The following is a 72,089-nucleotide window of genomic DNA, read 5'->3' on the forward strand; positions in this document are numbered from 1 at the left end:
GAAGTGTTGGCAACAGTCAAATAGGTATTATACTTGGCATCCATTTCTATCCTTTCCTTTTCATGAGCTTTCCCCCAAGGGAAAGAAGACTACAATTCCCATTCCTCATTCTTATAGCTGGACCTATAAATGCATGTTAATTTCTGTCACTTAGATGTACTCTCATGAGATATGGAAGGTGAAGAGAGTTGGAGAGCAGTTGTAGTCAACTAGTGCTGGCAATCTTGGTCATGGGGACAGTAGCAGTTGAGGCGGCTGGACTCAGCTTCCTTATGTCTGGTCATTGGTTTTACCTTCATGGTCGAGTGACAGTTGTTGTAGCAGTTCAGTGGGGACAGCAGCAAATGCCTGACTCCTGAATTGCAGTTATGGTGGTACATCGTTAAACTCTACAGTTGAGTTAATCATTAATCTCTGACTCACACCCTTCCAACTTTGCCAACAATTTTGTAATTTTCTCATACCCTATATTATATCCCTTACCATTTGAAATATAATAGTGTTCTATCTTATGAACTAAACTTTATTTGATACACATTATTTGTCTCCAGATATAGTCCTGATCAGTAAATTTTTAGGTCCTAGGTTCTACTTAAAAAAATGTTGAAGCCTAATTTTTTTATTTGGGACTTCAGATTAAATGGCTTAATTCAATCTGTTTGCCTTGTCCACTGAGCTCCAGAAATGTTTGGGAAAAATAGTTGGAGATAGGTAATGCTTTAAAATCATTTTAAATATGAATTTTATTATGTTAAATATAAATGTGACTTATAAATTATTTTTCAGTTTGTGAAATTAATTTGTTTTCCATTAACCAATATTTCAAAATGGTAAACTATACTTTCTATGGAAAGGAAAACAGAATCAGCTGATATAGAAATTTTTTAAAATCACACATTTAAAGGAAAAGTTAGTTAGTTCAGTCACTCAGTTGTGTCCCACTCTTTGCAACCCCGTGGACTGCACCATACCAGGCTTCCCTGTTCATCACCAACTCTCAGAGCTTGCTCAAACGCATGTCCATTGAGTTGGTGATGCCATCCAATCATCTAATCCTCTGTGGTCCCCTTCTCCTCCTACCTTCAATCTTTCCCAGCATCAGGGTCTTTTCAAATGAGTCAGCTCTTCCCATGAGGTGGCCAAAGTAATGGAACTTCAGCTTCAGTATCAGTCCTTCCAGTGAATATTCAGGACTGATTTCCTTTAGGATGGACTGGTTTGATCTCCTTGTACTCGAAGGGATTCTCAAGAGTCTTTTCCAACACCATAGTTCAAAAGCATCAATTCTTCAGCACTCAGCTTTCTTTATGGTCCAACTCTCACATCCATACATGACTACTGGAAAAACCATAGCTTTGACTAGATGGACCTTTGTTGGCAAAGTAATGTCTCTGCTTTTTCATATGCTATCTAGATTGTCAACGAGCAAGCATCTTTTAATTTCATAGCTGCAGTCACCATCTGCAGTGATTTTGAAGCCCAAGAAAATAAAGTCTGTCACTGTTTCCATTGTTTCTGCTTCTCTTTGCCATGAAGTGATGGGACCAGATGCCATTATCTTCATTTTCTGAATGTTGACTTTTAAGCCAACTTTTTCACTCTCCTCCTTCACCTTCATCAAGAGGCCCTTTAGTTCCTCTTCATTTTCTGCCATAGGGGTGGTGTCATCTGCATATCTGAGGTTCTTGTGATTTCTCCCAGCAGTCTTGCTTCCAGCTTGTGCTTCATGCAGCCAGGCAATTCACATGATGTACTCTGCATATAAATTAAATAAGCAAGGTGACAATACACAGCCTTGACATACTCCATTCCCAATTTGGAAACTGTCCATTGTTCCATGTACGGTTCTAACTGTTGCTTCTTGACCAGCATGCAGATTTTTCAGGAGGCAGGTCAGATGGTCTGGTATTCCCGTCTCTTGAAGAATTTTCCACAGTTTCTGTAATCCACATAGTCAAAGGCTTTGGCGTAGTCAATAAGGCATAAGTAAATGGTTTCTGGAAATCTCTTGCTTTTCCTGTGATCCATTGATGTTAGCCAAACATTGTTGGCAAATCGCCAACAATTTGCTCTCTGATTCCTCTGCCTTTTCTAAATCCAGCTTGAACATCTGGAAGTGCTCTGTTCGTGTACTGTTAAAGCCTGGCTTGGACAATATTGAGCATTACTTTGTTAGTGTGTGACATGAGTGCAATTGTGCAGTAGTTTGAGCATTCTTTGGCATTGCCTTTCTTTGGGATTGGAATGAAAACTGACCTTTCCATTCATGTGGTCACTGCTGAGTTTTCCAAATTTGCTGGTGTATTGAGTGTAGCACTTTCACAGCATCATCTTTTAGGATTTGAAATAGCTCAGCTGGAATTCCATCACCTCCACTGGCTTTGTTTGTAGTGATGCTACCTAAGGTCCACTTGACTTCACATTCCCGGATGTCTGGCTCTAGGTGAGTGATCACACCATCATGGTTATCTGGGTCATGAAGATCTTTTTCATATAGTTCTTCTGTGTATTCTTACCACCTCTTGATATCTTCTGCTTCTGTTAGGTCCATACCTTTCTGTCCTTCTTTGTGTCTATCTTTGCATGAAATGTTTCCTTGGAATCTCTTAATTTTCTTGAAGAGATCTCTAGTTTTTCCCAGTCTATTTTTTCCCTCTATTTCTTTGCATTGATTACTGAGGAAGGATTTCTTATCTCTCCTTGCTATTCTTTGCAATTCTGCATTCAAATGGGTATATCTTTCCTTTTCTCCTTTGCCGTTAGCTTCTCTTCTTTTCTCAGCTATTCGTAAGGCCTCCTCAGACAGCCATTTTGCCTTTTTGCTTGTCTTTTTCTTTGGGATGGTCTTGATCACTGCCTCCTGTACAATGTCATGAAGCTCTGTTCTTAGTTCTTCAGGCATTCTGTCTATCAGATCTAATGCCTTGAATCTATTTGTCACTTCCACTGTATAATCATAAGGGATTTGATTTAGGTCATACCTGAATGATCTAGTGGTTTACCCTACTTTCTTCAATTTAACTCTGAATTTTGCAATAAGGAGCTCATAATTTGAGCCACAGTCAGCTCCTGGTCTTGTTTTTGCTGACTATATAGAGCTTCTCCATTTTTGGCTGCCAAGAATGCAATCAGTATGCTTTTGGTATTGACCATCTGGTGATGTCCATGTGTAAAGTCATCTCTTGTGTTGTTGGAAGAGGGTATTTGCTATGACCAATGCATTCTCTTGGCAAAACTCTGTTAGCCTTTGACCTGCTTCGTTTTGTACTCCAAGACCAGACTTGCCTGTTATTCCAGGTATCTCTTGACTTCCTTCTTTTGTATTCCAGTCCCCTATGATGAAAAGGACATCTTTTTTTGTGTCTTAGTTCTAGAAGATCTTATGTGTGTGAAGTTGCTCAGTCATGTCCAACTCTTTGCAACTCCATGGACTGTAGCCTACCAGGCTCCTCCATCCATGGAATTTTCCAGGCAAGAGTACTGGAGTGGGTTGCCATTTCCTTCTCCAGAGGATCTTCCCTACCCAGGGATCAAACCTGGGTCTCCCGTATTATAGGCAGACTCTTTACCGTCTGAGTGACCAGGGAAGTCAGAAGGTCTTATAGGTCATCATAAAACCATTCAACTTCAGCTCCTTCAGCATTAGCGGTTGGGACATAGACTTTGATTATTGTGATATTGAATGGTTTGCCTTTGAAACAAACAGAGATCATTCTGTCATTTTTAAGATTGCAGCCAAGTACTGCATTTTGGACTCTTTTGTTGACTATAAGGGCTACTCCATTTCTTCTAAGAGATTCTTGCCTACACTAGTAGATATAATGGTCTATATAATTTATGAAAGTGAAAGTGAAATGAAAGTTGCTTGGTTTGTCTGACTCTTTGTAACCCTGTGGCCTATACAGTCCATGTAATTCTCTAGACCAGAATACTAGAGTGGGTAGTCTTTCCCTTCTCCAGGGGATATTCCCAACCCAGGGATTGAACCCAGGTCTCCTGCACCGCAGGCAGATTCTCTACCAGCTGGGCCACAAGGGAAGCCCAAGAATACTGGAGTGGGTAGCCTATCCCTTCTCCAGCAGATCTTCCTGACCCAGGAATCAAACCAGGGTCTCCTGCATTGCAGGCAGATTCTTTACCAACTGAGCTATCTGGGAAGCCCAGTATAATTTAATTCAGGTAAATTAAATTCACCCATTCGGTTCCATTTTTGTTCACTGATTCCTAAAATGTCAATGTTCACTCTTACCATCTCCTGTTTGACCGCTTCCAATTTACCTTGATTCCTGGACTTAACATTCCAAGTTCCTGTGCATTATTGTTCTTTACAGAATCAGACTTTACTTCCATCACCAGTCACATCCACAACTGGGTGCTGTTTTTGCTTTGGCTCCATCTCTTCATTCTTTCTGGAGTTATTTCTCTACTTTTCTCTAGTAGCATTTTGGACACCTACTGACCTAGGGAATTCATATTTTAGTGTCCTATCTTTTTGCTATTTCATACTGTTCATGGGATTCTCAAGGCAAGAATAGTGAAGTGTTTGGCATTCCATTCTCCAGGGGACCATGTTTTATAAGAACTCTCCACCATGACCCTTTCATATTGGGTGGCCCTACATGGCATGGCTCATAGTTTCACTGAGTTAGAGAAGGCTGTGGTCCATGTGATCAGATTGGTTAGTTTTCTGTGATGGTGGTTTTCAGTCTGTCTGCCCTCTGATGGGTAAGGATAAGAGCCTTATGGAAGCTTCCTGATGGGAAAGACTGACTATGGGGGAATCTGAGTCTTGTTCTTTAATCCAATTTTCTGTTGATTGTTAGGGCTGTGTTCCCTCCTTTAGAAGCTCCTTCAGTGCATTCCAAAAGGGAGAAGTAGTTTTCACATTATCTATTTTCCCACATTTTCCTTTTTGATTTTATCTCTTTCAAAAAAATAGAAGGATCCAGTGTCCAAAAGTTTAATTTCCGTAAAGTCTTCCATTCTGCCAAGAGACCTCTTAGCAGCACTCAAATCAGTTGGTCACTCCCTCCTTGAGACACCGTTTTCCTTTGGCTTCTCTATTAATAAATGTCTCCTTATCTCTGACTGCCTCTTCAGTCAGGGCCCTTTGTAGGTACATCTCCCTAACAGTTTGGACAGCCTTGCTGTGAACTGTAATTGTGAATAAAAACACAGTTCTTTCAAGTCATAAAAATGAGGTGTGTACAAGTGAAGGTATTTCTTCAACCTTCTCCTTGCTTCTGGTGCACAGTATAAAACCACGAATCTAAAACTTTTCAGTTTCAGTCGAGGGGCCTCTCTCTCTCTCCCGCCTGCGTGGGGAACGCCTGTCCACAGGTCAGGCGTGGGCATTCAACCTGACCCTAGCAGGCAGGTTTCCTTAAGGCAAGGGCTGGGACAAAGGTCTGGTCTCGCTGGGCGTTTCACACCTCCTTGGCCATGCTCTTGCCCCCTTGAGGTGAGCCCAGCCCCCTCCCCACTCCACCCTCACAGTTGAGTCCTTAGGAGTTATGTTGATAAACTATTAACATCATTTAAAATAAATCGCAAAACTCAACTATGACTTTAAATAGGGTAGCAGAAACTCTTTACTATTAATAACACTGTTATGTTTATAAAAAGGAAACACATCCTGGTGCTGGTAAGCTTTGCAATTTCCAAATCTCTCCATCCAGATAAACAAGCCAAAACTTCCATTATTTAGCACCTAATCTCATAGCATTCTTATCCCAACAGATACGATGCAGTATGGATCCATGAGCTACTGGCTGCTTCATTTCATGGCTCTCACCCACAACCTTTACATGTTATACCACTGCATTTCTTTTCAAAGGTATTATGCTTCTTAAGTCTTGTTACATTTGCACTTGGATTTACTTTACCTAAAGTGGCTCCTGACTGTTTGTCAACCAGGTAAATTTCTAGTAATTCTTCAACTGTGAGTCCAAATATGAACTCCTTTTCTAACACTTTCTCCAAACATTTCAGCACACTGAAGTGACCCTTCAGTGGACCTCCAGTGCAGACATATATTCTTTTATCATGCCAGTGAACTAAATATGTTACAAATATTTGTTTACCTGTCTCTTCATCAAGTGTAAATTTCTTAAAGATAGTGACTATGCTTTTTCTTAATGGTGTAGGAATAGTGCTACTTACTGACTACATAGTCTGCAACAATAACAAGAAAATAGTAAGACTGAGGTGCCCAAAACTATACAACTAATAATTAGCCAGGATTAGAGACCAAGTGTATTGATTCTGTAGTCTATATTGTGCTCTTATTCAAAATATTCAAAAAGTGAGTGAATGAATAAATGAATAAAATCAGTGTCATTCAAGGAGGGAAAATAGAATGAAGAAATTTATGTTTTGCTTTGATTTAAATATGACTTTTTAAATCAGAAAATCATCCATCAAATGAGAAAATCAGAGGAATACATACAACCAGGTCAAATATTTTATTTTAGACATTAAATTCATTAATGAAAAAGGTAAGAATACTGAAGGAACACAGAGTTTCTCATTTAATCTAAATATAAACTCCTATATCCATTATTTTATATCAACTTGTTTTAAAAAAAGATTGTTCATTAATAGAAACATTAGTCTTCTATTATTTATTAGTTGTATTTTTAAATATTGATTATAATCTCCATGCTATAAAAGGAACTCAGCTTAACTACACAATTTAATGAGTTTTGACAAATTATACAGTAATCAAGATATACAGTATTTTCATCTCAAAAGTTCTTATGTTCCATTCGCAGGTAGTATTCCACAAACTCTGACCTCAAGCAACATTTGATCTATTTTCTTGTTAATATTTTAATTTTGTCTGTTCCTACATTTCATACAAGTAAAATTTAGAATGTGTATTTTTTCGGTCTGACTTATTTTACTCTGCATAGTATTTTGGAGATTACCCACGTTGTTGCATACATCAGCAGTTCATTCCTTTAGCCCCGAGTAGTATTCCATTGGATGAAGAAAACACAGTTTGTTCATCATTCACAAGTTCATATATCTTTGGTTCCATTCCCAGTGTTTGGCCACTATAAATATTTATCGTAAATGAAGACAGCATCTATGAACATTTGTGTTCAAGTCATTGTGACTTTAACATGTTTCATTTCTCTTGGGAAAATAATGAAGAACACAATTCTTGAGTCTATGGTAAGAATATCGGGTATCATTGTAGCACCATTTTATTCACCCTCACAATGTAGTTCCAATTCTTTGTGCTATTGTCACACACTTTACATTTATATATGCTATAATACCCCGCAAAACATTATTAGTCTTGCTCTAAATAGTCAATATATTTTAATTAAAAAACAAGAAAATGCCATTTTTGCTGTCTCAAATGTTCATCATTTCCAAGGCTCTTCTTTTTTTTAGATCCAAGTTCCCATTTTATATCATCTTTTCCTCCACTTGAAAACTTGATGTAATTTTCATAGTTTAGAACAGCTGGCAATTAAATTCTCTCAGGTTTTGTTTACCTGAAATATTTTTATCTCACCTTTGTCTCTAATGGATATTTTTTTACTGTAAGTAGTATTCTAGGTTCTCAGAGTTTTTCCTTTCAGTTTTTCCTTTCCTTTCAGTGTCTTCCAGTCTGCGTTATTTCTAATGAGAACCCAGTAGTCATTATTAGAACCTGAAAATCTGTTCCAGGGAATATTTGTCTTTAAAAAAATTTTGACTATTGTTTTTTAGTTATTTTATCATGTCCTGGTGTGTATTTCTTATAATTATCTTGCTTGGAATTCATTGGAGCTTCCTGGATCTGTACATTTATAGTTGGGATCAGTATTTAATTTTTTCTGCATATTCCCATCCCTTTCTGGGATTTCACTTCATATATGTTAGATACCTTGTTGTCTGAGAGGTTACTAGACTCTGTTCAATTTTTTTTCAATTTTTTCGGAGGCTAACGAGTGTGAGGAATATTCTATGTTGGGAAAGAGATGGGGACTTCCAGAAACTGGAGCACCGCCCACTTTGGGGCCTTTTATGGTCAGCCTGGGAAATGTCCTGGCACCTGTGAGTATGTCATGCAGCTCGTGTGTTATATAATGAGCACATAATGGGGCCTGAGGTCCACTGGAAGTCATACTTTTCTGCCATCTTGAGCCTGCTGCTGCTGCTAAGTCACTTCAGTCATATCCAACTCTGTGCGACCCCATAGACAGCAGCCCACCAGGCTCCCCCGTCCCTGGGATTCTCCAGGCAAGAACACTGGAGTGGCTTGTCATTTCCTTCTCCAATGCATGAAAGTGAAAAGTGAAAGTGAAGTCGCTCAGTCGTGTCTGACTCTTAGCGACCCCTTGGACTGCAGCCCACCAGGCTCCTCGGTCCATGGGATTTTCCAAGCAAGAGTACTAGAATGGGTTGTCATTTCTTAATCCGGGAGATCTTCCCCACCCAGGGATTGAACCCGAGCCTCCATCTCTTGTGTCTCCCTCATTAGCAGTTGAATTCTTTACCACTGAACCACCTGGGAACCCCTCGCTCCTGTATGCTTCCCCACAAATTCCAACTGCTTCAGCCTTCCTGCACTCTGATTTCTGACTCCACGACTCAGTGATATCTCTGTGTTCTGAGTTCACCTTCCTTTTGTCACCGTATGGAAGGAATAACTAGGCAGAAAGCTAGGACAGTGGTAGGGGTAATCTCATCTATTTTCCTTTTCTTTTAAAACAGTCCTGCTCTGCTGTTATCCAGTGTCTAAAAACTCGTTCAGTACATTTTGTCCAGTGTTCCAGCTGTTTGCAGTGAGCAAGCATTGTAAATACTAGTTATTTTGTTATAGCTAGAAACAGAAGCAGTTGAAATTTTTAGAGAGAAAATTTTATGAATTTTTAAAATAAAAAAGCCTTTGGGAGTAAGTTTCCTTAAACCCAGTTTCCTTTGTTGTGTAGAACTCAGTGAGAACTCATATTCAGAATTATGGTCCAGAAGCACTGTAATATTGTAAATTATCAACCAACCTGCCTTGAGTATTATAACTATTTTTTAAGAATGAATAAGATTGTATTAAAAAAATCTGTGAGGGCCAAAACAGTTTTTTTTTCTTTTGCTTGTTTCAGTTCACTAGAAAACTATATTTGTGTGCCCATTCTATTACCTGAGTATTCTGGTAAATTATTACATTATATCATTAATAACATTTTGATTGTTTGCATTTTCCATGCTTATCATGTATATTTTTCACTTACCCAGGGCTGCCTGTGAATATTGAAATATATTTTTATTTTTGGTAAGGTCTTTTGAGAACAAGTTCTGATTTATCCTTCTTCAAAGCAGGGCAAGGAACACCATTAAAAAGAGTCTCATTTATTTCCCCAAGTAGATAATTGCCCGTAGTGAATTTTCCTGAAAAAGAGTTGTACCTGGACATAAGAAAGAAGAAAGCTCAAATCATGCCAAAATGAACAATTGAATCAGTGCCTGAGTAGGCAAAGATGGCCTTCTCAGACCTCAATACAGCACTTGGCCTACTTTTTTTCTTAAGATTTTGTTTCTGGCTCCCAGTTTATCATTTCTGTAATGAGCTTTTAAATGACTTTTTTCTTCAGGAAAGTAGCATTTATCATGATGGTAGAAAGAGCTCTGGGATATGACTTGGGAGAACTGGGTTATGGCCTTGCTGGTTCTGTGTGTCTGTGGGATATGTGATTTGTGGGAAATTATTTACCTTATCTGAGGTTTGGAATAGGAAGTTTTTTTGATTCTGGATTTCTTTTCTTGTTTTGACAGTGGTTTTTAAGCTGAAGAATATTGTATCTAAAATATTATTTCATAGAAATTCATGTGCAAAAGAGATAAAAGTAGATCTTCCCTGACCAATGGGAACACTTGAAGGCTCTCCAGCTCATGCTTTCCCACTGGCCCCTGTAGGTTCCTAAAGGAAAGTACAGGGCTCCCAGGGGAAGAGTGTGAAAAATTCTGTGACATTTACTCCACTCCATACAATTCAACCATGATGGCCCAGAGGAAAATCTATTCCTCTAAAACTGGCATAATCATATGTAGGGAAAACAAACAAACAAACAAACAAAAAAAAAAAAACAGCTGAATAAAGTCTTACCTCTAGCTGAAGGATCCTGGATAATATCTTTTTTCCTTTTATTTTTTCCAGTTTTATTGAAATATAATTGACACATGGTCAACAAAAGAGTCCAAAATGCAGTTCTTGGATGCAGTCTCAAAAACGACAGAATGATCTCTGTTCATTTCCAAGGCAAACCATTCAGTATCACAGTAATCCAAGGCTATGCCCCAACCAGTAACGTTGAAGAAACTGAAGTTGAATAGTTCTATGAAGACCTACAAGACCTTTTAGAACTAACACCCAAAAAAGATGTCCTTTTCATTATAGTGGCTGGAATGCAAAAGTAGGAAGTCAAGAAACACCTGGAAAACAGGCAAATCTGGCCTTGGAATACGGAATGAAGCAGGGCAAAGACTAATAGAGTTTTGCCAAGAAAGTGCACTGGTCATAACAAACACCCTCTTGCAACAACACAAGAGAATACTCTACACATGGACATCACCAGATGGTCAACACCGAAATCAGATTGATTATATTCTTTGCAGCCAAAGATGGAGAAGCTCTATACAGTCAACAAAAACAAGACCAGGAGCTGACTGTGGCTCAGACCATGAACTCCTTATTGCCAAATTCAGACTGAAATTGAAGAAAGTAGGGAAAACCACTAGACCATTCAGGTATGACCTAAATCAAATCCCTTATGATTATACAGTGGAAGTGAGAAATAGATTTAAGGGCCCAGATCTGATAGATAGAGTGCCTGATGAACTATGGAATGAGGTTCGTGACATTGTACAGGAGACAGGGTCAAGACCATCCCCATGGAAAAGAAATGCAAAAAAGCAAAATGGCTGTCTGGGGAGGGCTTACAAATAGCTGAGAAAAGAAGAGAAGCGAAAAGCAAAGGAGAAAAGGAAAGATATAAACATCTGAATGCAGAGTTCCAAAGAATAGCAAGAAGAGATAAGAAAGCCTTCCTCAGCGATCAATGCAAAGAAATAGAGGAAAACAACAGAATGGGAAAGACTAGAGATCTCTTGAATAAAATTAGAGCTACCAAGGGAACATTTCATGCAAAGATGGGCTCAATAAAGGACAGAAATGTTATGGACCTAACAGAAGCAGAAGATATTAAGAGGTGGCAAGAATACACAGAAGAACTGTACAAAAAAGATCTTCATGACCCAGATAATCACTATGGTGTGATCACTGACCTAGAGCCAGACATCCTGGAATGTGAAGTCAAGTGGACCTTAGAAAGCATCACTACAAACAAAGCTAGTGGAGGTGATGCATTTCCAGTTGAGCTATTTCAAATCCTGAAAGATGATGCTGTGAAAGTGCTGCACTCAATATGCCAGCAAATTTGGAAAACTCAGAGGTGGCTGCAGGACTGGAAAAGGTCAGTTTTCTTTCCAGTCCCAAAGAAAGGCATTGCTAAATAATGCTCAAACTACCGCACAATTGCACTCATCTCACACGCTAGTAAGGTAATGCTCAAAATTCTCCAAGCCAGGCTTACGTGAACTGTGAACTTCCTGATGTTCAAGCTGGTTTTAGAAAAGGCAGAGGAACCAGAGATCAAATTGCCAACATCCGCTGGATCATGGAAAAAGCAAGAGAGTTCCAGAAAAACATCTGTTTCTGCTTTATTGACTATGCCAAAGCCTTTGACTGTGTGGATCACAATAAACTGTGGAAAATTCTGAAAGAGATGGGAATACCAGACCACCTGACCTGCCTCTTGAGAAATCTGTATGCAGGTGAGGAAGCAACAGTTAGAACTGGACATGGAACAACAAACTGGTTCCAAATAGGAAAAGGAGTACGTCAAGGCTGTATATTGTCACCCTGCTTATTTAACTTATATGCAGAGTACATCATGAGAAACGCTGGACTGGAAGAAACACAAGCTGGAATCAAGATTGCCGGGAGAAATCTCAATCACCTCAGATATGCAGATGACACCACCCTTATGGCAGAAAGTGAAAAGGAACTCAAAAGCCTCTTGATGAAAGTGAAAGTGGAGAGTGAAAAAGTTGGCTTTAAGCTCAACATCCAGAAAACGAAGATCATGGCATCGGGTCCCATCACTTCATGGGAAATAGATGGGGAAACAGTGGAAACAGTGTCAGACTTTATTTTTGGGGTGCTCCAAAATCACTGCAGATGGTGACTGCAGCCATGAAATTAAAAGACGCTTACTCCTTGGAAGGAAAGTTATGACCAACCTAGACAGCATATTCAAAAGCAGAGACATTACTTTGCCAACAAAGGTCCATCTAGTCAAGGCTATGGTTTTTCCTGTGGCCATGTATGGATGTGAGAGTTGGACTGTGAAGAAGGCTGAGCGCCAAAGAATTGATGCTTTTGAACTGTGGTGTTGGAGAAGACTCTTGAGAGTCCCTTGGACTGCAAGGAGATCCAACCAGTCCATTCTGAAGGAGATCAGCCCTGGGATTTCTTTGGAAGGAATGATGCTAAAGCTGAAACTCCAGTACTTTGGCCACCTCATGTGAAGAGTTGACTCATTGGAAAAGACTGTGATGCTAGAAGGGATTGGGGGCAGAAGGAGAAGGGGACAACAGAGGATGAGATGGCTGGATGGCATCACTGACTCGATGGACGTGAGTCTCAGTGAACTCCGGGAGTTGGTGATGGACAGGGAGGCCTGGCGTGCTGCGATTCATGGGGTCGCAAAGAATCGGACACAACTGAGCGACTGAACTGAAGTGAACTGAATTGACACATAGCACTGTATAAGCTTAAGATGAACAGCATAATAATTTGCTCTACATATATCATAAAATGATTATTGCAAGTTTAGTTATGTAGACACAAAAGAAAAAGGAAAAATATTTTTCTTGTGATGAGAACTCATCGGCTTTTCTCTTAACATCTTTAATATGTATCATACAGCAGTGTTGAGAATAGTAATTATGTTGTACGTTATATCCCCAGTATTCTCTTATAAATGAAGTTTGTAACTTTTGACCACTTTTGTCCAGTTTCCCCTCCCACCACTCCCTGTCCTTGATAACCATGAATCTGATCATGGTTTTTCTATTAGTTTGTTTTGTTTGTTTTAGATTTCAGATATAAGTAAAATCATAGAGTATTAGTGTTTTTCTGTCTGACCCATCTCATTTAATATAATGCCTTCAAGATCCATCCATGTTGTAACAGATGGCAGGATTTTTTCAATTTTTATGGCTGAATAATATTCCATTTTATATACAGACCACAACCTTTTCCAATTATATGTCAGTGGACACTTTGGTTGTTCCCATATCTTGGCTGTTGTAAATGCTGCTGTGAACATAGGATGCAAATATCTCTTTGACGTATTGATTTCATTTCCCAGTGATGTATTTCCAGGAGTGGAATTGCTCAGTCCTATATATAAGAAAGAAAGAAAGTGAAATCGTTCAGTCATGTCCAACTCTTTGCGACCCCATGGATTTCAGCCTACCAGGCTACTCCATCCATGGAATTCTCCAGACAAGAATACTGGAGTGGGTTGCCATTTCCTTCTCCAGGGAATCTTCCCAACCCAGAGATAGAACCCAGGTCTCCCACATTGCAGGCAGACGCTTTAACCTCTGAGCCACCAGGGAAGGCCTCAATCCTATGTATAGTTCTAGATTTAATGTTTAAGGAAGCTCCATACTATTTTCTGCTTCCCTCCTGGCTCAATTGGTAAAGAATCTGCCTGCAGTGCCAGGGACCCGGGTTCGATTCCTGGGTCAGGAAGAAACCCTGGAGAAGGAAATGGCAACCCGCTCTAGTATTGTTGCCTGGAGAATCCCACGGATGGAGGAGCCTGGCAGGCAACAGTCTATGGGGTTGCAAGAGTCAGATATGACTGAGCAACTAAGCATACACACATACTATTTTCTATAAATGGTATACCAGTTTATAATTCCATCATTAGTATATAATGGTTTCCTTTTCTCCATATGTTGGTCAGCATTTGTTGTATCTTGTCTCTTTGATGCTAGCCATTCTACCAGGTATTTTATTGTGGTTTTGATTTGCTTTTCCTTAATGATTATTGATGCTTAGCATCCTTCCATGCATCCATTGATCATTTGAATTCATTTTTGGAAAAATGTCTATTTATGTTTTGCCTTTTTAATTTAGATTATGTGTGGTTTTGTTTAAGTTTCCTATATATTTTAGATATTAACTTTTTATCAGATATTTGGTTTACAGTATTTTTCGCATTCCATAGGTTGTCTCTTCATTTTACTGATTTATTTATTTATTTTTTTTGCTGTGCAGAAGATTTTTAGTTTTTTGTATTCCCACTTATTTTCTTTTGATTTTAACATTCTCTCTTTAATATTTACCATTTTAATTACAGTATGTCTTAGTATGGTCCTCTTTGGACTGATCCTGTTTGAGACTCTGCTTTCTGAATGTGGAAGTCTGTTTCCTTTTCCAGGGTAGGGAAATTTTCAGCTATTATACCTTTAAATATGCTCTCTGCCCCTTTCTCTCTCTCTTTTCCTTCTGGGACCCTTATACTGTGGATGTTAGTATGAATGATATTGTTCCAGCAGTCTCTTAAATGAGATTAAATTCTTTTTATTAAATTTTATTTAATAAAATTTTTATTTTATTAAATTCTCTTAAATTATTTTTATTTTCTCTTCTTTCTTCTGTTCATCTTCAGTGATTTCCACTGCTTTTGTCTTCCAGCTTGCTAATCCAGTATCGTATAATCTACTACTGGTTCCTTCTAGTATATTTTTTAATTCAGTTATTGTATTCTTCATCTCTGTTTAGTTATTCTTTATATCTTCTCTTTGTTTAAAGCTTCTGAATTCCCATTTTGTTCATCCATTCTTCTCCTGAATTTTTTGTTTGTCTTTACACTCATTACCTTTAACTCTTTATTGGATATGTTGTTTCTACTTCACTTGGCTCTTCTGGGGTTTTATTTTGTTCCTTCATTCAGAACATGTTTCTCTGTCACCTCATTTTTGCTTACTTTTCTGTTTTATTCTTATGCATCTGGTAGTTTGGTTATGGTTCCTGACCTTGAAGTCCCCCTTTGCAGGAGATATCCTATGCATTCCAGCAGCATGCTCTCCTTTGATCACCGGAGCTATGTCCTCTAAGGGTACCCCTTAGGCATGTTGCGTGGTCCTTTAGTTGTGGTGGGCTGACTACAGTTGGAGGTCTGGTATGCATGGCACCCCTGACCCAGTGGGTTAGGCCTGCCTTTGCAGAGGCTGCTCCCACTGGTTGGTGAAGCTGGGTCATGAGGAAGCTGGCTGCAGAACCTCATGAATCCTGGGCCTAGTGCTGGCTCACTGGTAGGCTGGGCCAGGTGCTAAGGTGTGTGGTTGCAGGATCAGGGGTCCTAGATTTAATGTCAGCCTTCTGGTGGCAGGGGCAAGGGTTTTATGGGGGTGTCCCGGGGCTAATATGACTCTTCTGGTGGATGGAGCCAAACTCAAGTGGTCCCAGGGCTAGTGTCATCCCACTGGTGGGTGTACCTGGGTTCCAGAATCTCTGGCTTCAGGGCCTGGTACACTTGTGTGTGGGGTCAACACCTGACACTATTAGCTTCAGGTTCTGGGTGTCCTGAAGCTAGTGTAAGGCCACTGTTGTGTTGAACCAGATCCTGGGGCTGCTGGCTGAGGGGCCTAAGGTGTCTCAGAGCTGATGCCACCCTGCTGGTGGTCTGAGTCCTGCTACTCTGGGCTGTAGAGCTGCAGTTGTCCTGGAGCTAATGTTGGCGCACTGGTAGACAGAGCTGGGGTCTGGGGTCTCTGGCTGCAGTGCCTGGGGATGCCTGGACTAGTATGTGCACACTGGTGTGTGGAGACAGGATCCTGGGTCTTCCACAGCACAGTGTGTCCTAGGGAAGCTTTGGGCTCAGGGGTGGGAGGCAGGGGAGGTGAGTTCTCAGTGCAGCCTGCCAGCTGGTGCATGGGACTTGTCTTCATCCATTTAGGTGCGTGGTCTGAAGTGTACTAGTGTCAGCAGTCTGGTGAGTGGGCCAGAATTGCAGTGCTGATAAACTAGAGGGAGGATTCCAAAATGGTACTTGCCAGCACCAGTGTCCTCATGGTAGAACAAACTCCCCGAAATAGCTACCTACCACTAGTGTCTACATCCCCAGGATGAGTTTCCAGTTGCCTCCTGCTGCTCTGGGAGACTCTCTAAGATCAGCAAGCAGGTCTGACCCAGGCTCATTTCAAATTACTACTTTTGCCCTTGTCCCAGAGCATGTGAAATTTTTTGTGTACCCTTTAGAGTAAAGTCTCTATTTCCCATAGCTCTCTGAATCTCCTGAAAGTAAGTCCTGCCCTGGCCTTCAAAGCCAAATGTTCTGAGGGCTTATCTTCCTTGGTGTGAAGCCCCATGCAGAGCTCAGACCTGTTGCTTCTTGGGGAACACTTCTGCAATTGTAGTTAACCTCTCAAGTGTGGATTGCCTAGCCAGGGGCATGAGTCTTGATTATACAATGAATCAACCCCTCCTACCTCTATCGTGATTCTTTCTTTATATCCTTAGTTGTAGATCTTTCTGCTAGATTCTGGTCTTTCTCATCAATAGATCCTTTATAAATAGTCGTGGTTTTGGTATGGCTGTGCGAGGAGGTGAGTTCAGGGTTTTCATACTCTGACATTTTCCCCCAACTCTCCATTCTGTGTCTTTTGACTAGAGACTTTAATCCACTTACATTTAAGGTAATTATTGATAGGTTAAAAACTTACTATTATCATTTTGTTAATTGCTTTCGGGCTGTTCTGTAGGGCCATTGTTCTTTGTTTTTCTTGCTGTCTTTTTGCGTTTTGATATCTTTGGTCATTATGCTTTGATTTCTTTACCATGTTCTTTCATGTGATTACTGCAGGTTTTCCTCTGTCCATGGCATTTTCCAGGCAAGAGTACTGGAGTGGGGTGCCATTGTCTTCTCCGTGGTTACCATAAAACTTACATAAAGTATTGTAAAATTGTAACACCCTATTTTAAGCTGGTAACAACTTAACTTCAAGGCATTCCTAAACTACACAATTTTACTCCTCCTCTCCCTCATAAGTTTATTGATGCTAGTTTACATACTTTTTATATTGGATAACCAATAGCAGATAATTGTAGTTATTTCTACCATATTTTGTTTTTTAACTTTTAAACTAGAGTTGTAAATGTACTGTATGCTGCTAGTGCCACATTACAATCTGACTATATATTTATTATTTCCAGTGAGTTTTACACTACCTTCTTTTGGTTTTATGATGTTAAATAGTGCCTTTTTTTACTTCCACTTAAAGAACTCCCTTTATAACTTCTTGTAAGACAAGTCTGGTGGTGATGAACTCCCTCTGCTTTCATTTGTTTGGGAAAGTCTTTCTTTCTCCTTCATTTTTGAGGCACATCTTTGCTGGGTATAGGATTCTTGGTTGACAGTTTTTCTTATAATATTTTGAATGTATCATCACATTCTCTCCTGGTCTGAAAAGTTTCTGTTGAGAAATCCACTGACAACCTCATGGGTTTTCATTGTGTATGATTTCTCTTTTTTCTCTTGCTGCTTTATAAATTCTTTCCTTGTCTTTGAATTTGACAATTTAATTAGAATCTGTTGTGATGTAGCCCTACTCATATTCAACCTATTTGGGGTCTTTTGGGCGTCATAGATCTGGATATCCATTTCTCTTCTAAGATTTAGGAAGTTTTCAGCATTTATCGTTTTAAATACTCTTTGCATCCCTTTCTCTTCTCTTTCTTGAATTTCCATAATGAAGATCTTGTTTCTTTTGATTCTGTCCCATAAATCCTGTGTTGTTTTTTTTTTTTTTTTTTTAACTCTTTTTTGTTCTTTTTTTCCCTTTTACTCCTCTGACTGGATAATTTCAAATGTCCTGTCTTCCAGTGATTCTTTCGTCTTCCTTTGAAGCTCTCTGTTGAAGTCTTCAGATCAGGCCTAATATTTTTCAGTTCTAGGATTTCTTTTTGTTTTTTTGTTTTTGTTTTTGTTTGGAATGTTTCTATTTCTTTGTTAAACGTCTCATTTTGTTTATGCATTGTTTTCACCATTTTGTTTACTCATCTTGGTGTTCTTTTAGTTCATTAAGCTTTTTTAAGAGTTCATAGTTCTCCATTTCTTTAGGGTTAGCTATTGGAGCTTCATTAGTTTTCTTTGCTGATGTCATATTTACCTGATTTTTATGATCCTTGATACCTTACACTAGTGTCTCTGCATTTAAGGAAGCAGTTTCTTTTTTCAGATTCTATAGGTTCACTCTGGCAGACAGTTCTTCAGCAGTCAGCTCAGTCTGAGTGTCTGGGTATAACGTAATGTCCTAGGCAGATATGTCTTGTAATCAGGATCTGTTTTTGTGCAAAGCCACCTTCTGAGCTCTGTGGTGAGGGGAGGAGATTGGGGGAGCTGCTTCTGGTTAACAGTTGGATAGGACTTCTGATTTGGCTCCCTAACCCAACTGAAGATTTAGTATGAGCTGCACAGTTACCTGGTTTTTCTGGTCAGGCTTACTAAGCAGTCAGAACTAGATACTACACTCAGCAGTATATGGGGAATATGAATTAATTTCTCTGCCCTGGCAAGGCAACAGGGTGGGCCCCAGAGCCTACACAGCTTGTTTTATGGGAATCTGAATTGAGCGAGACTGTGCACAGAATTCCCAGGCCACATGAGGCCACTAGTTTACTCTGCAGAAGGGGAAAGCCACAGGCTGTGATCTCTATTCAAGTGCCACTGTAAGTGGGGCTGTTGGATGAACTACACAGCTTCCCATGTGTTTTGTTTAGGTTTCCTAGTTGGATGAGCTGAAAGCTGTATTCAGCAATGAGCAAGGCTATAAATTAGTTTCCCTGCCCAGGAGAGCATGAGAATTGACTCCAAGACTGTCAAGGCTTTTCATTTGTTGTCTTGACTCAAGCCAACTGACAGTAAAAGCTCTCCAGCCAAACAAGACAACTGGCTTCACTCTGCAGATGATGAACTCTGTCTGCCATACTCCTGTGTGAGCACTGTTAGGCTATGTAACTTCCAGGTGTTCTGGCCAGTCCTTTTGATCAGGCAGGGCTAGGAGATACTCAGAAGTGGGCTGGGATGTGATCTGGCTTCCCTGCCCATGTGGGGGTAAGTCTAGTTGCAGGGCCAGCAAAGCTGTTTGTTTGAGGTCCTAAATCAGACAGATCTGTACTCTGCCAAGTTCCCTGATCAAACTATTCCATGTCTTGGCTCTGCCAATGAGCAAAGGCACTGGTTGAGACTGTACCTGGGTGCTACAGGTAGAAACTCATTCTGCCAAGACCCAAGTACTGATTAGTGCAAGCCTCTTCTTCCCTCTTCTGTCACAATCAGATTCCCAGTAGTTGAGCGCCACAGAAATTCTGCAATCTCTGTGAGACACGACTCAAGTGGAGGTTCCCAAAAAGTGATCCAGAATGCTCAGTGAGCTAAATGTCCACCCTGGGCTCTCATTTCTTACTGGAGGAACTATAGGCTCAGGGGAAGCCTCTTGGCATGGTACTCCTCCAACCTGGGAGAGGAGCAATGCAGTTGCTCCTGCATTGGCACAACTGTGCCAATGCAGTGGCACAGTTGCCACTCCTGTTATTCTAATACGGGCTCTCTTGGTCTCAGTAGTGCAAAGTGGAGCCTCAGCCTCTCCCCCATGTTCTAGGGTTCTCTCAGTGGTGTCTTACCTATTACTAGTGGTTAATTATTTGCCTTGTGAGGGGGAACCAAGTCAGAAATGACCTATGTCACTCCTGGCCTAAGAACTTTACCTCACTGAACTTCAGTTTCTTTCCTGCAAAATGGGAATGTGAACGAAATATACTTTGTAATTAAAATACTGTGTGAGAATGCTTGGTAAACCACCAATGCCATTCAAATGTTGGCTCTTATTAATAAATAGGAAAATGAAAAGGAAAAATTTGAGGATATTATCAAGAGTATTAATTATTGAGGTAAAGACTGTTGAGTGGAAAAAATCTTTGGGATACTTCTGGAAAGGCACTGGGTACTGAAAAAAAATGGTATAACATTGTCGATAAGAGCAATGCTTTGAACCAGATTATCTGGGTTTGGATCTCAAATCCACTACTTATTATCAGTGTTAACTCCCTGAGCCTCACTTTTCTTATTTGTAAAATGAAGAAACTTAGAGAGCTATAATGAAGGTTCAATGAATTAATATACCTGAAATTATTTTAAAATAACTTTGGTATTTGATGATATATGAAATATTATTTATCATAATTTTGAAAATAATCCTTATCTTTCTCTGAAGCTTCATTGTTAAAAGAGAAATGATAATTTATGAATAAGATGCATGATTATAAAATTAATTTTGCTAATAATACTTCTAAGAGACACCTAATATTCTTTTAAATGTTATGTTTTATTAAAATTGTAAGGATAATTTTCATGTTTAGTTATAAACTACTAAAACACTAATAGACACAGTTCACTCTTTTGTAGTCTTAAAAATCCAGAGATACAAATTTCTTTTTAAACACACCATACAGAAAAAAAACAGAACCCAAGGAAATTGCAAATATTTGTGTTAAAAACTTAAAAAAAAAATAAACATTTGCTTACAATATTTGCCAGAAAAGCAAATATTTGCCTTAAAACTAAAAAATTATTCTTTGATGTATTATAATAAAAATGAAGGTCTTTTTCTCCCTTTCTTTCCTTAATTGAAAAGAATAACTTCACAGAGGTAGTATGCTTGAAGAGAATTTCTCAATGACAGCTACCTTTCAACAAGTTTGCTCTGGCGTTTGTCACCCAAGCTTTAGCATTCTAAAGCATTCTCTTTACTAAGAAGGTGTTGCTTTGACAAGGGTTTAGCCTGACATGTAATGAATTAAAACTCACTCTTTTTTAAAGGCATAGGATCCTGAGGAAGCAAATGCATTGCAGTTATAGTACATTCAAACACACTGAAAGGGAAAATTAAAAAATTAAAAGCCTGGTGTTATATGGCCCTTGGGAGGGAGCAAAACTGTAGTTTACTCCCCAGTCTTCATTTCACAACTTGTTCACAGAACAGCCTGTCTGTAGATTAGGGAATTAACCTCAGGTCAAAGGCTGGACCTGATGGGTTCAAATTTAATCCCATTCCTTTGATTGGTTCAGGGCATGTGTACTAATACCAATCAATAAGACCAAAGCAAAGGTTTGCTGGAATCATCAGAGACAGTTTTCCTTTACACTGTAGAGAGCCATCTCTCTCTTCCACCCAATTTGGTTCCCTTGCTGGTGACAGATATCCCGCTGCCATACTGAGAAGGAGCTAAATCAATTTGAGTTCATTTTATATTACTTACAGATGAAAGTGGGCCAACAGAAAAAGTATTTTTTAATAAGTTTATTTATTTTAATTGGAGGCTAATTACTTTACAAAATTGTAGTGGTTTTGCCATACATTGACATGAATCCACCACGAGTGTACATGTGTTCCCCATCCTGAACCCCCCTCCTGAGAAAGTATGTTATAGAAAATTGTATTTCAGGTTATTAGGTGTTTTATGATTAAAGGTATTCTGAAAGAGAAAGCAAAGCCATGATAAAAGTTTCAGAATAGAGTCAAACAAAATTGGCTGTTAGCTTTGACTCCACCCATTATAAATTCTGTGACCTTGGGCAAATTACTAAACACCTCTGATTAACTAAAAGTAAGGGATTCTTATGGAAGAAGTGCAAAGCTGTGTACAGCTTTCCAGGTGGCTCAGTGGTAAAGAATCCGTCTGCCAATGCAGGAGATGCAGGAGACGTGGGTTCAATCCTTGGGTCAGGAAGATACCCTACAGGAGGAAATGGCAACCCACTCCAGTATTCTTGCCTGGAAAATTCCATGGACAGAGGAACCTGTGGGCTACAGTCCATAGGGTCTCAAAGAGTCAGATACAAGTGAGTAGCTGAGCATGTACACACACAGAACAATGTAAACAAATTTTACTTTTTAATGCCTTTCCTTGAAACCTTTATTTCTACCCATATTTCAGTCAGAAATGCCCAGAAACTTATATAAGGTAAGAATTTGTACACCATGCATTAATTTAAATATATTCCTAGCAGGACAGGATTTTGTGGAAGGGCAAGGTGACTTTGAATGGAATGCAATAGACACAATACTCTCTAAATTATGCCTTATGAAAAAGTAAAGGATATTTCAGACAAAATAAATCTTGTTGCTGGATTTAAATACATCTCTATAATTAATATCAAGGAGACTTCATTAGGTGATTATGTTATCCCTGTGAAATATTACTTGATTTAAAATATAATTCTGAAACTGTAATGCATAACCTGAATGCGTTGGGCAGATGGAATTACTTTACTCTACATCCTCAAGGTTTGTGGCAAACATTTATTTACTTCTGTTTTGCCTCTGTAAGTCAGGTCAGGGATTTTGCTTTAGGAATCTGAGGGTGCCTGTGGCACCTGCCTCCATCTACAGCTATACCACCCTGAATGTGACCAATCTCTTCTGTCTCGGGCTTGGGAAAACTAAGACCCATGAGTATTTGGGAGACTTAGTTATGACAGTCCAGATCAGATCAGTCGCTCAGTCGTGTCTGACTTTTTGCAACCCATGAATCACAGCACGCCAGGCCTCCCTGTCCATCACCAACTCCTGGAGTTCACTGAGACTCATGTCCATCAAGTCAGTGATGCCATCCAGCCATCTCATCCTCTGTCGTCCCCTTCTCCTCCCGCCCCCAATCCCTCCCAGCATCAGAGTCTTTTCCAATGAGTCAACTCTTCCCATGAGGTGGCCAAAGTACTGGACTTTCAGCTTTAGCATTATTCCTTCCAAAGAAATCCCAGGGCTGATCTCCTTCAGAATGGACTGGTTGGATCTCCTTGCAGTCCAAGGGACTCTCAAGAGTCTTCTCCAACACCACAGTTCAAAAGCATCAATTCTTTGGCGCTCAGCCTTCTTCACAATCCAACTCTCACATCCATACATGACCACTGGAAAAACCATAGCCTTGACTAGACGAACCTTTGTTGGCAGAGGAATGTCTCTGCTTTGAATAGGCTATCTAGTTTGGTCATAACTTTCCTTCCAAGGAGTAAGCATCTTTTAATTTCATGGCTGCAGTCACCATCTGCAGTGATTTTGGAGCCCCCAAAAATAAAGTCTGACACTGTTTCCACTGTTTCCCCATCTATTTCCCATGAAGTGATGGGACCCGATGCCATGATCTTCGTTTTCTGAATGTTGAGCTTTAAGCCAACTTTTCATTCTCCACTTTCACTTTCATCAAGAGGCTTTTTAGTTCCTCTTCACTTTCTGCTATAAGGGTGGTGTCATCTGCATATCTGAGGTGATTGATATTTCTCCCGGCAATCTTGATTCCAGCTTGTGTTTCTTCCAGTCCAGCGTTTCTCATGATGTACTCTGCATATAAGTTAAATAAACAGGGTGACGAAAAGCCTTGACGAACTCCTTTTCCTATTTGGAACCAGTCTGTTGTTCCACGTCCAGTTCTAACTGTTGCTTCCTGACCTGCATACAGATTTCTCAAGAAGCAGATCAGGTGGTCTGGTATTCCCATCTCTTTCAGAATTTTCTACAGTTTATTGTGATCCACACAGTCAAAGGCTTTGGCATAGTCAATAAAGCAGAAATAGATGCTTTTCTGGAACTCTCTTGCTTTTTCCATGATCCAGCAGATGTTGGCAATTTGATCTCTGGTTCCTCTGCCTTTTCTAAAACCAGCTTGAACATCAGGAAGTTCATGGTTCACATATTGCTGAAGCCTGGCTTGGAGAATTTTGAGCATCACTTTACTCGTGTGTGAGATGAGTGCAATTGTGCGGTAGTTTGAGCATTCTTTGGCATTGCCTTTCTTTGGGATTGGAATGAAAACTGACCTTTTCCAGTCCTGTGGCCACTGCTGAGTTTTCCAAATTTGCTGGCATATTGAGTGCAGCACTTTCACAGCATCATCTTTCAAGATTTGGAATAGCTCAACTGGAATTCCATCACCTCCACTAGCTTTGTTTGTAGTGATGCTTTCTAAGGCCCACTTGACTTCACTTTCCAGGATGTCTGGCTCTAGGTCAGTGATTACACCATCATGATTATCTGGGTTGTGAAGATCCTTTTAGTACAGTTCTTCTGTATTCTTGCCATCTCTTCCTAATATCTTCTGCTTCTGTTAGGTCCATACCATTTCTGTCCCTTATCGAGCCCATCTTTGCATAAAATGTTCTTTTGGTATCTCTGATTTTCTTGAAGAGATCCCTAGTCTTTCCCATTCTGTTGTTTTCCTCTATTTCTTTGCATTGACCACTGAAGAAGGCTTTCTTATCTCTTCTTGCTATTCTTTGGAACTCTGCATTCAGATGTTTATATCCTTCCTTTTCTCCTTTGCTTTTCACTTGTCTTCTTTTCACAGCTATTTGTAAGCCCTCCCCAGACAGCCATTTTGCTTTTTTGCATTTTTTTCCCTGGGAATGGTCTTGATCCCTGTCTCCTGTACAATGTCATGAACCTCCATCCATACTTCATCAGGCACTCTATCTATCAGATCTAGGCCCTTAAATCTATTTCTCACTTCTACTGTATAATCATAAGGGATTTGATTTAGGTCATACCTGAATGGTCTAGTGGTTTTCCCTACCTTCTTCAATTTAAGTCTGAATTTGGAGTCCATCTGCTCCCAATGTTGAAAAGCAGGCAATTTTATAAGGTTACTTACATCCCTTTCTTATCAGTCTACCATCCTGTGCTCAGTGCAAATATTACAGAATTACACAGATACAAAAAGATACCATTCTAAAGTATCTCAGTATCTCAGACTTGGGAGTCTGTTATGAGCTAAGTTGTGTACTCCTAAAATTCAACATTAAAGTCCTAACTCTCAGTACTTTAGGACACGAGTCTATTTGAAGGTAATTTAATTTTTATCTTCACTTTGTAGGTAACTGGGATAGGCTGTAACCCAGTATGACTGGTGTCCTTGTAAGAAGAAGACCGTGTAAAAATATAGAAAAAAGATAGCCTTCTAGAAGCTAAGGATAGAGGCCTGTGAGAGAAACCAACCCTGCCCACCATTTGATCTCAGACTTCCAACCCCCAGAACTGTGAGGAAATAAATGTCTGCTGTCTAAACCACCAATCTGTGGTTCTTTGACTTCTCTTTGCTGTTGTTCAGTTGCTCAGTCATGTCCAACTCCTTGCAACCTGATGGACTGCAGCACACCAGGCTTCCCTGTCCTTTACCATCTCCCGGAGCTTGCTCAAACTCATGTCCATTGAGTCGGTGATGCCATCCAACCATCTCATCCTCTGTCGTCCCCTTTTCCTCCTGCCTTCAATCTTTCCCAGCATCAGGGTCTTTTCCAGTGAGTCAGCTCTTCGCATCAGGTGACCAAAGTATTGGAGCCTCAGCTTCAGCATCAGTCCTTCCAATGAATATTCAGGACTGATTTCCTTTAGAATTGACTTTGATCTCCTTGCAGTCCAAGGGATTCTCAAAAGTCTTCTCCAACACCACAGTTTTCAAAGCTTCAATTCTTTGACACAGCTTTCTTTATGGTCCAAGTCTCACACCTATACATGAGTACTGGAAAAACCGTAGCTTTGAGTATACAGACCTTTTTCGCAAAGTAATCTCTTTTTTTAATACACTAAATGTGTCATATCTTTTCTTCCAAGAGCAAGCGTCTTTTAATTTCATGGCTACAATCACCATCTACGGTGATTTTGGAGCCCAAGGAAATAGAGTCTGCCACTGTTTCCATTGTTTACCCTTCTATTTGCCATGAAATGATGGGAACGGATGCCATGATCTTCGTCTTTTGAATGTTGAGTTTTAAGCCAGCTTTATCACTCTCCTCTTTCACTTTCATCAAGAGGCTTTATAGTTCTTCTTCACTTTCTGCCATAAGGGTGGTGTCATCTGCATATCTGAGGTGATTGATATTTCTCCTGGCAATCTTGATTCCAGCTTGTGCTTCCTCCAGCCCAGAGTTTCTCATGATGTATTCTGCATATAAGTTAAACAAGCAGGGTGACAATATACAGCCTTGATGTACTCCTTTCCCAATTTTGAACTAGTCCATTGTTCCATGACCAGTTCTAACTGTTGGCTGTGCTAGCACACTGATATACATCTACGGGAGTATTTTGGGTCCTAAAGCAGAAAAGCTTATGTGTTGCAGATCCTGCCTTCTCTTTGGATGCTTATAGTATGAACAAGTAGTTCCTAAATCCTTCTAAACTACTAGGATTCAGGCAGGAGGCTAGTATGTAGGGTTCTCTTCTTGGAACTGAGTAAGACTTAAAAGTCTGAACTCATTAATTCTTTTTTTTTTTTTTTTAAATCAAACACAGGTCCCTGCATTGGGATGTCTTAGCCACTGGACCACCAAGGAAGTCCTCACACATATGTTTTTGTTTAAGAAGTTTGGCATCATTTACTTTTTGGTTTGAAGCAGATTTTCTTTCTTAGTATTATTGCATAGTATTTTTCATGTATTTGAATACTACCAATATGTTTGCTAATGGCAGTTTGGTAATCTGTCTCATATATATATATATGTATTATATTATTTATCCCTCTCATTTAGGACATTTAAATTACTTTCTCATTTTCATTATTATAAATAAGAGATGTCTCTGATTGTGAACTTAAAATGAACTCATAGAAGTAGAATTTTGGATTGAATGAGTTTTTGCCTTTTGAATATATATTGCAAAATTTCCATCCAGGAAGATAATGTCAGTTCACTTGCCTGTTAGCTATGTACAAGAGTCTTAGTTTCCTTGTATCTTCACTGATACGGATATGTATATTTTGTAAATTTTTGCCAATTTCATGGGTGACAATACGTGTTTTTTTTTTAATGCTGTGAAAATATTATTCAAAAATGAAAGCAAAATAAAGACATTTTCAGCAAAACAAAAGAAGAGAATTTTTTTTTTTTAATTCATTAATTCTAACCAACTTCTGCCTTGCTCTTAGCACCCAACTCAGCCTGACTTTGGGACTTGCAGTTGTAGGAGGACCCAAGGATGAAGGTTCTGTTCTGGGACCTGTCACTAATGAGCTAGATGATCATGGTAGGTCAGTCAACTATTAGTCTCAGTTTCTTTACCTGTACAGTGAGTGAGGTAATTTTGACAACAGCTTAAAGTTCATTTTGGCTCTAATACACATATAATGATAATTTAAAACAAAAAATTTTTAACAAAAAAAAAAAATGACCCAAACTCAACTCACTGCTTGTTTTTACGCAACTCATGAACTAAGAATGGTTTTACATTTTTAAATTTTTTTTTAATCAAGGATAATATTTTTATCAGCGCTTTATATGTCATCTTTTTCTTCTAAGTGAAAGTATAATTCACTCAATCATGCCCACTCTTTGTGACCCCATGGACTGTAGCCCATCAGGCTTCTCTGTCCATGGAATTCTCCAGGCAAAAATACTGGAGGGGGTTGCCATTGAAAGCAGATTCTTTACTGTCTGAGTCACCAGGGCATGGTACTAATCTTTGCTTTTTAAAATTTCTTTAATCTTTACAACAACCCTATGAAGTATGTACACTTTTTCTTTTATAGGTGAGCAAACTTCAGTAACTAATCAAAGGTTACACAACTAATAATGTTTCAATTCTCCTGGAACTCATGCTCAGGGTGTCTTACCCCAGAACCTATGCTCCAAAACTGCCACCCCATTTTAAAAAGAGTCCAATGCTATGAGGTTAGTATATTATGTACCAAAAGAGAGGTGCTAGCAGCATGTTCTGGAGGATTCCCTAGGAAGAGATCACTGTGTTCAGGGGAGAAAGGGAAGGCTTTGTAGGAGAGTAAGGCCAGGACTGCATGGACCACTAGCTTTGAACTTCAATTACGTAAAATGCTAACGCCACCCACCTCAAAGAATTTCATTCTTCTCATTAATAGGCCAATATTATTTAAAATACATTGATTTATTATTATATTAACTGTTATATTGATGAAGTGAAGTGAAAGTTGATCAGTTATATTCAACTCTTTGTGACCTCATGGACAGCCCACCAAGCTCCTCTGTTCATGGGATTCTCCAGGCAAGAATACTGGAGTGGGTTGCCATTTCCTTCTCCAGGGGATCTTTCTGACCCGGGTTTGAACCCAGGTCTCCTGCATTGCAAGCAGATTCTTTATGTTCTGAGCCACTGAATAAAGTTTAATTATTATTTTTAAAATTTGCAGACAGTTGTTTTCTCTCATTTATATAAATACATCCATAATATCCTAGATTTTGCCTCCTGGCCCATGAAACCTAAAATATTCACCATCTCCTGCTTTACAGAGAAAGTTTTCTGACCTCTGCTCTAGAATGTTAAAGTGTAAAAATAAATTTGGGTGATTGGAAAGATGATTGTCACCATTAACATTAACCTTTCTCTCATTTATTATAAAATTGTTGTCAGTAAAATTAGGTATATTTCAGCTATGATGTTGCTAATTATATTTTAATTTTTAATACATCATTTTAAGTTTTGGAAGTGATTATTGTTTGAATGGTGGAAATAAAAATGTCTTTTGAATGATGACAAAATAGGAATAAACATGTGCAAAGAAGTGTCAAATAGTGACTGGTTTAACCATATGTTCATATTTTGCTCCTGTGACTATGGTCCATGCAATGATAACTGATAACAAATGTTCTATAGACACAAAAAGTAACCATGAGATAAATCTTAATACAAAGTACCATGAACCTTAGACAGATGTGTACATCTTTTATTTGGATCTTAGTTAGCTTATTCTATTGCTTACTTATTTTCCCACTACACACACTCATGGTGTGCATAGAAATATTGTCAATATTTGTGTGAAATTAAATGTGAATTAGGAACTGAGCATGAGTAATTCCTATTACTTTTGATGGGTACTTAACATGTTAAAAAAAGAATACATGTCATCCAATGAGCTGAGAAATTTTAGTCCTGAGCTCTTTTTCAGTTTGACCTAGGCCCATCAAAACGTTCAAAATCTGTTCTGCAGAAATGTTAATACATTGGTATTCCTATAAGTTTTGAAAAATGGATTCAGAATTGTTATACAACTGTATAGTTTTAGTGACTCTGTCCTCCCTATATTCAGTAGTGCATGAAATACCTCAAGAGGCAAATTCTGGCAAATTCAAAATCCTGGGTATTCTAGGCTTTTGAAATGTTCTACCTTCTCTTCAAACTCGATGTGAGTGAAAATCTGAGCACCTTGCCAAGTTAATAAATTATCCTCCTATCTACTGCATTTCTGAAAAAAAAATATGTACTAAAATTCTCTCCAGGATTAAAACCTCTTCAGTTCAGTTCAGTTCAGTTGCTCAGTCGTGTCCAACTCTGCGACCCCATGAATTGCAGCACCCAGGCCTCCCTGTCCATCACCAACTCCCAGAGTTCACTCAAATTCACGTCCATTGAGTCAGTGATTCCATCCAGCCATCTCATCCTCTGTCGTCCCCTTCTCCTCCTGCCCCCAATCCCTCCCAGCATCAGAGTCTTTTCCAATGAGTCAACTCTTTGCATGAGGTGGCCAAAGTACTGGAGTTTCAGCTTTAGCATCATTCCTTCCAAAGAACACCCAGGACTTTATTTTTTTCCCTTCTGTGGTTTCAACAACTAATCACTAAAATTGTAAACCTTTATCATGGACCTACTAAAAGCTTTGACATCTAAGTGCTTCACATATACATAGTATTTTGAATTGTCATTATAATCTTGTGAAGTAATTTTATAACATAATAAAACATCTTAGCCTCACAGACAGTAAATAAACTGCATGCTTATAAATCTACTAAATTCTAGAGTGTAGCTTGGAATCTAGTATGTCTGATTGCAAAGTCTTGATCTCCCCAAGTATTAATGATTTTTGTTTTTCTATCTTTCTGTTCCTGAGACCCCTACCAGCTGGCTCGGGTGCCAGTCATTTCCCTCTTACCAACCTCACAAGGTCCAGTTTCTCCCCATTCGATCATCTGCCCACCCCTACTGTTACTGACTTTTCAATACTATGAGTGGAGGAGACGGCAATTTGAAAACTTCTCTAATTGATTTCAGCACAAGATCTCTCCTTTGAATGTTATTCTAATATTAATTATTAATATTAATTTATGAGTCTAATACAAAGGTTAATTTGTTCTTATATGATAATTTTGTCATCTCTTTCCCTATGAGAGTCAAAAATTTTAGCAGGCAGGAATTTATACCCAGTAAATATTGCTAACCATATGAAAATTCAGCACTTGTTTTTCTGCTCCCTAAAAGAATACATTTGGTTATTTGTTCTTTTCTGTCTAAATAGTTATTTTCCCCTTCTGAAAGTCAACAAGACATTAAAGGAAATATAATAAGAGGAGGACCTTGCCATGAAAAAAACTTTTTATAAATGCATCTTTGCAAGGGAAGTCAATTCAGCTTCTCCTAGGGAGACCTGTGCATCATTTTGAATAGCATTCAAATAACTATCTTTGCTAAATCTTCCATCTTATTGCTGTCTTTGTTAGAGTCAGGGCACCAGGGAGTTCAAGGTGAGTTTTTACCCACATAGTATAAAGCAACACTCTGTCCCCTCTTGTATTTTCAAAGATCTCTTTATATTGTCTACACATCTCAAAATAGCACTGTCCTTCTTTGCTGTGGCATTGCACTGTGAACTCCTATTCAATTTGTTATCCGCCATCCTCCCCAAATCTCACTCAGCATGACAGCTTCCTGACTAATACCCCCATAATTTGAATCTGTGCTGAGAGTTATTTTCTCTCAGGTGCATATATTATCTTGCATGTCTCTGTATTAAACCTCATCTCACTTTTTTTTCAACTAGTGCCCTGAATTATCTATTTTCCTGCTGGGTTTGTAATATGTCATCATCTTTATCTCCCCTACCTGCAAGCTTTGTGTGATTTGCAAATTTGGTCAATATCGCACTGACCTTCTTTTCGAGGTCAATTGTAAAAAGGATTGGATGGTAATGATGGGCCCGAGTTCACACCCTGATGCCACACACAGGACCCACATCCCAATCCTGTGCTACCCTGATGATAACCACCCTTTTTATGCTCTTTGTAAGCCATCCCTGTTTATCCACTAAGTCTCATTGTTCGCCAGACAACACTTATCTAATCTCTCAGTGAGTTGTGTGTGATCGAGAGTCAAGTGTCCTGGGAAAAAGATAAAAGCATCGGGACTATTGTAAGCACCAAGGTGGAAAGGGCAACGTGGAATACAATGTCCAAACTTTTTCTTCATCTCTCAAACACAGATATTGTAAGGATGAACATCATTTAGTTAAGAGCCAAAGGCTGCCTTAGCCACTCTTCCATGTGTAGGATGTTTTAACCCTACTCATCTGCTTTTTAACCCAACATTTGTGCTTGCTTTTCTTATAATCCCTCATAGGACTTACTTGAAGCTGAATACTATTTATGTGTCATTTCCAAATGTGTTTACCTGTGGTCACCACTTTACATCAAGGTTATTGCAAACAGTTTACTAAATTTTCAAAGCCCACTAATGTGCCCCTTGCCTGTTGTGTTTGGACTCCTGTGTTTTTGGAGAGCAGCTGCTAACACGTAATTTGGAATTCTGTGAATGGGAAGCAGAGCTCTGGTCTGGGATCAGTGGCCTATGGGGCTAAAGACAATGGGCTGTGATTAGGTAACACTGTGGCCTCGATTCATCTTTCTTTTTACTTCTCCCCTGCCTTGGGACACTTGGTGTGATCTATCATTAAGGTGGATTTGTAGTATTTTTAAATTGTAATTATAATTTTTCCTTTTGAGTATATTAAGATATAAGTGACATACAGCACTGTATAAATTTAAGATGTACAGTAAAATGAATAATTTGACTTAAATATAGGTACAAAAATGTTTTTTCTTATGGTGAGAATTTTTAGGCTTTACTCTCTTAGCAGCTTTCAAATATTCCATGCAGCAGTATTAACCAGGGTCATTCTGTTGTTCATTACATTCTCAGTACTTAATTATCTCATAACTGAAAGTCTGTACTTCACCACCTTCATCCAGTTCCCTCACCTCCCACCTTCTATCTCTGGTAACTACAAATCTGACCTGTCTATGGGTTTGATTTTTTTTTTTTTGCCAGAAGAGGGAAGGATTTTGTTTTAGATTTCACATGTAAATGAAATCCTACTGTATTTGTCTTTCTCTGTCTGACTTATTTCACTCAGCATAATGCCCTTAGGGTCTATTATGTTGTCCCAAATGGCAAGATTTCCTCCTTTTTATGGCTAAATAGTATCCCATGGTGTGTGTGTGTGTGTGTGACATTTTGTTTATGCATTTATCTGTTGATAAGTGCTTAGATTGTTTCCATACCTTGGCTACTGTGAATAATACTGCACTGAATATGAAAGGTTCAAATATCTCTTCAACAGCGTGGTTTCATTTCCTTTGGAATATACACAAAAGGAGAATAGGCCATTTTATTTTTAATTTTCTGTGCAGCATCCTTACTGTTTTCTATATTGGGTACACCAATTTACAATTCCACAGGGTTTGTAGCACAAGGTTCCCTTTTCTCTACATCCTGGCCAGCACTGGTTAATCTCTTGTCTTTTTTGATAGTAGCCATTCTAACAGGTGTGAAGGTGATACCTCATTGTGACTTTGACTTGCATTTCCCAGATGATTACCAATGTTGAGCTCATTTTCACATAATGTTAGCTATTTGAATATCTTCTTTGGAAGAATGACTATCAGTTTGAAACTGTTAAGTGGCATTTCAGTAGGGGGCTCCAAGGAGCTCTAGTTCTTTATGTCTCAGCACAGAAAGAATTCAGTGAGAGGCAAAGTGATAGATAAAAGGAGTGATTTATTAAAAGAAGTGATTTATTAGAATAGGATGCTCATAAGGCTTACAGGTGGGTCAGCAAGAAGGTGCCCTGCCTGGAGAATTTAGTGGGCTACAGGTCTATAATCAAAGGAAGAGTGGGAAGGGGGAAAAGACCACCTACTTCCTCACTCTTGAGTAAATGTCAGTCATGCTTCTTTCATCAACTCCTCCTCCAGGTTGGGCAGGGGAGTTTTCTTGGTTCTACATGGTCAACCCACATACTATGGAAAATTTATTTCAGGTCTCAGTACAATCAGGGTCTTTCACTTTGAAATGCCACCTTTCCACAAATTATTGATTTTTATGTGTGCAGAGAGCATGACCTAGGGGTCACTGACAGAATGTGGTCCACTGGAGAAGAGAATGGCAAACCACTTCAGTATTCTTGCCTTGAGAACCCCATAAACAGTATGAAAAGGCAAAATGATAGGATGCTGAAAGAGGAACTCCCCAGGTCAGTAAGTGCCCAATATGCTACTGGAGATCAGTGGAGAAATCACTCCAGAAAGAATGAAGGGATGGAACCAAAGCAAAAACAATACCCAATTGTGGATGTGACTGGTGATAGAAGCAAGGTCCGATGCTGTAAAGAGCAATATTGCATAGGAACCTGGAATGTCAGGTTCATGAATCAAGGCAAATTGGAAGTGGTCAAACAGGAGATGGCAAGAGTGAATGTCCACATTCTAAGAATCAGTGAACTCAAATGGACTGGAATGGATGAATTTAACTCAGATGACCATTATATCTACTACTGTGGGCAGGAATCCCTTAGAAGAAATGGAGTAGCCATCATAGTCAAAAAAAAGAGTACAAAATGCAGTACTTGGATGCAATCTCAAAAACGACGGAAAGATCTCTGTTCGTTTCCAAGGCAAACCATTCAATATCATGGTAAGCCAAGCCTATGCCCCAGCCAATAATGCTGAAGAAGCTGAAGTTGAACAGTTCTATGAAGACCTACAGACCTTTTAGAACTAACACCTGAAAAAGATGTCCTTTTCATTATAGGGGACTGGAATGCAAAAGTAGGAAGTCAAGAAACACCTGGAGTAACAGGCAAATTTGGCCTTGGAATATGGAATGAAGCAGGGCAAAGGCTAATTGAATTTTGCCAAGAGAATGCAATGGTCATAGCAAACACACTCTTCCAACAACACAAGAGAAGACTCTACACATGGACATCATTAGATGGTCAACACCGAAATCAGATTGATTATATTCTTTGCAGCCAAAGATGGAGAAGTTCTACACAGTCAGCAAAAACAAGACGAGGAGCTGACTGTGGCTCAGATCATGAACTCCTTATTGCCAAATTCAGACCGTAATTAAAGAAAGTAGGGAAAACCACTAGACCATTCAGGTATGACCTAAATCAAATCCCTTATGATTATACAGTGGAAGTTAGAAATAGATTTAAGGGACTAGATCTGATAGATAGAGTGCCTGATGAACTATGGATAAAGGTTCATGACATTGTACAGAAGACAGGGATGAAGACCATCCCCATGGAAAAGAAATGCAAAAAAGCAAAATGGCTGTCTGAGGAGGCCTTACAAATAGCTGTGAAAAGAAGAGAAGCGAAAAGCAAAGGAGAAAAGGAAAGATATAAGCATCTGAATGCAGAGTTCCAAAGAATAGCAAAGAGAGATAAGAAAGCCTTCCTCAGTGATCAATGCAAAGAAATAGGGGAAAACAACAGAATGGGAAAGACTTAGAGATCTCTTCAAGAAAATCAGAGATACCAAGGGAACATTTCATGCAAAGATGGGCTTGATAAAGGACAGAAATGGTATGGACCTAACAGAAGTGTAAGATATTAAGAAGTAGCAAGAATACACAGAAGAACTGTATAAAAAAGAATCATGATGGTGTGATCACTCACCTAGAGCCAGACATCCTGGAATGTGAAGTCAAGTGGGCCTTAGAAATCATCACTATGAACAAAGCTAGTGGAGGTGATGGAATTTCAGTGGAGCTATTCCAAATCCTGAAAGATGATGCTGTGAAAGTGCTGCACTCAATATGCCAGCAAATTGGGAAAACTCAGCAGTGGCCACAGGACTGGAAAAGGTCAGTTTTCATTCCAATCCCAAAGAAAGGCAATGCCAAAGAATGCTCAAACTACCACACAATTGCACTCATCTCACACACTAGTAAAGTAATGCTCAAAATCTCCAAGCCAGGCTTCAGCAATATGTGAACCATGAACTTCCTGATGTTCAAGCTGGTTTTAGAAAAGGTAGAGGAAGCAGAGATCAAATTGCCAACATCTGCTGGATCATTGAAAAAGCAAGAGAATTCCAGAAAAACATCTATTTCTGCTTTATTGATTATGCCAAACACTTTGACTATGTGGATCACAGTAAACTGCAGAAAATTCTGAAAGAGATGGAAATACCAGACCACCTGACCTGTCTCTAAAAAACCTGTATGCAGTTCAGGAAGCAACACTTAGAACTGGACATGGAACAACAGACTGATTCCAAATAGGAAAAGGAGTACATCAAGGCTGTATATTGTCACCCTGCTTATTTAACTTCTATGTAGACTACATCATGAGAAACCCTGGGCTGGAAGAAGCACAAGCTGGAATGAAGATTGCCAGGAGAAATATCAATAACCTCAGATATGCAGATGACACCACCCTTATGGCAGAAAGTGAAGAAGAACTATAAAGCCTCTTGATGCAAGTGAAAGAAGAGAATGGAAAAAGTTGGCTTAAAGCTCAACATTCAGATGGCTAAGATCATGGCATCTGGTCCCATCACTTCATGGGAAATAGATGGAGAAACAGTGGAAACAATGTCAGACTTTTTGGAGGGGGCTCCAAAATCACTGCAGATGGTGACTGCAGCCATGAAATTAAAAGATGCTTACTCCTTGGAAGGAAAGTTATGACCAACCTATATAGCATATTCAAAAGCAAAGACATTCCTTTGCCAACAAAGGTCTGTCTAGTCAAGGCTATGGTTTTTCCAGTGGTCATGTATGAATGTGAGAGTTAGACTGTGAAGAAAGCTGAGCACCAAAGAATTGATGCTTTTGAACTGTGGTGTTGGAGAAGACTCTTGAGAGTCCCTTGGACTGCAAGGAGATCCAACCAGTCCATTCTAAAGGAGAGCAGTCCTGGGTGTTCATTGTAAGGACTGATGCTAACGCTGAAACTCCAATACTTTGGCCACCTCATGAGAAGAGTTGACTCATTGGAAAAGACTCTGATGTTGGGAGGGATTCGGGGCAGGAGGAGAAGGAGACGACAGAGGATGAGATGGCTGGATGGTATCACCAACTCGATGGACATGAGTTTGGGTAAACTCTGGGAGTTGGTAATGGACAGGGAGGCCTGGCGTGCTGCAATTCATGGGGTCGCAAAGAGTCTGACACAACTGAGCGGTTGAACTGAACTGAACTGAACTTCCTGAGCTCACTGGGCAGAATTGTGTCTCATACCACCATTGTCTTATTGTTTGGGACCATGTCAGGTACTTCTATTGCACCGTTTTGTTGCTAAGCAGACCTGATTGGTTTTGTGGCAACACAAACCTGCTTTTTGAGTGATCATTAACTTATAGGGGTCTTCCAAATTTCTTTTACTTACAATCTCCTAGTGGGATTAACTATTTAATTACCTACTTTGTCCCTTTACTCTGTCCCTATCAAGTTTGTTAACTCAGTTTTAATTGTATTTTTTTTCTTTTCTGATCTTTTAGTACTTTTAGCATTTTGCAGTATTTTAATTTCTGTGGATTTTAATAGTGTTAATCTGTAATTTGTGACAAAAGAAATGAAATGGTTCTTATTTCATCTTTATTCCCCCTTTAACATCTTACTTTCTGGCATCTCCACAAACACTCTTTTTCTTTAGATGTTTTCAAGATTGTTTTAGACAGAAATGCACCCCTAAGTGAAAGCTATCAGTGTACCTGTTATACTCAGAGAAGTATCAACAGGTGACATAAAATTTCAATTATATCTACTCTGGAACCTGGAACAACTGGGAATCAGTGTCAGTTCACTATCAAAAAGTTTTCTGCTTCATTTTAGACTCCAGAAATCATAGGGCTAACATCAGTCTACCCTCTGAAGTCATGGTTCCCAACCACAGGGGATTTTGCATTCCAGGGAACGTGTGGCAAAATCAAGAGGTTTTTTGATTGTCACAGCTTTGGAGAGTGCATCGTAGCTAGTTGGCAGAGAACAGCAATGCTGCTCAACATCTTACCACACACAGGACAAGCCCATACTCAAAATGTCAACTAATGTCAGGGAGGAGAAACCCTGGTCTAGTATCTTTACGACATCACACTACTCCAAAAAAAAGAAAGCAGCCAGAAGACAGGTAAGTGACCCTACACATCTCAGCTCCCGGGGTCTCAGTGCCTTGCAGTAAACCTGAGGTATTTTCCTGGTACATGCTTCCCTCTCCATCTGATTCTGATTTGTCTATAAATCTCACTTTTGACCCCAGTGGAAAAAAATAGATGCCACCACTCTACAGAATCACAATCCTTTCTTAGCACTGCAGCCTCACAAAGAGTCCCTTCATGTCCATTTCTCTCAGTATAGGACCTCCTATGAAAAATCAGTTCTTTCCCTCTCTCCCTTCTGGCTTCTATGGAAAGTTTGGGGTTTTATGTCCTCCTCAGACAAAAGTTCTATAACCTGTGACTGCTGTTCAATTAATGAATATCTAATAAGGGCATTGAGGGGGCTGGTTGGCTAGAAAAGAGAGGGGAGGAAGAGAATGATGGAAGAGGGCAGGGAGAAAGGAAAAAAGACTGCTGGGTCAGACAGAACACCTCATTTCCTTCTTATCAGGCAATTAATTTACAGAATTTCATTTTTTTTCTAGCCAAGTGCAGTGTGCATCAAGTCACCCTGTTGGTTGTCTCACACTGTGGTAGGTCTGTTCCCCAATTAATTTTCTACCTCATGGGGATAGACACTTACCAGGTTTCTGGTTAGAAATGCTGGTGTCACTTTCCTTAATGCTGCCAAGCAGCCACAGCCACCAACCTCTCCAAGGAGACCAGCATCGTGCAATGCTGACTGTCATCCCAGTGGCTTGCCCTGTAGGTAGGGCAACCTGGGACTCAGAGCCAGAAGGGTGGCTGCTCCCTCCTCATATGAACCACAGCCTTTCCCTTTTTTCTTCTGCAGAAAGAAAACTTGCTTTTTATCATCTTGTAATAGCCCCTGACATCTTCTCCTGCAATATAGCCCCACGTTTCTCAGTGGCCTCTTTAAATATTATTTTCAAATTTTACCAAATGCCGCGATAGAGAATTTTGATGGTATCTGGCTCAGACAGTAAAGCATCTGCCTGCAATGTGGGAGACCCAGGTTCAATCCCTGAGTTGGGACGATCCCCTGGAGAAGGAAACGGCAACCCACTCCAGTATTCTTGCCTGGAAAATTCCATGGATGGAGCAGCCTGGTATGCTACAGTCCATGGGGTCACAAAGAGTCAGAGATGACTGAGCCACTTCACTTCACTTAGATCCCTGTGGGGACAAAGTAGTGCTGAGAGGAATTGTGCATTCCCTAAGCTGTAATCAGGGCCAAAATCTGCAATGGTCCAAGAGACAGATAATTGACCTCATATTCCCGATAATGGTATCTGATTTCTTTTGCCAAGAAAACTTGTTCCCTGCTATTCAGAATTGAGGAAGCTTGACAATGAACAAATGTGATCTCTCCTTTCATTCTGTACTATTGCTGATTGTATAGGTTATGTACCACTCTACAAATATAGAGAGAGTGGTACATAATCTATAATAGACACATTGGGTATATACCAATATTTTCTACCAACCAGACTGTAGAGCAGGGTGTGATTCACTGCGCACATAAGGATGTCTGTTTTGTGCCAGGCACCAGGCAAACAAAGGTGAACCAGACAAATTGGAATATAATCCATCAATTATTGAGAGCTGTCAATGAATCAGGTGCTATGCTGAACATATTATAAACATGATATTGTCAGTCCTTATAATAACTTTATACAAAAATTAGTTTTGTTATTTTCTAAAAAGAAAGAGCTCCTCCATTTCCCAAGGAGAGCTATTATAAGCTTCATAAGAATGGTGTAAAGCTGAGTTAAAGATGTGTATAGGGTTGGAATCTCTGTAAAATTCTGATGTGGAATACATTTGATTGCATTTTTTTCATTCAACTTAATTTTTATATTACATGCCCATTCATCTAGATGGTGGTATCTTCATCTCAGTCAGTTCAGGGTTGCAGCCACCTTTTAGGAATGTTTCTAGTGCCTAGGTGTTACGGTGGGGTGGGAGTGCTGGCATCTATAGGGACATCCATTCTCTTGTCTGCTTCAAAGGACTCGTCCCTGCAGGCCACACCCAGCTCACCATTCACGTGCAATAAAAGACCACTTCCAATCTAGCAAATCCCTCCAGCAACCTTCTTCCTGCTGCTGCTGCTGTACTTTGGGAAACTACAATGGTATGTGGCATGTTCACCATATCATTCGGAGATGCCAGAGTTCCCTGGGCCGGGCTGCTGCCTGGGGCTCCAGGGCCATCAGCAGAGCCTGACAACACACACCACTCCCTCTCTCCATGGCTCCTCCCAGGTAGATATGGCCCCCTGTGCTCTCAGCCACACACTTCTCTGAGAGATCTGCCTCTCCTGTTCATCTCCCCTGATGCCTACTCATTCCTCATTTCTGCTCAGACTCTTTCCTCCCCAAACGGTAGAGAATTCATCTCTGGTGGCTTCATCTATGACAGAGGAAAACTGCTTTTATGCTTTATTATTTTCTCAAACCTATGGCCTCTCTTTCCCTGAGGGCCTAAGACTTTTAAAAATCAAAAGGCAAGGATGAACTTTCCTTTTGTCTTTTGTTTTCTGCTTTACCTGAGAAAAATAGTGCCTGAGACAACTTATTGCTGAGAATAAATGCCCCAGGTGACTGAATAAGGAAAAGTCACAGGGTAAAAAGGAGGAGAGAAGAGAGGCTATACTTGCTATTTTAAAAGAGCAGGAATTATTCAGGTAGACAAGGAAGGAATTCCAGGCTGATGGAACATAAATGTATAAAAAAATGCCATTGGAAAAACACATGGCAGGTCCTTTGGAATAGATGAGGAGAAGTCAGGGAGCAGTGTGACAATGTTTCTAATTCAAGATGGGAGATACTGCAGAGGGCTTTACAAAGAAAAACTTTTTATTTTATATTGGAGTATATCTACATAACAATGTGATAGTTTCAGGTGGACAGCAAAGGAACTCAGCCATACATAAACATGCATCCATTGTCCCCCAGACTCTCCTGCCATCCAGGCTGCCACATAACATTGAGTAGAGTTCCATGGACTATATAGTAGGTCCTTGTTGGTTACCCAACTTAAATATTATCAATGTGGACATGACTGATGCGACTTAGCAGCAGCAGCAGCAGTACATGTCCATCCCAAACTCCCTAACTACAGAGGAGTTTTAAGTGAAGAAGTTGTTATAGACTGAATGTTTGTATCTCCCTAAAATTCTTATCTTGAAGCCTTTACCCCTAATATGATGGTGTTTAGAGGTGGGGCCTTTGGGAACTAATTAGATTTAGGTGATGTCATGAGGGTAGAATACCCACAAAGATATTAATGCCCTTGTAGAAAGAGAACAGAGCCTCCTCTCTCTGCCAGGTAAGAATGTGGCAAGAAAGCAGCTGTCTGCAGGCCAAAAAGAGAGTTCTTACCAGAACCCAACCATGCTAGCCCCAAAGACTGCATGATCTGAGACTTCCAGCCCCCAGAATTGTTGCTTAACCCATCTGGTCTGTGATATTTCACTATAGCATCCTGAGCTAAGACAGAGGTAATAAATAAATCTGTGTTTAGGTAGCTCATCCTGGCACCATTAGAACAGAAACCAGACCTCAACCTCTTCAGGATTCCCCACAGGCTCAAGGCTGAAGTACAGAGAAGGTGGCTCATAACTACACAAATGCGAGAAAGAGTAGACTTTCCAGATTAGAAATGCTGCTAGGAAACAATCCTGATGTTTATGTTAACCGGATTGTAACACAGGCCTGTGGGCCTGAGAGCAGCACACGAGAAAGGAAACTTTGATTCTACGCCTTTGAATTCCATGCTGTGTTTATCTTCCTCCCAAATACCTGTGGTAGTTTTAAGAGTCTTTTATTTTAAATGATGGTTATTATCCCAAATTTGACTTTTTAAATTAAAGAAATTGAAATGTAGCAAATACCTAATCAGAGTATGGTTTGTTTAAGCTGAATTTGAGTGCCTAAGCACTTGGATTAGTCAATGGGAGATTTTTTTCTCTGGTATTGTGCCCTAATTTTTAATTAAGAAACAAAACCCTGATTAGTTGCTTACAGCATGTAGTCTACTAATTCAGAGAGGGTGTAGATAGAATTACAAAGGAATTGCTAAGGAGGGATCCAAAGTCTATGTATGGGTTTTAGTTGATATAAAACCTTGATTTTCTTTCTCTTTAAGATTTGGTTTTATTATCCAATTTATAATACTCTTATCTGAAAGAATTAGTCTATTAAAACGGGCTGAATCAAATTGTTCTTCCTGTAAAGAAGGGCAATTTTTAAGTTTCCGTGAAATGGACCTTATTAGGAGACTGCTGCAGCAGTGGAAAGGAGACCAGCAAACTCTGACAGTGCCTGGAGAGGGGGCTGGGAGTCAGTGCTACCTCTCTTGGCAGCTGCCTGTTTTGAATGATTTCAAAAAGAGGTAATTCCAGGCTGAAGCTGCAAACTCTCTGATTTAAGGCAGGGACTTACAATGATCACTGTAGGATAGAAACAGTTTTAATTCTACAGCTGAAAAATATAGAAAATGCAAAGCATATTCCTTTCTTGGAAACACAAAGTACATTGACATTTATACTTCAGTGTTAATGAATGATACTACATTGTTAATGAATGATGTCTGACCTGATGAGTATAGATCTTTATAGGGAGGAAAGGGGAGCAAAGCTATGGGGGTACTTAAAGGCAAGTCCATAGATGAAGGGGTTTTGTCATTTGTTTAAATCTCAAAAACAATTTGCTGAAACATGGAAGACAAAGCTTGCATTTTTCACCACTCTGCTGGGAATATGTCAGTCATTAGAAGCACAAAGGTCTTCAGGAATTATATTTACCCCGAATAGAATAAATCATTTCTGTTGATGTTTTAACCATTGGCTGTATCACTATCTCTAATCCAGTTCTTAGTTGTAAAATTACAACTCACCTGTGTGATACGATCAGTTATGAGCTGTTCTAAGTAACTTGTTACCTTTAATAAATACCAAGATATAGGGATAATTGGATTTTTCAAAAACATTAGAGCAGATTCAAGATTATACCAATGTAATAACATGAATTTCCCTATAACTCAATGTGTTCTCTTGAGTGAAAATGGAAAATGTGGACTTAGAACGTGGTTGCCAAGAATTTCATGTTAATGGCACCCAATCTGATCCTTGGCAGACCCTATAATTCGGGTATAACTATGAGAGGGTGGTGCATTAGAAAGGTCATCTGTGATTTGAGACATGGTAGAAAAAATTGGGGAGCCCAAATCAAAAGCAGTCTGTACTCAGAGTCCAGGTTGTCTTTCTCCAGGCAGTCAGACCCAAATTGCAGTCCAGTGGAGACCCTCAGGGGCCATGTCCCCTTCTTGACCTACTTAATATATGTAAAGACAAAGCAGAAGGTGGTATTATACTTAAAACACGAAAGACTGCTTGCCCTTTCCTCTGGCTTTGATGAATTGCATAGATATTTTCCTTAATCAAGTTCCAGGGTCTGAGAAAAGCAACTTAAAGCAAACAGAACCTGAAGACAGGCTAACAGATTAATGGAAAGGCTGAAGAATTGAGAGAGAGCGTAGCGTGAGATAAAGTGAATAAAGAACTAAAGTGCCCGCCAGGCTCTCTCTAATAGCCTCCTGGGCTGTCCGATGGCTCTCAGTTGACGGGGCCCTAGGACACTGCAAATGCATTGGAACTGAAGGACAGGCTCTAAAGGGCTCTGTTCTGAGAATTTTTAATGTTCTTGTAAACTCTTTGGAATTATAGTTCTGAAACCACATATGGTGTTCCTAAATAAATTGGATACACAATGTCCCCTGTGTTTTCCTGATGCGTCAGTGTGGTGGCTGTATCAGAAAGGAAAGTGGGGCGAGCTTGGCATGATTTCCTGTTCATTAACAAGGTGGATTCCTGTTCATTGTGCTTTCTTTTCTAAGTAGCGGTAAGCGTATTTAAAAAGGGATTTCAGTCCAGAACATTGTTTTCCATTGCCATTAAGTTCATCTGTTTGTAGTCTGAAAAACTTAACCCTTCTCCCCACACATTTTTTTTTTAAAACCAAGCCTATTGCTTCAGTTTAGGGTGCCTCTCCAGGACACCTCATTTCCTCAAATATCACTAAGTAGCATTTGAGGGTTGTACCCATATGTTCTGAGAATAATCTGAGATGAAGTTCCTCCACACCAAGACACCTCAGCTTTTCCTCCTCTCAGGTCTTAATTCCCTCTTACATATGTCTTCATTTAATATTTGCTGCTAAAGATAATTTTCTTTGAGAGGAAAGTAAACTGTTTAATGATTCTCTCCTGTATTTCTCTCACTGGTTCCTCTCTTTGCCTTCACAACCTTATAAGAGAGAAAATGAACAATAGAACAAGTCAGGGATTTGTGTCATTATATTTTCTTCCAATATGTATTTCTTCTAGGCCAGAAGCAACCTAAAGGTTTAGACTGTACATTGCAATTTCCCTTCCTGAGTCTAAAACCCATGGTACCTAGCACAGTTCCTGGTACAGAACAGATTCTCAATAAATGTTGAATTGCTCTATTTTATAGAGTTGAATGTGAGTGGGAAATGTCAAGGGAGATCGTCCTAGTTATTCAGACTCTGATTCTAGTTTCTCCCTGACCTTTTCCAGGAGAGTCAAGGAGGTTGTAGGCTACTGAGGATTTCTGGCTCAGAGCACTGAGGGGAAGAAGAGTCTCATTTTCCCAGATAAAGTCATCTATTCATGACATGGTTCAGTAAGAATGTGTTTTCTTGATTCTTATTCACATATGAATAAAGTAGGCTCAGAATTAGTGCAGAGAAGGACCTCATAACCCCTACCACTCTGTATTAAGGGAGGAAGAAATCCTTGTTTGACCATTTTCATTCTTCCTATAGCTGGATCATAGAAAAAGCAAGAGAGTTCCAGAAAAACATCTATGTCTGCTATATTGACTATGCCAAAGCCTTTGACTGTGTGGATCACAAGAAACTGTGGAAAATTCTGAAAGAGGTGGGAATACCAGACCACCTGACCTGCCTCTTGAGAAACCTATATGCAGGTCAGGAAGCAACAGTTAGAACTGGACATGGAACAACAAACTGGTTCCAAATAGGACAAGGAGTACACCAAGGCTCTATATTGTCACCCTGCTTATTTAACTTCTATGCAGAGTACATCATGAGAAATGCTGGGCTGGAAGAAGCACAGGCTGGAATCAAGATTGCCAGGAGAAATGTCAATCACCTTAGATATGCAGATGACACCACCCTTATGGCAGAAAGTGAAAAACTCAAAAGCCTCTTGATGAAAGTGAAAGTGGAGAGTGAAAAAGTTGGCTTAAAGCTCAACATTCAGAAAACTAAGACCATGGCACCCGGTCCCATCACTTCATGGGAAATAGATGGGGAAACAGTGGAAACAGTGTCAGACTTTATTTTGGGGGGGCTCCAAAATCACTGTGGATGGTAATAGAAGCCATGAAATTAAAAGATGCTTACTCCTTGGAAGGAAAGTTATGACCAACCTAGATAGCATATTGAAAAGCAGAGACATTCCTTTGCCAACAAAGGTCTGTCTAGTCAAGGCTATGGTTTTTCCAGTGGTCATGTATGGATGTGCGAGTTGGACTGTGAAGAAAGCTGAGTGCCGAAGAATTGCTGCTTTTGAACTGTGGTGTTGGAGAAGACTCTTGAGAGTCCCTTGGACTGCAAGGAGATCCAACCAGTCCATTCTAAAGGAGATCAGCCCTGGGTGTTCTTTGGAAGGACTGATGCTAAAGCTGAAACACCAATACTTTGGCCACTTCATGCGAAGAGTTGACTCATTGGAAAGGACTCCGATGCTGGGAGGGATTGGGGGCAGGAGGAAAAGGGGATGACAGAGGATGAGATGGCTTGATGGCATCACCAACTCGATGGACATGAGTTTGAGTGAACTCCGGGAGATGGTGATGGACAGGGAGGCCTGTCGTGCTGCAATTCATACGGTCGCAGAGAGTCTGACATGACTGAGCGACTGAACTGAACTGAACTGATAGCAGTCATCGTTTCTTCCAAGGTTGCACAAAGCTTGTTGCTAAGATTAGATAAATCTGCAAAATTAGAGGTTGTTCTTCAAAGGTGCTTCCATTCCTGAAAGTCTATGCATCCATAAGGAACTTGAAAAAGTTTTCTGCTGCTCAGGAAATGCTAAGAGTCTACTTTGAAAATGCCCTTGCTAGAGTCTGGCAATATGTGCATTGCTTTGTCTGCAGCCAGGTCTGGTGAACATACCAGGCATGGGGGATATCATCTCCACTTGGTGATTTACAAGCACCTCTAAGTCAAGATGTCCAAAACCATACTCATTTCCTCCAAACAAGCCCAGTCTCTCTCCTGCATTCCCATTTTGGTGCCTGGAACCTTCATCCACCAAGACACTCAAAAGGGAAATCTGACAGTTATTTCGAATGTTTCCCTCTCTCTCACTGCCAACTCCACTTCCTCTCCAAGGGTCAACCCCGCTTCCTCTCCAAGAGTCATCAGATCCTGTATATCCTTTCTACTTAATTGCTGTAATCTGTCCACTTGAGTGACTCTCTCCCCGAATAGCTGTGACAGCGTCCTAAGGACAGCCTTAGCTGCAGTTCCCTGTATCCTCCAAAACACAGCTCGAGTATCACTTCCTCCAGGTGGACTTCCTGAACTCAGCAGTCTGACTTTGGCGCCCTTTGTGGATATATCTTTCAGGGTCCTTTACTTCTGTGTTGTGAGTGCTGGCAATCTATGTCTCCACCATCACCTCCTGATTTCCTTTAGTATGAGCATGGTGGCTTTTTATTTATTGGTTTTTTAAATTGAATTAAATTATTTTGGCTGCACTGGGTCTTAGTTGAAGCACAAGGGATCTTTGATCTTGTTGTGGCTTGTGTGTTCTTTAAGTGTGGTATGCAGCTCTTAGATGCAGCATGTGGAACCCAGTTCCCTGACCAGGGATCAGAGCTAGGCCCCCTGCATTAAGAGCATGGGGTCTTAGCCACTGGACCGCCAGGAAAGTTCCTATTTATGATTTTTTAAACATTTATTTATTTACTTGGCTGCATTGGGTCTTAGTTGTGACACATGGGATCTCTGGTTATGGCACACCATCTTAGCTGTCCCTAGGCATGTGGGATCAGATCCCTGGGATCTGGCCAGGGATCAAACCCAAGTCCCCTGCATTATAAGGTGGATTCTTAATCACTTGACCACCAGGGAAGTCCTGCATGGTGGCTTTCCAGTCTTAACATCTATGAAAATATTTTAGACTAAATAAATGAGGTGTTTCTTGTTTTGAGATTCTCATTCCTATATATTTTTGCTAGCAACTGAAAACTTTTCTCTTTGAAAACCTCCCCTTCCATTAATGACAAGTCTTTGGCCTTACGGGACTCTGGAAAGCCAGTCTGTGAGTCAACTCCTGGCATGCAAACTGGGGGCAGCCTGTGTACCATGCACACACCTGCATTGTCAGTGGCAGCCTCAAGGCCACAAAGAAGAGACTCTCTATAGTGGTAGAAAGGGGAGAGAGTGCCCAGAACTGAGGAAAATTGCAGGCCATAAAGGGAACCCTCTTCCAGCAGTGCTCAAAAGAGTTGCCTAAAAGAGGAAAGGAAGAGTCCCCGTGTCACTTTTGCCAGGGAGAACAGGAAGGAGCAGGAAAGGAAAGATATCAGTGTTAACCTGTGGGGATGCAATATAGAGGGCTGGGGAAACAATTATTGGACGTGAAATGGAATATACCGACCACCTTTTTGCACTTAACAGAGGTAATACAGCCAAGTCTCAGACTTGGCAGAGAAAGAATTCAATGAAAGGAGAAAGACAAAGCTGACCCCTTACACACACATGCACATATACAGACACACTCACACTCAACTGGCATCTTGAGGATACAGGTAAGGAAGGCAAGACTGCCAGCAGCTGTAGAGACATCTATGAAACAGTGAGCAGAGGTGGCCCTCTTTGGAGAAGCCATGCAAGCAGGTGCTGGGAGACTGTCCCTGGCCCCCAGAGGATTATTCTTCTTAACTACAAATCCTTTCCTCAGAGTCACACTGCCGTGCCTGGCTGCCATCAGATAAGCATCCACTCCCCACCAGCCCGGCGATGAGTATCACTGGGCAAAGTTGATCCCCCCTGGGAAAAATCCCTTTGATCAGAAATTTTGTTTTATTTCAGCTCATGTAGACAGATCACAGTGAGGCTTCTGAGAGTCAATAAGGAAATGTTAATAGATTTACTCTCGCTGGGGAAGCCCAGACCAGTGTTTTAATCATCTCGTGGCTGTTTAATTAACATTTGTTGGCATTATTTCTGCTACTGTTAGCAAAATGTAAATATTTAAATGGCATGTATTTTTCATGGAGCAGGAGAGCTGTGAGTAGGGAACTTGAGGCAAAGATCTGGCCTCATCTTAATCTCAGCCCTCATCAAACATCCTTTCCAGCTTTTGGCAAATGTCTTAATCTCCTAACTTTTTTGTCTTGTTTTTTTCACCCCTACTATAGACAGAAGGCAAACACTTCTAAAAGGGGTTTATAAAGAATGATCATCAACTATACAGGAAAAGTCTTTGAAGGTAAAAATGGGCAGGTGTTGCATTTCCACTTGAGAGCGAGAGGGCTTGGCAGAGAGAGTACGTGGAGACCTGGAATCACACTCGGAAATGATTCTTTGCGTTCACTCTGTTTTAATTGCTCAGGAAGCCATGAGTCAGGGATAGGCTCTCATAGGCCATGGTGAGCAAGAGAATATTCAAGAGAATAAGCTGTGTGAGTGTTTAGTTGCTCAGTCATATCTGACTCTTTGCAACCCTATGTAGCCTGCCAGGTTCCTCTGTCCATGGGATTTTCCAGACAAGAATACTGGAGTGGGTTGCCATTTCCTCCTCCAGGGGATCTTCCTGACCCAGGGATCAATCCTCCATCTACTGTGATTGTAGGCAAATTCTTTACTAACTCTAAAATTAAAGTTGTTCACTGAGAAGCTGTTGATTTCAAACCACAGCATACCCCAGTTGGTTTTGCTTGAACTTCTAGATTCAACCCATCTTTGTTGTTTAATCTCCAAGTTGTGTCTGACTCTTTGCCACCCCAGGACTGTGGCACACCAGGCTTCCCTGTCCTCCACTACCTCCTGGAGTTTGTTCAAATCCATGTCTCTTGAGTCACTGATGCTATATCTATCTCATCCCCTGTCTCCCTCTTCTCCTCCTGCCCTCAATCTTTCCCAGCATCATGATCTTTTCCAGTGAGTCAGCTCTTCTTATCAGATAGCCAAAGTATTTGTGCTTCAGCATCATTTCTTCCAATGAATATTCAGGGTTGATTTCCTTAGGATTGACTGGTATGATCTCCTTGTGGTCCAATGGACTCTCAAGAGTCTTCCCCAACACCACAATTCGGAAGCACCAATTCTTCAGTGCTCAGCCTTCTTTATGGTCCAACTCTCACATTTGGACATGACTACTGGAAAAACTACTGCTTTGACTATACGAAACTTCGTTGGCAAAGTGATGTCTCTGCTTTTTATTATGCTCTCTAGTTTGGTCATAGCTTTCTTTCCAAGGAACAAATGTCTTCATTTTGTGGCTGTAGTTACTGTCCACAGTGATTTGGAATCCAAGAAAAGAAAATCTGTCACTGCTTCTTCTTCCCCTTCTATTTGCCATGAAGAGATGGTAGTGGATGCCAGGATTATAGTTTTTTCATGTTGAGTTTCAAGCCAGGTTTTCACTCTCCTCTTTCATCCTCATCAAGAGAATCTTTAGTTCCTCTTTGCTTTCTGCCAGAAGAGTGGTGTCATCTGTGTATCTGAGGTTGTTGATATTTCTCTCAGCAATCTTGATTCCAGCTTGTGATTCATTCAGCCTGGCATTTTACATAATGTACTCTGCTTATAAGTTAAATAACCAGGGTCACATTGTACAGGCTTGATATACTCCTTTCCCAATTTTGAACAGTCCATTGTTCCATGTCTGATTCTAATTGTTGCTTCTTGACCTGCATACAGATTTTTCAGGAGACAGGTAAGGGGGTCTGGTGTTCCTATCTCTGAATTTTACACAGTTCGTTTTGATCCACATAGTCAAAGGTTTTAATCGAGTCAAAGAAGCAGACGTAGATGTTTTTCTGGAATTCCCGTCTATAAGTCAGGAAAAGAGAAGCTGCAGAAATAAGTGTTTTAAGTGTCACAGAGCAGTCAGTCCTCAAGGAGAAATCTTATCATTCACATCAGCTTATGAAAAGAGAGCTTTAATGTTTTGATGGGACTGCACAGCATCCTCAGGGAAAGCTCACTCTTACTCGGAGCTTGTGTGATAAAGTAGTTTACATGGACAAGGACCCACGACCAAAAGCTGTGGGAAGATGAGAGGAGGTGGAAAATGAATTCTGGAACTTCCCACTCTGGCTTTTAGTGAAAAATGTCATTCAAAGTGCATTTTCATCCTATCTTCCAGGTTAAACAGTTTCCTAATGACTTCCATTTTAAATTTAGCCAAAAAGTGCTAGGTTTTAAAGCAAAAATTGTAGGAGGTGGGAGGACCACTAAACTAGGAATTATATTTCTATCTAGCTCCATCCCTAAGTAGTTGTGGTGGAACCTCTGTTTACATACTCATGAAACAGGAACCCTATAGAGGCTCATAGCAGAGTGAGGAATGTGCAGGCTTTAGATCTTCTGGGGTGAATTCCCATACAAATAACAGAGCTGAGATGAGGTCTCAGCTTTACTCTCTGTGTTTCCTAACCAGTAAAGAGGAATGTAATCATCTTAGGGGATTCTGTGAGGTTGAAATGACAATAGATATAAATCACTCAGAACTGACAGGGACCCGTAGTTAGTGGTCCATTAAATGTTAGCTGCTCTGATCATCACCGGCAGCCTCCTCCTTCAGACTCCCTTGTGCCTGTGTAAAGTACAAATGAGTAAAGAAATTCATTGCAAACTATAAAGAACTACGTGAATCTATGTTATAATCATTTTAAATAAAAAGCCCAGACCTGAGAATCTGAGGTATTCCAGCAATGTCCAAGTCATAGTGGACAGCTCTCACAGAAAGGTCGCGCACAGCTTGGGAGGCTTCAGAGCTAGCGGTCAGGAAACTCAGCTGCTCATTGCAGCCTTGATGTATGCTGGGCAATTTTTTCACCAGTTTTTGCTTGGATCTCCTCTTCTCTGCAGAGTGCCTTGCTTCACAGGTACTGCCTTGTCCACTGATCTGCATAGGCAAGAAGGCTACTTGTACCCTGGGAGAGAAGAATTTTTCCTATGTAGAAAGCCTGCAGGGAGTTCAGGAAGGGGAGGAGGAGAGTCAGGCATGGTGAAATATATGAAATATAAACACAGGGTCTTCAAGCCCAGAGCTGATTTTCCAAAAGGAGACCTGCAGCAGGTACGATATACCCAGAACAAACATCAACAGGTAAGGCAGAGAAGGGACTCCCATGTAGGAAGAGGAGAGAGAGATGGCAGGTTGTCTTTTGTATAGTTAGAACAGGTATTGGGCGAGCCATAAAGTTCACTCAGGTGTTTCCAAAACATCTTATGGAGAAATCTCAACATTTTGGCCAACCCAATATAAATCTCAGGGGCTTCCCCGGTGGCACAGCTGTAAAGAATATTCCTGCAATGCAGGAGATGTGGATTCAGTCCCTCAGTCAGGAAGATCCCCAGGAGCATGGCATGGCAACCCACTCCAGTATTCTTGCCTGGAAAATCCCATGGACAGAGGAGCCTGGTGGGCTATATAGTCCATGGGGTCGAAAGAGAGTTGGACACGACTTAGTTACTAAACAACAACAAAATATAAATTTCAGTTGGTCAACTCAGGTGAGGAAGAAATGCAACTGTATTTTTCTCTTACTGAGCTAATTATTAAGCCCCTGTTTCTAACGTGGTAGAGATGCCCTCAGGCCATCCCCATCCAAGTCTTTGAGACTCTCATATACACACTACAGGGGCTGCTCAAATGCTCCCTTATTAAGGGTGCCTCTCCTGATCACAGATGGTAGAATAGCACTCACAACCCTATTCTGATCTCTCTCTACCACGTTTGATTTTATTTTTTTCTCCATTGCACTTGTCACATTTGATGTATATGGAATTTGTTCATTGTCTGTCCTCCCCTGCTAGAATAGAAGCCCCATGAGGACTTGGTTGAGAATGGGAAAACACCTGTGGCCATTTGACTTTGATGAATGTAGACCACCTACATCAACCTAACTTAGTAGTTTGTAACAGAAAACCTTTCCCCAGAAAAGGCACTGCTGTAAGCCAATAAATAACTTCACTATTTATTTCAGTAAATTCCCTTGGAACAATTTATCAAAGACAATGACCTGCTCACTTGAAAAAAACACTTGGCTCACTTAGAAAAACAGTTACTTAGCTAGACTAATTTCAAGATTCTCACTTGTCTGTGTTGGCCAGTCCTGACAAGCTGTGTCATAATCTCTGTCCACCTCCATTTGAAAGACCCTCCTTAAACCACATGAGCTCAGATCCCAAAGTCCTATACCATTTTACCTTCAGACTTCCTTCTGAGACACTCAAAACTCCATCATGGTGGTGTTCTCCCTTACTTCAGCAAGTTTTAATAAATTTACCTTCGCTCTATTAACAGGTTGTCTAGTGATATCTGGGGGGAAATCAACACTATATTGTTTATTTCAGTATTTCCCAGGCCTCAATTATTAACAGAAAAATAATAAGTGCTCTGTGAGAATTTGTGGAATGGAAGAATGAACAAAGGAATGGGTATAGGGTCTCCACCCTATGGTTCCTAGAGTTTGTTGAAGGCGATTATGCATTGGCACCTGGTCTGCAGTGCAGATTCACAGTCCAGACTGGCATCTGTTATGACACCAGTCATCCCTTAGGGTCCTTGGCCATTGAATCCTATAGGATGCTCGTGGGTCATTCCTTTGTTCTTGTCTGTTCTGGCCCCTGCAAGCCCTGAGGACATTCTTGGTTAGGGCTGCATAGTCACTATTCTGCTGCTTCTATGACACACACAAGCTGCAAAAAACTCACTAGAACCGTCTTAGCCTTTTCTCCATTTTTTTGCACTTTGAGTGCATGGGAAACTGTCAAATGCATTTGACTGTTATGTTTCATGCTGGTTGGTTGTTTTAAGCCCATCCACCTAAGTGTGTTGACCATTCATTCTATTCCCAGACAATATTCCACACTTCTACTTGGGGAACTGGAATTTGCCAATGCCAGAGGCCAAGGGTTAGCAAATGTTTCCTGTGAAGGACTAGCTAGTAAATATTTTAGGCTATGTGATCCAGAAGGTCTCTGTTGCAGTGATTCAATGCTGCCACTACAACATCAAAGTAGCCATAGGTAATACATAAATGAATGGCTATGTATTTACAAAAACAGGCAGCTGGCCCTGCGACAGAGTTTGCTAGTCCTGTCCTTGCCTTACTTAGAGAATAGAAGACAGACCTTCCCTATTCTTGGATCCACAAATTCACCCAGGTTTGATCACTTACCCCAAAGTCTCAGTCCACTCTTGGGGGGGCAGGATATATAATTTCTACTCATCCCTTCCAGCATTCTAAGTTCTTTACTTTTCCATTAATCATTTTCTTCTCCCAAAACAAAGATTGGAGGACAAGAAAAGCTGGTTTTGACAAAAGACTTTTTCTTCCAAATCTGTTGCTTTATTTTTGTACCTCAGCTTGAAGAAATGCCAGGAATGTGATTCTCTTACCTGTTTTTCTTGAGTAAGTGATGCATTATTTGTTGGGTTGGGAAAAAGTAAAAATATAATAGGGTATTCCAAAAGGAAATATCAACTGATGTTTCAAAATACCATTAGGCTTTTATTATACATGGTTCCTACAGAGAAAGGGGAAGGAAAAGAGAAGAAGCCTCAGAGGCCATCATCAGTGGAATAGCTAGGAGAGTGGAACAATTAGAGGAGAAAGTGAATATAATTTTAGATCATAGACTAAATCCAAATCCCAGAGGATCTAGACATGGGGCATTTTTATGTGTGAGAAATACTAGATAGTGACATATAAAATGGACAATGTGGCTTTTTATCCTACTTCTATTTTGTCCTCATCTTTGGTTTTATTTTTCTTCACTTTTCCTTATGCTCTCTGTTATGTTACATAACCTTCTACACTGCCTTTAAAACTTTCTGGGACAAGATGTAGTAGAAAAAAATAAATAAATAACAGGGACTTCCCTGGCAGTCCAGTAGTTAAGACTTCGCCTACCAACTGTGCAGCATGATCCCTGGTTGAGGAGCTAATATTCCACATGCCTTAGGCCAAAAAACCAAAACATAAAACAGAAACAATATGTTAACAAATTCAATAAAGACTTTAAAAATGGTTCACGTCAAAAAAATCTTTATAAAGTAAGATAAAAACCAAGTCCCCTGTTCTGGTAATAACCAACACTCATTACCTCCTTTGCTTTGAGTCCTTTTGGAAATAGGTATAACATAATATGCTTCCCAGTGGCACTAGTGGTAAAGAACCTGCCTGCCAATGCAGGAGACATAAGAGACGTGGTTTTGATCCCTGGGTAAGGAAGATCCCCTGGAGGAGGGCATGGCAACCCACTCCAGTATTCTTGCCTGGAAAATCCCATGGTCAGAGGAGCTTGGTGGGCTACAGTCCAAAGGATTGCAAAGAGTTAGACACAACTCTGGTGACCTAGCACGTGTAACATAACTCATTGCTTCCCACCCTGAGTCCCACAGAGTCCTAGTGGTTATTATAAAAGGTCTGCAAACGTTGAAAGTATACAAACACTGGCTGAGATGGTACTGAAATATTTTTTATTACATATAGTTTAAAAAGTAGAGATCAGATTTCCCTGCTGGTGCAGTGAATAAGAGTCAGCCTGCCAGTGCAGGGGACATGGGTTATATCCCTGGTCCTGGAAGATCCCACATGTCATGAAGCAACAAAGCCCATGTGCCACAACTACAGAGCCTGTCCTCTAGAGCCCATGAGCACAACTACTAAGCCTGTGTGCAGGAACTACTGAAGCCTGTGGGCCCTAGAGCCCATGTTCTGCAGCAAGAGAAGCCCCTGCTCTCTGCAACTAGACAAAGCCCATGCAAAGCAGCAAAGACCCTTCATAGCCAAAAATAAACAAATGAAAAGTAGCAGATCCATTTAAAATCATAGTTTTCCACTACTGTGTACTCTCTCAATCAAAAGGTACCAAGAGTAATAATTTCCATAAAATCATGATTGATTTTTGACACAGTGAAAGGACCTCAAACCCAAAGACTTGAGAAATGTTATAGAAATGGATAGCCCTGTTAGAATAGGTTTCCCCCACCCCCCTCCTTTTATGGATAGTCAGAGAAATACCTATTGAAATAGATAGTATAATAAAGGCCCCACTAGACATTTCTATAGAAAAGAATTTTAGAACTTTAATTTAGCAGGTGGGTACTCTCTTTTGTGAGGAGGCCTTACAAATAGCTGTGAAAAGAAGAGAAGCAAAAAGCAAAGGAGAAAAGGAAAGATATAAACATCTGAATGCAGAATTCCAAAGAATAGCAAGAAGATATAAGAAAGCCTTCTTCAGCGATCAATGCAAAGAAATAGAGGAAAACAACAGAATGGGAAAGATTAGGGATCTCTTCAAGAAAATCAGAGATACCAAAGGAACATTTCATGCAAAGATGGGCTCGATAAAGGACAGAAATGGTATGGACCTAACAGAAGCAGAAGATATTAAGAAGAGATGGCAAGAATACACAGAAGAACTGTACAAAAAAGATCTTCACAACCCAGATAATCACGATGGTGTGATCACTGACCTAGAGCCAGACATCCTGGAATGTGAAGTCAAGTGGGCCTTAGAAAGCATCACTACAAACAAAGCTAGTGGAGGTGATGGAATTCCAGTTGAGCTATTCCAAATCCTGAAAGATGATGCTGTGAAAGTGCTGCACTCAATATGCCAGCAAATTTGGAAAACTCAGCAGTGGCCACAGGACTGGAAAAGGTCAGTTTTCATTGCAATCCCAAAGAAAGGCAATGCCAAAGAATGCTCAAACTACTGCACAGTTGCACTCATCTCACACGCTAGTAAAGTAATGCTCAAAATTCTCCAAGCCAGGCTTCAGCAATATGTGAACCATGAACTTCCTGATGTTCAAGCTGGTTTTAGAAAAAGCAGAGGAACCAGAGATCAAATTGTCAACATCCACTGGATCATGGAAAAAGCAAGAGAGTTCCAGAAAAGCATCTATTTCTGCTTTATTGACTATGCCAAAGCCTTTGACTGTGTGGATCACAATAAACTGTGGAAAATTCTGAAAGAGATAGGAATACCAGACCACTTGATCTGCCTCTTGAGAAATTTGTATGCAGGTGAGGAAGCAACAGTTAGAACTGGACATGGAACAACAGACTGGTTCCAAACAGGAAAAGGAGTTCGTCAAGGCTGTATATTGTCACCCTGCTTATTTAACTTATATGCAGAGTACATCATGAGAAACGCTGGACTGGAAGAAACACAAGCTGGAATCAAGATTGTTGGGAGAAATATCAATCACCTCAGATATACAGATGACACCACCCTTATGGCAGAAAGTGAAGAGGAACTAAAAAGCCTCTTGATGAAAGTGAAAGTGGAGAATGAAAAGTTGGCTTAAAGCTCAACATTCAGAAAACGAAGATCATGGCATCGGGTCCCATCACTTCATGGGAAATAGATGGGGAAACAGTGGAAACAGTGTCAGACTTTATTTTGGGGGGCTCCAAAATCACTGCAGGTGGTAACTGCAGCCATGAAATTAAAAGACGATTACTCCTTGGAAGGAAAGTAATGACTAACCTAGATAGCATCTTCAAAAGCAGAGACATTACTTTGCCAACAAAGGTTCGTCTAGTCAAGGCTATGGTTTTTCCTGTGGTCATGTATGGATGTGAGAGTTGGACTGTGAAGAAGGCTGAGCGCCAAAGAATTGATGCTTTTGAACTGTGGTGTTGGAGAAGACTCTTGAGAGTCCCTTGGACTGCAAGGAGATCCAACCAGTCTATTCTGAAGATCAGCCCTGGGATTTCCTTGGAGGGAATGATGCTAAAGCTGAAAGTCCAGTACTTTGGCCACCTCATGTGAAGAGTTGACTCATTGGAAAAGACTCTGATGCTGGGAGGGATTGGGGGCAAGAGAAGAAGGGGACGACAGAGGATGAGATGACTGGATGGCATCACTGACTTGATGGACGTGAGTCTGAATGAACTCCGGGAGTTGGTGATGGACAGGGAGGCCTGGCGTGCTGCTATTCATGGGGTCGCAGGGAGTCGGACATGACTGAGCAACTGATCTGATCTGATCTGACTCTCTTTTGTGTATGTTGGACTCAGGAGATAAAGAGAGTTGCAAAAGCATCAGTTTTATTGGGATCACATGAGTATAAGATCTTTAACTAAACAAGTGGAATTGAAGGTGGGTATAAACATTCCTGATGTGCCGACTTTCAGCAGGAAATGAGTATGAATGACCCTAAGGAAATCAGTCTCCCTGCCCTCAGTTTCCATAATATTCTTTTCCATCAACAAGTGAATGGATAAAGAAGATGTGGTGCATATATACAATGGAATATTACTCAGTCATAAAAAGGAATGAAATCCAGTCATTTGTAGTGATGTGAATGAACCTAAAGTCTGTCATACAGAGTGAAATCAGAAAGAGAAAAACAAGCTTATATTAACTCATATATATGGAATCTAGAAAAACAGTACTGGTGAACCTATTTGCAAAGCAGGAATAGAGATGCAGACATAGAGAAGGGACATGTGAACATGGAGTGGGGCTGGAGGCGGGGTGGGAGGTGACGAAGGAGAGCGTGGTATAAATTGAGTGAGTAGCATTGGCATATATACATCACCATGTCTAAAATAACTCGTGGGAAGCTGCTCTATAACACAAGGAGTTCAGCACGGTTCTCTGAGAACCTAGAGGGGTGGGATGGAGTAGGGGTGGGAAGGAGACTTAAGAGGAAGGGGATTCGTGTACACATATAGTTGATTTACACTGTCATACAGCAGAAACTAACACAACATTGTAAAGCAATTATACTCCAATAAAAAAGAATAACTTAAAAAAAAAAAAAAAAGCTGGTTTGCCTAAGAACCTGTCTTCATAAAAGACCTCCTTCTGTTTACCAAAAAAATGCATACCTCTCCCACACATTAAATATTACTATAATGTGTTGTTTGGGGTTTGAAAATCTGTCACCAAAAAAAGGGGAGACATACATTTCAATATTTAATCAAGATGCCATGGATTCATAAAAATTCTTATATTTCACTATCATTATTTATTCTACTTGGGAATAAAGCTTGTGTTAGAAGTGTGGAATTTTGGTCCATATTGGGCTATCCTGAGCCCAAATATATGTTTATTCTATCCTCCAATTATTTTCATAGAAATGGAGAAGGTCTCAAGGGAGCATTGGTAAGAAGTAGTGAAACATGGATGTGGCAGACAGACCCTAAGGTGAACCCCAATGGTTTGATTCCTCTTGGTGACCTGTTCTTTGAGGGTAGACACCACTTGGGATGACTTCAAACCAATAGATTATGGCAATTGTGATGGGATGCCACTTCCATAACTACTCACTCCTCCTTAGCAGACTGTTGGAGACTTGATAAAGCAAGCAGACGTGTTGAGGAAACCCAAATGGTAAAGAAGTACACATAGCCTCTAGAAACCAGAGGCAGCCTCTAGGACCTTCCAGAGGACTCCAGTCCACAACCAGCAGAAAAGTAGGCCCTTAGTCATAAAGCTGCAAGGAAATGAGATTTGCCAACATTCTAGATGAGCTTGCAAGCAGATTCTTCCTTTGCTGAATCTTCAGATAAAAGCATGTCTCAACCTTGATAATATCCATGTGAGAACCTAAGCAGAAAACCCATCTAGGCTAGGCCTGGATTCTTGGCTCACAGATGTTAAGATAATTAATAGGTTTGTTTTAATTACTAATCTTGTAATTTTTTCACACAGCAATAAAAACGAATACAGTCGATATTTTCATTTTTATAAATATTTTGGTTACATATGATGATGCAAGGGTAATCAATAAAAAAGACAGAAATCTTTGGGGAAAGGAACAAAAACTCAAATTGAGGGAGTAAAAGGAAAATTTTAAATTTTTGAATGTCAAAGAAAAGCTGTTACAAATAGATTATAGATGGAAGATGGTGGGTATCAAATGATTATGGATTTTAAATATCATTAGTTTTATTTTGAAGAAATATTGTTTTATTCTTTAAAAAATTGTAATATTCTGGAAATTAAATGATTTATTTAAATTTATTACAAAATTATTTATGTCAGTTTATGTTTTATGAAGGGGTGCATACCTTTTAAAAATTGTTTTAAGAGGTACATTAACAAAAAATACTAAAGACCACTGTTACATATTATAAGCTCTTTTATAGTAAGGGCTATGCATACCTTATTTGCATAGTATACCCCTAGGATCTAATGAAATGCCTAAGACATGGTATACATTTCTTAAGTTTTTGAATTTAAAGGGATTATTTTCATAGAGATTCTGCTAATACATACAGATTCCCTGGTGGCTCAGATGGTAAAGCATCTGCCTGCAATGCGGGAGACCCAGGTTCGATTCCTGGGTTGGGAAGATCTCCTGGAGAAGGAAATGGCAACCCACTCCAGTACTCTTGCCTGGAGAATCCCACGGACGAAGGAGCCTGGTAGGCTACAGTCCATGGGGTCGCAAAGAGTCGGACATGACTGAGCAACTTCAGTTTCACTTTCACTATATATATATATATATATATATATATATATATATATACACACACACACACACACACACACACACACATATATATATAACTATATTGTTTTTAAAAGTCAGAACACACCTTTTTGGTAGGAAAAAAAATGCATAGCAGAAAGTAACCATAACACATTTATGATAAAGAGAGAAAAAAAAAAAAAAAAACATGGCATATATAAAGGTGCTAGAATTTCCTTTAGGAAAGCATAGTTTTCTTACTCTTACTTTATGCATTTAGGACTTCAGGCATGGAACAAGTGAGTCACTCTTGGCCAATCAAAGCATCAAATTCCACTGGTTACCATGATTGGTTCAGAGGTAGGCACACAACTCCAACTTACCTAGTTAGAGAAATTCTGTGATGGTGATCTCATTAGTTGGCATGTAAGTCAAGCTAATCCTAGCAGGCTAACTTTTGAGACATGAGGAATTATAAGAAGTGAAGTTCTTCTTCTGCAACACTGGGATAAAAATATACACTTGATAGGATGTTAGCAGATTATTATAAATAATACTGTGACAGTAGGAAAGTGTTTACTTAGTTAATTTGGCAGTTAGAAGGTCATTAATGATGGACGTTACCAATTTGATGAGAGAAATTTCTGTGGAATGTCAAACTGCAGTTGACTGGAGAGGATTAAGTCATTGTGAAATAGTGGGTTATAGACTACCCCTGTAAACGTGTGAATATGCAGAGGAAGTGAGACTGAATCATAGGAGACATGTGATCAGAGCTGAGTGAGTGTGTTTTCGTGAGTGTGTTTTATGCTATGTGGATATGTTTGTAGGCTGAGACAGAATCCAAAGGAAAAATTTCAGTGTAGAGAAGGTAGAGTAGTTCCCAAAGGGGATTCAAAAAGGGAAGGAAGAGGGGCACTGAGATGAATTATTCTTGCATAGTAAGGTATTATTCTTTGAGATGGGCTCATTCTCTGAGAATCGAGAGAAAGGCATTTGTGATTGTTATGCTGACAGGGAGAGGTTGAGAGTTTTCACTTGATGATTTCTTTTTCAATTATAAATTTGGGTTAGAAGTGGGGAGGGGTATCACAGGAAAGCTTTTTTTCCTCCAATTTAATGTAAATTTAATTTTTTAAAAATTTCCACTTTATTGAGATATAATTGACCAATGAAATTATAATATATTTAAAGTGCACATTGTGGTGATTTGATTTATTTATACAAGTGTCCCTCCATATCTGTGGAAGACTGATTCCAGAACCCCTACAGATACAAAAATCTGAAGATTCTGAAGTCCTTTATATAAAATGATGTAGTATTTATATACAATCTACACATATTCCAACATATACTTTAAATCAACTCTAGATTACTTACAAGGCTTTCAGTCAGTTCTGTCACCCAGTCGTATCCAACTCTTTGCAATCCCATGGAATGCAGCATGCCAGGCTTCCCTATCCATTACCAACTCCCAAGCTTGCTCAAACTCATGTCCATCGAGTTGCTGATGCCATTCAACCATCTCATCCTCTGTTGTCCCCTTTTCCTCCTGCCTTCAATCTTTCCCAGCATCAGGGTCTTTTCCAATGAGTCAGTTTTTCAAATCAGGTGGCCAAAGTATTGGAGCTTCAGCGTCAGCCCTTCCAATGAATATTCAGGACTGATTTCCTTTAGGATGGACTGGTTTGATCTCCTTGCAGTCCAAGGGACTCTCAAGAGTCTTCTCCAACACTACAGTTTCCAGAGCATCAATTCTTTGGCATTCAGCTTTCCACACGGTCCAACTCTCACATTTATACATGACTACTGGAAAAACCATAGCTTTGACTATACAGAACTTTGTTGGCAAAGTAATGTCTCTGCTTTTTAATATGCTGTCAAGGTTGGTCATAGCTTTTCTTCCAAGGAGCAAGCACCTTTTAATTTCATGGCTGCAGTAAACATCTACAGTGATTTTGGAGCCCAAAAAGATAAAGTCTGTCACTGTTTCCATTGTTTCCCCATCTATTTGCCATAAAGTGATGGGACTGGATGCCATATTCTTAATTTTTTGAATGTTGAATTTTAAGCCAGCTTTTTCACTCTCCTTGTTCACCCTCATCAAGAGATTCTTTACTTCCTCTTGGCTTTCTGCCATTAAGGGTGGTATCATCTGCGTATCTGAGGTTATTGATATTTCTCCTGGTAATCTTGATTCCAGCTTGTGATTCATCCAGCCCAGCATTTTGCATGATGTACTCTGCATATAAGTTAAATAAGCCAGATGACAATATACAGTCTTGATGTACTCCTTTCCCAATTTGGAACCAGTCTGTTCTTCCATGTCAAGTTCTAACTGTTGCTTCTTGACCTGCATACAGATTTCTCAGGAGGCAGGTCTTCAGGTGGTCTGGTATTCCCACGTCTTTAAGAATTTTTCACAGTTTGTTGTAATCCACACAGTCAAAGGCTTTAGCATAGTCAATGAAGCAGAAGTAGGTGTTTTTCTGAAACTCTTCTTGTTTTTTCTATGATCCAGTGGATGTTGGCAATTTGATGTCTGTTTCCTCTGCCTTTTCTAAATCCAGCTTGAACATCTGGAAGTTCATGGTTCACGTACTATTGAAGTCTAGCTTGGAGAATTTTGAGCATTACTTTGCTAACGTGTGAAATGAGGGCATTGTACAGTAGTTTGAACATTGTTTGGCATTGCCCTTCTTTGGGATTGGAATGAAAACTGACCTTTTCCAGTCCTGTGGCCACTGCTGAGTTTTCCAAATTTGCTGGCATATTGAGTGCAGTGCTTTCACAGCATCATCTTTTAGGATTTGAATTAGCTCAACTGGAATTCATCACCTCCACTAGCTTTGTTCATAGTGATGTTTCCTAAAGCCTAGTTGACTTTGCACTCCAGGATGTCTGGCTCTAGGTAAGTAATCACACCATCGTGGTTATCTGGGTCATTAATATCTTTTTTGTATAGTATCTTCTTTTGTATAATATATAACACAATGTAAATGCTATGTAAATAGTTATATTACTTACAATGTAAATTGTTGCCTGCATATGGCAAATTCAAGTTTTGCTTTTTAGAACTTTCTGAATGTTTTTTTTTTTCCTGGATATTTTCAAAACACAGTTGGTTGATTCTGTGCATATGGAAACTGAAGTTAAGGATGGTTGACTATACATTGTGATAGGATTCCTCCCATCCAGTTAATTAGCACATTCATCCCCTATATTTTTATCTTTTTTTTTTTTTAGTAAGAATATTTAAGTTCTACTCTCAGCAAATTTCAGTTATACAACACAGAATTACCAACTATAGTCACCATTTTTTACGTTAGCTCCTCAGACTTTATCCATCTTACAGCTGAAATTTTATATTCTTTTACCAATCTCTATTTCCTCCACTCTCAAGTGCCTGGCAACCTGGAAACGACTATCTACTGTTTCTATGAGCTTGAATGTGTTTGTTGCTATTGTTTTTAGATTTCATTTATAATTGTTATCATGTAGTATTTTTCTTTCTCTCTCTAGCTTACTTCACTTAGCATGTGCCCTCAAGCTCCATCCATGTTGTTACAAATGGCAGAATTTCATTCTTATGACTGAATAATATTCTACTTTATTATATAAATATATTATATAATACATTTGTTATATATAATCTGTTTTATCCATTCATCTATTGACAGATATTTAGGTTGTTTCTATATCTTGCCTATTGTGAATAATGCCACAGTGAACATAGGAGTGCCAAGATCTCTTGGATAGCTGGTTTTATTTGCTTTGGATTTATAACGAGGAGTGGGACTGCTGTATCATATGGTAGTTCTGTTTTTAATTTTTTGAGGAACATCCATATTGTTTTCCATAGTGGTTATACCATTTTACATTCCTACCAACAGTGCACAAGGGTTCCCTTTTTTCTACATGTTCACCAACATTTGTTACCTTTTAGCTTTTTGAAGATTGGAGAAGGCAATGGCACCCCACTCCAGTACTCTTGCCTGGAAAATCCCATGGACGGAGGAGCCTGGTAGGCTGTGGTCCATGGGGTCACCAAGAGTCAGACACGACTGAGCGACTTCACTTTCACTTTTCACTTTCATGCATTGGAGAAGGAAATGGCAACCCACTCCAGTGTTCTCACCTGGAGAATCCCAGGGATGGGGGAGCCTGGTGGGCTGCCATCTATGGGGTCACGCAGAGTCGGACATGACAGAAGCGACTTAGAACCAGCAGCAGCAGCAGCTTTTTGAATATAGCCATTCTCACAAGTGTAAGGTGATATCTCATTGTAATTTTGATTTGCATTACCTTGATGATTAGTGATTTTGAGCACCCTTTCATGTACCTGTTGGTCATTTGTGTCTCCTTTGGGAAAATGTCTTTTTGATCCCCCTGTCCATGTTTTAATTGTTTTTTGCTATTGAATTATGAGTTCTTTCTGTATTTTGGACATTTACCTCTTTCAAGATATATGTTTTTAAAATGTTTTTCCTTACCCCCTAATTTGTCTTTTCATTTTGTTGGTTTTTTCTTTGCTATGCAGAAGATTTTTAGTTTCAGTAGTAGTTTTACTTGCTTATTTTTGCTTTCATTGTCTTTTGCTTTGAAGTCAAATACAAAAAGCCATTGATAAAACCAACATCAAGAATCTTAAAATCTCTGAAGATCTTATTAATACATTCATGTCTTTAATCTACTTTGAACTGATTTTTGTGTATGGTGTAAGAGAAGGGTCTAGTTTCATTCTTTTTCCTGGCCAACCTATTTTCCGAGCATTTATTGAAGAGACTCTCTTTCCCCATTGTATATTCCTGATTCCTTTGTCATACATAAATTGACTGTTTTTGCATAGATTCATTTCTATATTCTGCCCATCAACCTATGTGTTTTCTATGCCAGTACCATACTGTTTTGCTTACTATAGCTTTGTGATACAGTTTCAGTTTCAACCCCAAAGAAAAGCAATGCCAAAAAATGTTCAAACTACCATACAGTTGCACTCATTTCACATGCTAGCAAAGTAATGCTCAAAATCCTTCAAACAAGGCTTCAATAATACATGAACTGAGAACTTTCTGATGTGCAAGCTAGATTTAGAAAAGGCAGAGGAAACAGAGATCAGATTGCCAATATCTGTTGGATCATGGGAAAAGCAAGGGAATTCCAGAAAAGTATCTACTTCTTCTTCAATGACTACACTAAAGCCTTTGACTATGTGGATCACAACAGACTGTGAAAAATTCTTAAAGACATGGGAATACTAGACCACTTGACATGCCTCCTGAGAAATCTGTATGCAGGTCAAGAAGCAACAGTTAGAACTGGACATGGAACAACAGAATTGTTCTGGTTCAGAACTGGGAAAGGAGTATAATAAGGCTGTATATTGTCACTCTGCTTCTTATTTAACTTATATGCAGAACACACCATGAAAAACACCAAGCTGGATGAATCACAAGCTGGAATCAAGACTTCAGGGAGAAATATCAACAACCTCAGATATACAGATAATATCACCCTGATGATAGAAAGTGGAGAGGAGGTAAAAATTCTCTTGATGAGGGTGAAACAGGAGAGTGAAAAATCTGGTTTGAAACTCAACATGAAAAAAAAACCAAGATCTTGGCATCCAGTCCCATCTTTTCATGGCAAATAGAAGGGGAAAAAGAAAAAGCAGTAACACATTTTCCTTTCATGGGCTCCAAAATCACTGTGGATGGTAACTGCAGCCATGAAATTAAAAGATGCTTGCTCCTTGGAAGAAAAGCTATGATAAACCTAGACAGTATGTTAAAAAGTAGAGACATCCTTTTTCTGACAAAGGTCTGCCTTGTCAAAGCTATGGTTTCTGAAGGCTAAAGAATTGATGTTTTTGAGTTGTGGTGCTGGAGAAGACTCTTGAGAGTCCCTTGGACTGCAAGGAGATAAAACCAGTCAATCCTAAAGGAAATCAACCCTGAATATTCATTGGAAAAGCTGATGCTGAAGCTCCAGTACTTCAGACACCTGATGTGAAGAGCCAACTCTGGGAAAAAGACCCTGCTGCTGGGAAAGATTGAAGGCAGGAGGAGAAGATGGCAACAGGATGAGACGGTTAGATAGAGTCATTGAGTCAATGAACATGAATCTGAGCAAACTCCAGGAGAGAGTGAAGGACAGGGAAGCCTAACGTGCTGTACTCCATGGGGTCGCAAAGGGTCAGACATGACTTAGCGACTGAACAACATAGTTTGAAGTCAGGGAATGTGATGCTTCCAGTTTTATTATTCTTTCTCAAAATTGCTTTGGCTATTTGGGGTCCCTAGTGGTATCACACAAGTTTTAATATTGTTTCTCCTATTTATCTAAAAAATAATGCCATTTGAATTTTGATAGAAATTGCAATTGAATCTATAAATTGCTTTGGGTAGTGTGGATATTTTAATAATATTCTTCTAACCCATGATCAGAGAAGATATTTTTGTTCATTTGTGCCTTCTTCAATTTCATTTATCCTTGTCTTACCATCTTCCATGTATTGATCTTTCACCTCCTTGGCTAAATTTATTCCTAGGTACTTTATTCTTGTTAATACAATTGTAAATGAGATTGTTTTTCTTAATTTCTATTTCCGGTTATTTTTGTTAGAATATAGGAATGCAAGTGATTTTTTTTTTACAATGATTTTGTATCCTTTACTGAATTTCTTTATTCTCACTGTTTTGATAGAGCCTTTAGGGTTTTCTAGATATAACATCATGTTCAGTTCAGTTCAGTCACTCAGCCATGTCCACCTCTTTGTGACCCCATGAACCACACAGCACACCAGGCCTCGCTGTCCATCACAAACTTCCAGAGTTTACCCAAACTCATATCCATTGAGTCGGTGATGCCATCCAACCATCTCATCCTCTCCTCCTGCCCTCAATCTTTCCCAGCATCAGGGTCTTTTTCAATGAGTTGTCTCTTCACATCAGGTGGCCAAAGTATTAGTTTCAGCTTCAACATCAGTCCTTCCAATGAACACCCAGGACTGATCTCCTTTAGGATGGACTGGTTGGATCTCCTTGCAGTCCAAGGGACTCTCAAGAGTCTTCTCCAACAGCAGATAGATAACACTATCTTTGTAGTCCTACTCTCACATCCATAATGACTACTGGAAAAACCATAGCCTTGACTAGATGGACCTTTGTTGACAAAGTAATGTCTCTGCTTTTGAATATGCTATCTAGGTTGGTCATAACTTTCCTTCCAAGGAGTAAGCGTCTTTTAATTTCATGGCTGCAGTCAACATCTGCAGTGATTTTGGAGTCCCCAAAATAAAGTCAGCCACTGTTTCCATGTTTCCCCATCTATTTCCCATAAAGTGACTGGACCGGATGCCATGATCTTAGTTTTCTGAATGTTGAGCTTTAAGCCAAGTTTTTCACTCTCCTCTTTCACTTTCATCAAGAGGCTCTAGTTCTTCTTCACTTTCTGCCACAAGGGTGGTGTCATCTACATATCTGAGGTTATTGATATTACTCCTAGCAATCTTCATTCCAGCTTGTGCTTCTTCTAGCCCAGCGTTTCTCATGTTGTACTCTGCATATAAGTTGAATAAGCAGGGGACAATATACAACCTTGACGCACTCCTTTTCCTACTTGGAACCAACCAGTCTTTTGTTCCATGTCCAGTTTGAACTGTTGCTTTATAGTCAATAAAGCAGAAATAGACGTTTTTTTTCAGGAACTCTCTTGCTTTTTTGATGATCCAGCAGGTGTTGGCAATTTGCTCTCTGGTTCCTCTGTCTTTTCTAAATCCAGCTTGAATATCTGGAAGTTCATGGTTCACGTATTGCTGAAGGCTTGCTTGGAGACTTTTGAGCATTACTTTACTAGCGTGTGAGATTAGTGCAATTGTGTGGTAGTTTGAGCATACTTTGGCATTGCCTTTCTTTGGAACTGGAAGGAAAATTGACCTTTTCCAGTCCTGTGGCCACTGCTGAGTTTTCCAAATTTGCTGACATACTGAGTGAAGCACTTTCACAGCATCATCTTTCAGGATTTGGAATAGCTCAACTGGAATTCCATCACCTCCACTAGCTTTGTTTGTAGTGATGCTTTCTAAGGCCCACTTGACTTCACATTCCAGGATGTCTGGCTCTAGGTCAGTGATCACACCATCGTGATTATCTGGGTCATGAAGAACTTTTTTGTACAGTTCTTCTGTGTATTCTTGCCACCTCTTCTTAATATCTTCTGCTTCTATTAGATCCATACCATTTGTGTCCTTTATTGGGACCATCTTTGTATGAAATGTTCCCTTGGTATCTCTAATTATCTTGAAGACATCTCTAGTCTTTCCCATTCTGTTGTTTTCCTCTATTTCTTTGCACTGATCCCTGAGGAAGGCTTTCTTATCTCTCCTTGCTATTCTTTGGAACTCTGCATTCAGATGTTTATATCTTTCCTTTTCTCCTTTGCTTTTTGCTTCTCATCTTTTCACAGCTCTCTGTAAGGCCTCCCCAGACAGCCATTTTGCTTTTTTGCATTTCTTTTTCTTGGGGATGGTCTTGACCCCTGTCTCCTGTATAATGTCACGAACCTCATTCCATAGTTCATCAGGCACTCTATCTATCATATCTAGTCCTTTAAATCTATTTCTCAGTTCTACTGTATAATCATAAGAGATTTGATTTAGGTCATACCTGAATGGTCTAGTTATCTACAAATAGTTTTACTTCTAATTTGTATGTCTTTCATTTCTTTTTCTTGCCTAACTGGCAAGGATTTCCAATACAGTATTGAATGAAAGTAGTGGGTGGGCATCTTTATCTTGTTCCTGATCTTGCAGGAAAACTTTCAGCTTTTTACTATTGAATATAATGTTAGCTGTGGGCTTATTATATGTAGTTTTTTTAATGTTGTTTTGTTTTTTCTATACCCTATTTGTTGCGAGTTTTTTTTTTTTTTATCATTATTAGGTATTGAATATTGTCATGTGCTTTTTCTGCATCTATTGAGATGATCCATGATTTTTACTCTTCATTCTCTTAATGTGACTTCTCACATTGATTTATAGATTTTGAACCATCCTTTCATCCTTGGAATAAATTCCATTTGACCATGGTGTATGATCCTTTTAATGTATTGTTGAATTTGGTTAGTATTTTGTTAAGGATTTCTACATCTGTGTTCATCATGGATATTGGCCTGTGATTTCTTTTCTTGTAGTGTCCTTGTCTGGTGTTTATATTAGGGTAATGTTGGTCTTGTAAAATGAGTTTGGAAGTGTTCTCCCATCTTTTTTTTGGAAGAGTTTGAAATCTAAAGGGACAATCAGAGATAGAGGACAAGGAGGTACTTCATAGAGGAGTTTCTAAAAGGGCAGTAAGAGGGGAATTGAGAAGAATTATCCTTGAATAGGATGGCTTGTTCTCTGGGCTGCAGAGAAGGGCATATGTGATGGTTATTCAGGCAAGGAGTTGAGAGTTTTCACAATGATTTCTATTTTGATTATAAAATTGGCATAAGGGTGTATCACATGATAATTTACAGACTAAAATAATACATGCATGTATGTTTTAGGGCCGTGTGTGTGTGCATTTATTTGTTAGGTAGGGGATGAGTAACATATGCTGAGAAGAAAGTAGTCAGGAGTTCATCAAGGTCAACTAAAATGACTGATAGGGAGCAATGGAGACTGAGTGAGATTTGTTTTTGTTGCTCACTCGCTAAGTCATATCCAACTCTTTGGACCCCATGGTAAGTGAGATTAGAAAGGCTAAACTTGTGATGGCCTCAACCTGATAGTTGTGAACCTATCTTCCTCTTGGGATCCTAAACCAGGTGTGTGAATGGAGACATCTGATTTTACAACTTCATTAACAGCATAGGCAAAACACACTATGAAAAGTTGATACTGGTAGTACATTTTGGACAGACTGCCATTTGGATCCTGTCTAACTGTAGTAATATCCCAAGGATCTCTCCATCATTATTTTATGTTTAATATACCCTAAACCTATGCTGATCTCCAGTAGCATATTGGGCACCTACTGACCTGGGGAGTTCCTCTTTCAGTATCCTATCATTGTGCCTTTTCATACTGTTCATGGGGTTCTCAAGGCAAGAATACTGAAGTGGTTTGCCATTCCCTTCTCCAGTGGACCACATTCTGTCAGACCTCTCCACCATGACCCGCCCATCTTGGATTGCCCCATGGGCATGGCTTTGGAGATCAGCCCTGGGATTTCTTTGGAAGGAATGATGCTAAATCTGAAACTCCAGTACTTTGGCCGCCATATGCGAAGAGTTGACTCATTGGAAAAGACTGATGCTGGGAGGGATTGGGGGCAGGAGGAGAAGGGGACAACAGAGGATGAGATGGCTGGATGGCATCACTGACTCGATGGACGTGAGTCTGAGTGAACTCCAGGAGTTGGTGATGGACAGGGAGGCCTGGCGTGCTGCAATTCATGGGGTCACAAAGAATCGGACACGACTGAGGGACTGAACTGAACTGAACTGAACTGAAACTTATGCTGTTCCTAAATCACAGAGGTTACATTTCAAAAGCCATGTAGAGATCTTTTACACCAATCATACTTTTCAAGGTAAAAGCACTGGTGCTCAGTGTACTTAAGCTAGTTAGGATAGAGCCTGCTTGGGAACACTGTTCTTCTAATTCAGATAAGTATTTTTCCTACAATATTGTAACTTTTTCTTCTATTTACTGAATTTTTTTAATGCTTTTTCTTCCTAGAGATCAAATCTGCAATTAATTTATCACTAAAACCATTATTTGTTGTCAGCATGTTTTTTAAAATGTGTAGCATTTCCTGTTTTTCCAAGGTGCAATAATATTTTAGTTTCTCTGAATTGCATCAATTAGTTATAGTACTTCTATTCATGAGAAAATTTCATTTCCTAAATGATTAATTGATTTATTCAAAGTCAGATTTAAGTCAGTGGCACTATTGGCACATTCGCCTGGACTTTCACATGGTTTCCCTTATATATTAAGCTTCAGTTTGAAATCTAAGAATTTTTCATGATAAACATTTTCTAGATTAAAAAATACAATTAAACTAAATAAATGTATGGAGTTGGCCCTCAAAAAAAGTTCACTTTGGTTTTTCTGTAAGATGTTATGGGAAAACCTGAATGAACTTTTTGGCTAATCAATAGCAAATTGGGGATTACAAAGTATTCAGGTTGTATAAATAGACCAGTATAAACAAATAAATAAATTCTTATTTTTATTTATGAAGTATTTATTTACTTATAAGCTCAATTAATCATTTTTGTACTATATCTTATCTTATCAATTGAAGAAAGGTTTAGTTTAATACAATTATCTCTGGTGAAAAAAATGCCCTAAATTTTTATTCTAGGTAGGATCCTGCCAGTTTGCATTTTCTTCCACACTGAATTTAGAAATGAAATGGTTCATTTTAAACTGTAATACTTTATTATGCTAAACAAGTAGACTTTTCAGGCCTAACAAAATCTTGCTAGATCAAATATAAATGGAATAGAACTAACCTGTACTAAATAAGGAAAGGTTTAGAATTTAACAAAAAAACTTAGACATGCCTCTCAGTACAAATAGAAATACAACTTAATATTTAGATGAATATGCAAAAAGAAATCTTATTTTATTTGCAACATATTAGTTATATCTTCTGGACTTTTGAATATGTTAGATGCCTCCATTTAAGAATAAGATATTTTAAGAGGGAGGGGATATATGTATACCTAAGGCTGATTCATGTTAAGGTTTCACAGAAAAAGAAAATTCTGTAAACAATTATCCTTCAATTAAAAAATAAATAGTTTTTTTTAAAGAATAAAATATTTTAAACATAATAGATGTGCTGCGCTTAGGTGCTCAGTCGTGTCTGACTCTTTGTGACCCCATGAATTGTAGCTCTCGACTCCTCTGTTCATGGGGATTCTCAAGGCAAGAATACTGGAGTGGGTTGCTATGCCCTTCTCCAGGGGATCTTCCCAACCCAGGGACTGAACCCAGGTCTCCTGCACTGCAGGCAGATTCTTTACCATCTGAGCCACCAGGGAAGCCCAAACATAATAGATACCAGTGCACAAACTGTATAGTTATGCTTTTTCTTAAAAAAAAAAAAAAAAAATGTAGTTACAGTTTGAGAAGTAGAAAGAAATGAGGAGTCTTTGTTTCCACAAAAGGATATTTTTTTAAACAAAACAGTGTATAAGAATTTGAGCTACCTGTGAACAGTTTTAGAAGGTACATATTTTTCTTTTTTTTAGTAAATGATTTGTCCTAACTTTTTCATGGATATATCAATTATTAGACTTGCATCAGTAAATCACTGTTTTCATGAAAATCACAGCAGCCAAAATAACTTCACAGTCAAGTTAACTTCAAAGTGGAAAATATTCTCATATACCACATAGTAACTCTGTTAAACAGATGGCTAAAAAATCAGCCATAATCATATTTTTGAGTTAATACGTATTGTATTCAAATTCTTTTCCTTCACTATCCATCTAAAATCTGTTATATGTAGGGTATGGTAAGCTTCCTTATGTATCTATAGTTAAATAAATGAAGATACACATGTGATGAAAGTAGAAATACACAGAGTACTTATCCTCAGAGAATGCTAAATTGAAATTTATATTAAAAAATAAATATAATATGCAATAAAATTTATGTGATTGACTGATAGGCATTCCTCAAGAGTTACATGAATAAATTTGAACCCTAGAGTCAAGGCAGTATTTTTGCACTGGCTTATTTCCTATGATAAAATAGGTTTCCTGAGATTTAACTTGATAATAAATGAAATTTCTAGCAGCTTCATTACAGCAATAAGACAACTTTAAGACAGTGCTTCTTGAAATTATAATTATGATTGTGAATTTCAAACAAAGCTCAAGTTTGAAATGCCTCAAGGTCATGACTACATCTTTTCCTTTAAAATACTTTTAAAGAATGGATAAAAACCTGACAGTCTTGTTTTGGTGCCATATTGTATATTTTAAAATATAGCATTGAGTAGGACCAATGTAAAGTTTTCAAATATTTTATAAATCAGATCATTAATAATATCAACTTATACTGTATCAATAGCTGTAAGA

The sequence above is a fragment of the Bos indicus x Bos taurus genome, chromosome 3 (assembly GCF_003369695.1).
Source record: "Bos indicus x Bos taurus breed Angus x Brahman F1 hybrid chromosome 3, Bos_hybrid_MaternalHap_v2.0, whole genome shotgun sequence".
NCBI lineage: Eukaryota > Metazoa > Chordata > Mammalia > Artiodactyla > Bovidae > Bos > Bos indicus x Bos taurus.